The sequence below is a fragment of the Hordeum vulgare genome, chromosome 3H (genome assembly GCF_904849725.1).
Source record: "Hordeum vulgare subsp. vulgare chromosome 3H, MorexV3_pseudomolecules_assembly, whole genome shotgun sequence".
NCBI classification, from domain to species: Eukaryota; Viridiplantae; Streptophyta; class Magnoliopsida; order Poales; family Poaceae; genus Hordeum; species Hordeum vulgare.
In genome coordinates, this window is record NC_058520.1 from 250,725,789 (window position 1) to 250,797,877 (window position 72,089).

General features: G+C 45.4%; 1 protein-coding gene across 2 annotated transcripts; it reads right to left on the bottom strand.

Annotated features, from left to right (window-relative positions):
- Nucleotides 1-22,612: 22,612 nt before the first annotated feature.
- On the bottom strand, nucleotides 22,613-44,982 carry LOC123443618 (RAB11-binding protein RELCH homolog). 2 transcript variants are annotated; one of them, XM_045120088.1, is made up of 20 exons: nucleotides 44,563-44,982; nucleotides 43,442-43,594; nucleotides 39,142-39,329; nucleotides 38,449-38,556; nucleotides 27,715-27,885; nucleotides 27,096-27,638; nucleotides 26,945-27,019; nucleotides 26,738-26,866; nucleotides 26,522-26,596; nucleotides 26,234-26,443; nucleotides 25,910-26,062; nucleotides 25,626-25,831; nucleotides 25,402-25,519; nucleotides 25,176-25,314; nucleotides 24,898-25,099; nucleotides 24,704-24,809; nucleotides 24,483-24,623; nucleotides 24,277-24,400; nucleotides 24,041-24,157; nucleotides 22,613-23,274 (listed from the first exon to the last, which is right to left on the bottom strand). In XM_045120088.1, the coding sequence occupies exons 1-20, from the start codon at nucleotides 44,783-44,785 to the stop codon at nucleotides 22,895-22,897; spliced, it is 3,561 nt and encodes a 1,186-aa protein (XP_044976023.1). In that variant the 5' UTR covers nucleotides 44,786-44,982; the 3' UTR covers nucleotides 22,613-22,894. The 2 variants fall into 2 exon arrangements, with proteins under 2 accessions (XP_044976023.1, XP_044976024.1); XM_045120089.1 differs by having other exon boundaries at nucleotides 39,142-39,305; nucleotides 44,563-44,981.
- Nucleotides 44,983-72,089: the final 27,107 nt, after the last annotated feature.

Consider the following 72,089-nt stretch of genomic DNA (forward strand, 5'->3'; position numbering starts at 1 on the left):
TCTAGAGATGGAATCAAGGTCATATCATCTTGCCTGTGATGTCCTCAGCTTGGAACTGCTCTTGTTCGTCCTGCCCGTACTCTCCCGGATCCACATACTCGTTCTCCGATCCCGGTGCTACCCAACATAAAAATAACATCCAATGAACAATAGCACCTCAATATGCAACAAGCACATGATGCATGAGATGAATATGAACATGCATCTCTATTCTACTCACTAGCACAAGCATGAGGAGAAAATACAAGTTCCTGGACAGAACTGCACCCTAAGCTATCTTGACATGCATGAGGATGACATGAACAGATGCGTCACGTGAAAACGATGCAAACCATATAAAGAACGTTACAAACGGAGCTACAGATCAACGGGAAACAACGAAACAAGAAATGACGTCCTACGTGCCAAACACATCACCACACACTCCAATGGCATAAGTCTGGTATTTCCAGGTTGCCAAGACATCAAACAAACCAACATGGATGGGGTGGTGAAAGGAATATCACCACACCATCATCTATGCACTCACAAGCATCAAAACATCAAAACTATACAACCTGCCATAAACAGCATCATAGCCTTTTGAGAGCTACATGCAAAGCACCTACAGCCACCCATGCCAAAAAGGATATGTGGCAGAAGCTATTCAAAAGTACTACAAGCATGAGCAACAAGCTAATGCAAAGGAGTTTCACACAGAAAGTTACACAGCTGCTAACTTGGACAAAAACATCAGTTTTCAGGGACTTAGTGAAAATTCCAGATTCTCACTAGCTGTTTATGCTCTGAAGCATTTTGACAGCACCCAAAACAATATCTACAGGACTCCAAATGGAATGAAAATTTACACAAAGCTAGACAAACACAAAAGCTACAACTTCCCGGTTTAAAGCTAAGGCTGAATCACAACACATGGACCTGCACAAGCTCAACAAGAGGAGAAGAAAATATAAGCAGATTCTGAGACTTAGTGAAAATCACAGATTTTCACTAAACTGGAATTTCAGCCACATGCCTACTTTGACTAAGCACAACTTGCACATGTGAGTTCCTAAACATGAATCAAAACCAACATGCCATAGAGGGGGTCACCCTCTAATGCCACAACAAGGAATCAACCTCTTGGGATCACCACATCTCATGGAACCAAGCTCCAAACATAGAACAAATCTGAAATAAGTCATCTCCAGAAAATGTTCCAAAGGCAAAACTAACTTCACCAATGGATTCCTGGGATGATTCTACCCCAAAAAATATATATAACATATGCACTTGCATGGAACAAATGAGCACAAACTAGAAAATAAATCCTACATAGAATCACATATAGTGAATAGTGCATCATCACATGTGCTATTCACTAGAACAACACTTGGTCAAGCTCTTGCACATGTCCACAACAACCATGGTGCACATGAGGGGTATACCTCATGCTCATGTGCCTTGGCACACCACCACACACTCACATGTGTCAAGCACATCACATAAAAACCACCTACACATGCTATTGAGGACACACACACTAGATGGCACCATATCTTCTACATCCCTACACATATAAACATGCTCAATGAGCTTATCAATGCCAACATAACTTGGGCATGCGTGTGACACACACACACATGCACACACACACACACAAGATATGTGGGGAGGGGGAAAACCCATCCACACACATACACACACGTGCACAAGATCATCTCCAAAAGCACACCCACATAAAGCACTAGCCTAAGCAAAACACACATGCATGGCAACTAACTCTCATACACACACAATTTATAAGTGCTAGCACAACATATATATGCCACAAGCCTACACCTCACAACACTACATATCCCTACACATATAATATCTTCACATGCTAGCAAAATAAAAGACACCACATGTTGTTGAGAGCTGAAATAATACCACATGGAGTAGAACAGACCATGGAAACACACCTAGCAATCAAAAGAAAAGCAACAAGTAAAAGAAGAAAAAAGGATTGGGGGGGTTTCGAACCCTGTACCCCCTACTACACACCCACACAACAACACCACTACACTACTGCATACGAGCTCGACGGAGAAGGATAGCTAAGCAGGATAAACTGCTCTTCTTCTACTATAACTGCCACTGTGCCGAAATATAAAATGCAAAAGGGGCCGAGGGGGAATCGAACCCACGACCTGTACCACATCAACGCACTGCACCTACCACCACGCTACGGAGAGAGACTTGACAGAACTGGGATCTATTACAAGGTAACCTGCTAATATGCCCTGCTCTGCCTACACAGAGATGCCGGCAACAAAGAGGCCGCCGGAGCTGCATTTGCTACCACTGCTGCGCCGCGAGATCAACTACCAGATCTGTTCTACGCTGCTACTACGAGGGGGGGGGTAACCCGTGCTATGCTCTGCTTTGCCCGAGCACACACACAAACAGACGTCACACACCAGCATAAATTCCTCTCGGGACAGAGGAATGTCGACGACCTCTACGCCGATATACTTGAGGGGGAGGGAGGAAGGAGGCTAGCTCTCACCTAGGGAAGGAAGGAGAGGCATCGATCGTAGGAGGAGCGCCTGTAGACGAAGTGGTTGTACTGAAGAAGATGGCCTGATGCAGACCGAAGAAGAGGACGAAGACCACCGGGTGCACGCCGTAGACGAGGAGCAGCTCGTCGGTGAGGTCGCTTCGAGGCCTCACCGACGACGGGAATGGAGCGTCGGGTGCTCCCCCGAGCCCCTGGACATGGCGGCGGCGACGGACGACGACGGGAGCAGGGGTAGACGTCGGCGGCTACTGCTCTCTCTCTCTCTCTCTCTCTGCTAGAAGCTACAGATCTTACCTTGGGGGGAGAGAAGGGAGAAGGAGTGGCGGTGCGATGTGGGAAAGATGGAACCCTAGGGAAGGGAGGCACGCACCCCGAGGCTATATGGGGGGGCCTCGACGTCCGTGAGCCCTCACGGCGACGCTCTCTCTCTCGGTTGTCTGACGGAAAGCGAGCAGAGGGGGAAACGACGTCAGGAAGAAGGAGGAACGTGCGAGCTGGGCTACCGCGCGGGGAGAGGAGAAATGGGCCGCACAGGAGGGAGGGAGCCCACCAGTGGCGTCATATAAAATGAAAAACAAATCCCTGGGGTTTCCAATTACAAGAAATGACCAGAGAAAGAAAAGTAGCACAGACAATTCTATAGATGCTAAAAATATAACTAGCACACCCCTGGTCATAATAAAATATAACCTATTTAAGAAAAAATAGAAAAGGAATTTTAGGAGCCACTAAATATTTACAAAACAGAATATATTTGGCTGTTTTGTGAATATTTTGCACCTTTAAAACTTGGATCAAATCAGCAACTTCACTTGCTCAAAAATACCACAAAATATAATAAATCCATGACATTTTTAAAACAGGAAAGGATCAAATGAAACTGGACCTTGAGATGAATTAGAGAGGGGGGAAGATGGTTTTGAAACCTATGCAAACCACAAGGTTATTCCTACTACCCAACCACATCTATTCCACTCCAATAATCACACACATCATCACATGACAACTCATCTCAACACATACCACATATGATCACAAGGCAACAACCAAGACAAGGACATCAAATGATATGGCATGCATGCATGCAAAGGAAGAATAAACAAGGTGACATCACATGAAATCATATGCATTGAAATCTCTCATATCAATGACAAGGTGGACCCACATATAGAAGGTTCCAAAAAGGGAAAGATACACTCTTGGGGCATTACAAACTCTCCCACACTACAAAAAGATCTCGCCCCGAGATCTACGCCTGAAAGAACTCCAAAAATTCAGAACGGAGGTGATCCTCGCGTTCCCAAGTGGCCTCTTTATCGAAATGGTGTGACCACTTCACTTTGAGAAAAAAATTCAGTCTTGTTGCGGGCCTTGCGCTCAGTCGCCTCGAGAACCACAACTGGATGCTCACGATAAGATAGGTCAGGCTGAAGGTCGATGTCTTGAAGATGAACAGTGCGCTCGGGTGTCTTGAAACACCTCCGGAGCTGAGAGACATGGAACACATCGTGCACATTTGCAAAGTTTGACGGGAGCTCAAGCTGGTACACAAGGTCGCCTCTCTTGCCAACAACTCTGAACGGGCCCACGAAACGAGGCGCAAGCTTGCCTTTGATGCCAAAGCACTTCATACCCTTCATAGGCGACACCTTGAGATAGACGAAGTCATCAAGCTCATAAGACATGTTGCGATGCTTGCTATCATAATAGCTCTTCTGACGGGACTGAGCTGCTCTGAGGTTGTCATGAATGACCCGACACATCTTCTCAGCTTCTTCTATCAAGTCATTCCCAAGGATCTGACGCTCGCCGATCTCGGACCAGTTGAGCGGGGTACGACACTTCCTGCCATAGAGAATTTCAAACGGATCCTTGCCAGAACTAGCTTGATAAATGTTGTTATACGAGAACTCAGCAAAAGGCAGGCAATCCTCCCACTTCATGCCAAAAGAGATAACACAGGCTCTCAGCATATCCTCAATAACTTGATTGACTCGCTCCACTTGACCACTAGTCTGAGGATGAAAAGCTGTGCTGAAGCGGATCTTCTTGCCCATCGCAGACTGAAAAGAGTCCCAGAACTTGGAAGTGAAGATACTTCCCCGATCCGAAGAGATCATCATAGGCACGCCGTGCAAAGACACTATCCTGGAAGTGTACAACTCTGCAAGCTGAGCTGCCGAAATGGATTCCTTGACTGGAAGAAAATTAGCCACTTTAATCAACTTGTCGATGACGACGAAGATGGCATCATTACCCTTCTTGGCCTTCGGAAACCCGGTGACGAAATCCATCTCAATGTGATCGTACTTCCACACGGGAATGGGAAAAGGATGCAAAAGACTTGCTGGACGTTGATGCTCTGCTTTCACCCTTCGACATACATCACATTCATTTATGAACTGAGCAATCTCACGCTTCATACGAGTCCACGAGAAGGTCTGTTTCAAGTCCTGATACATCTTGGAGCTTCCAGGAGGAATAGAGAGCAGAGAGTTATGAGCTCCTTCCATGATTACCTTTCTGAGATCACCTTTTGGAATGGCAAGACGATCCTCAAAGAACAACGTGTCTCTGGCATCAACACTGAAGCACTTATACTTGAGAAGACTCTTTGCCACGCCAATCTTGACTTTCTTCACCATTGCATCAAGAAGTTGTGCTGCTCGGACCTGATCTTCCAAGGTAGGAGAGATCTGAGGGTTTGCAAGAAATCCCTGAGGTACTAACAGAAGGTTGAGCTTCCTAAAAGACTCGCAAAGGTCAGGCTGGAGAGGTTTCAGAATAAGACTGTTGCAGTACGCCTTCCTGCTCAAGGCATCTGCCACGACATTAGCTTTGCCTGGCGTGTACTCAACAATCGGATTAAAATCTTGGAGCATTTCCACCCAACGAGTTTGCCGAAGATTCAGGTTAGGCTGAGTGAAGATGTACTTGAGACTCTTGTGATCGGTGAACACTTCAACCTTTCGTTCCAACAAGAGGTGTCTCCAAGTCATCAGAGCGTGTACCAGAGCTGCTAGCTCAAGATCATGCACGAGATAGTTCTTCTCCGCTGGCTTCAACTGCCTGGAGGTATAAGCAACCACTTTCTTCTCTTGCATCAGAACTGCACCAAGACCCTGGAGAGAAGCGTCGCAGAACACCTGTAAGGCTTGGAATCATCTAGAGGAACCAAGACTGGAGTAGAGGTGAGCTTCTCTTTGAGTGTGTCGAAGGCCAACTGACACTCTCGAGACCAAGCATACTTCACACCTTTCTTAAGAAGACTTGAGAGCGGCTTAGCAATCTTGGAGAAGTTCTCAACGAACCTTCTGCAATAGCTTGCAAGCCCGAGAAAGCTTTGAAGCTGCTTCACATTCTGTGGAGGCTCCCATTCAACAATGGTTTGCACCTTCGACGGATCAACTTTGATGCCCTCGGCAGAGATAATGTGACCAATATAGACGACTTCTTTCAGCCAGAACTCACACTTGGAAAACTTAGCATACAATTTGTACTCCCTCAGCTTATCAAGCACCAATCTGAGATGTTCTTCATGTTCTTCCTCAGTTTTAAAAAAGACCAGAATGTCGTCGACATAGAGCAAGACAAAGTCATTCTTGAACGGAGAGAATATGTAGTTCATCAATCGACAAAATGTCGGAGGAGCATTTGCCAGACCAAAAGACATGACCGTATAATCATACGAGCCTAAACTAGTCCTGAAGGCAGTCTTCGGAATATCTTCTTAGCGAATGCGAATTTGATGATAGCCCATTCTGAGATCGAGCTTGGAGAAGATCTTAGCCCCTTTCAACTGTTCAAACAACTCGGTAATGTTCGGAAGTGGACATTTTTTCCTGATTGTCTTCTTGTTCAATGGATGGTAATCGACACACAGCCGGTCCGTGTCATCCTTCTTCTTGACAAATAGAACTCCACGGCCCCACGGAGACGAGCTTGGTCTGATCAGACCCAAACGCTCCTGCTCATCGAGTTGCCTCTTAAGTTCCTTCAACTCTTCTGGACCCAATTTGTACGGCCGTTTGCACACAGGCTCAGTACGTGGCTCAAGCTCAATGACAAATTCAACTTCTCGGTGCGGAGGCATGCCTGGCAGCTCTTCTAGAAACACGTATTCATATTCGCAGACCACTGGGACTTGTGAAATAGGATTAATCTCACCCTTTTCATTCAAAGAGAACAGACGGATTGTATCATCGCACGCCGCGAATATAATCACGTCCTCCGAAGAGTGGGTAAGCTTCACTTCTTTAGCTTCACAATCAATCGATGCCTTGTTCATGGCCAACCAGTCCATACCAAGGATCAAATCAATGTCGGAATTACCCAAGACAATAGGAGATGCCAGAAAAGAATAGCTACCCATCTTGACAGAAACACCCGGAACGAACAAACTAGAACTCAAATGCTTCTCAGGAGAAATGACTGCCAACGGCTTAGACAACTGCTCCTGACGCAGATTATGCTTGGATGCAAATGGATATGACACGAAGCAATGCGAAGCACCAGAATCAAATAACACTTTAGCAGGAATATCATTAACGAGGAGGTTACCCATGATCACATCTGACGAGTTCTGCCTCAGCTGCATTCACCATGTTGACTCGAGCTGGCCTGGGGTTGAACTTGACAAGAGCATTGCTAGGAGGTTTGCCTGGAGGAGGAGGCGGCAGACGGAGCTGAGAAGTGCACTTGTTGGCATAATGACCTTTCTGCCCACACTTGTGACAAGTAACCTCTGCTGACTGACGGTACTGTGTCTGAGGAGGCCCTTGCTTCTGATGTTGGAATCTCTGCTGAAAGACTGGGTTGGGAGGGTGGGAAGAACCACGGCCACCAGAATGCTTGAGCTGCTGCGAGTGCCGAGGAGGAGGAGGAGGAGACACCCAAAACTTATGTTGCTTCTGAACCACCTGAGTAGAGGAAGAGCTGGAACCTCTGAAGCGCTTCTTAGAATTCTCCACCCTAAGCAAGGCTGCCTCTGCCCTGAGAGCTAAGTTGTAGAACTTGTCGAACTCCTCAGGATCGTGCAAAGCAAGAGCTAACTGCAAATCTTCTTTCAAGCCACCTCTGAACTGATAAATCTTGCTCTTCTGATTAGGGATATCCTGCAAGGCGTATCGGGCTAGCTCGTGGAACTCGATGTTGTACTTGTACACTGAGTTACCACCCTGCTTCAAGCGCCTGAACTTCTCACACATCTCCTCCACGAAGCTGGAAGGAATGTAGTGGGATCTGAAGTCACGGCAGAACTCATCCCAAGTGATCACTCTAGCGCCTCTGGAATCCTTCAACTGTTGCCACCAGATAGATGCTTGCCCCTTCAGCTGGAATGTAGAAAATTTGACGAAATCCTCAGGACGAACATTTCTGCACTCAAAATGCTTGTTCATGTCGCAGATCCAATCCTCAGCATCAAACGCTGGTCACAGGAAGTGAAAGTCTTCGGCTGATTCGACAGGAACTGACTCAGATTAGCAAACTAATTGCCACCATGCTGGAAATTTCCTTGTTGTTGATTAGCCCTCTCTTGCAACAACTGAAGCAGCATCTGAGTGTTTGCATTTGTAGAAGCCATCACCGCTTGCCAAGCCTATGCAGGAGGAGGCGGCGGAGAAGGAGGATTCTCCGGAGGAGGAGGTGGTGGCGGCACATCCTCACGCCCTGGATTCTGACGAGTTGGTGGAGCCATCCTGAAGACGGACAACACATTAGCCCACAGAATAAATTGAAGATAAAGCTGAATCAAAATGACAGGAATATCTGAACATGAATATAGCAATTGCACTCAAACAAAATAGTAAGAATGCTTCCTCAAAGTGACGGTCGACAAAATTTTGATTAAGACCACTTATAACAAGTATAAGCTAGAACTGCTCGGAACAAACATATGATCGAGATTTCATCCGATATCTTCATGGATAAGATCGCACGGCCTTGAATTTACAGTAGCCATCCTGTGCAAGGTAGTGCACACGACTTACGAAGTTCCCCGAGTCGTAGCGAGCTACAAGGACTCTTTAAGACACAACGAGAACCGCTGTAAGACGACCGTGAACAAACATACCCACTGAACATCGAATCCCAACCTCACATCATGCATCTGTAGGAAGATTGTCCTATAAGTTACTACATGATATCCCACCTATGAATTCCCGAAATACCTGGTCATGCAATCTGGTACGCAGATACAAGGAGTAATATCACACAACTCCTATACTAACCCGTCACCTGTATCACATCCGTCAACACACAACCAGAATCTCGGACCTTCATCTATAACAGACCCTCGTGATCACAACGATACAAAGTATGGCAGTATTCCCGAACAATCTGCACCAGTACTAGGGACATCGGGGTTATCTCGCCACTACTAGTATTGAAGAAATTACGAACATCCTTCGTTCTTAGATACTCAGAAATCTGAATGATGGCGATGTGCGCAAGAATCCCCTGGAGCTCAACTCCATGGAAGAAATCAAGGCAGACAGGAGGCACCAAGACAGAACTCCGTCACATCGAAATCATATAGATTTCACAAATACCCGCGTGATCCTAAAAAAAAATTGAGCGAGAAGAGGAGTAGAATTAATATTTCCTAAGGCGGGAACCTCACCAGAGCATGGAAGAGGAGAAAAAAGAATCCTACTCTCCGATATAACTAAGACTCAAAACATTTTACTAGACTCGACTCGACCAAGTACGATCACACAAAGGCTCCTATGGTCGTAAGGCTCTCATTACCAACTTGTAACGACTAAGATGCGATCCTTTCCGATTTGGGGAACGAGGCCCCGAATTGGAAAGAAGCGCATCTAAGCGTTTCGCAAGCATGCTAACATAGCACATACATAATAATAGAAGAATGACAATAAGGGATTCAACTTCCATCTCATAAATATATCAGTGTTACATCATGCATCCAAACAAGGTAGTTCCGCTACGGACTACAAACATGGGAAATGACTATGCTACCCTGCATGCTAGCCCACGATCACGACCACGCCTCGGTCTTCTGGATAGTTCACGTACAGGCGGTCGTTCTCCTCATCATACTGCCACGCCACTTGCGTGTCGTCGGGATCACCTGTCTCGGGGGTACCTGAACCTGCTGGTGTTGTGAAGGAATCTGTGAGCCACGGGGACTCAGCAATCTATGACCTCGGTGCCAGAACTAGTCAAGTTATTATGTAAGGAAGGTGGAGTGTTTAGGTTGCAGCATCCTAAGCATATATGGTGGCTAACTTACGTAGAACATGTATTGAAGGTGGGCTATACTAGCAATCGTTGATTAGCTGATCACTAAGTGATCCTAATCACCTACTTATGTCAATCATAACCCCACCGTGTTCCTGATCAAAGAGAGGTCTTCGAAGGGGACAGTCACGGTTACGCACACACTTGGCAATTTTATTAGAGTATGTTTAAGTTATCTATAACCGGATGTTAACAAATATTCCAAGTTGCCACAAACCGCGGGCACGGCTTTCCGAAAGATTAAACCCTGCAGGGGTGCTCCAAGTAGTTCATCACAAACGGTCACGGGCCGCAAAGTAATCCTCTATCACGAATCTCGTGATCTCGTTAGATTCCTTAGAGGAAAACCTCAACTCTAGGGAGAACCAAAGCTTCACCGGGATTCCTGTACGCAAGATATACCGCTAAGGTAAGACAAGACTAGCAGCACCTCCCGTCGTGTCGACGACCCCGATAAGAGCCGCGTATCTCAGTCTCAGGACACGACGGATCGAAAAGCCTACAGGAGCCAAACCTCAAGTTTCCCTGTGGTGGCCCCCACAGTCTGTCCATTTTGGACCAACACTCGTGAGGAGCACTCGCCCGGTTGTTGATTAAATTCCTCGGGGAGGCCATTCCCTATGCAGATTATTATAAAGTGATTAGCAAATTAACACCAAGGTTGGGTCCTGCCGGACAAGTCTTAACAATAAGCGATTTATCAAGGGGGTTCCCATAACAACCCCGAACGTGTTAGGAGCGATCATTATGGAATCAAACACCGGTAGCCGGTAACTATGGCGGCAATAACGGAACAAAACACCCGGCAAAAGGCTAGGCCTTCCGTTATTTACCAAGTATATAGGTGCATTAATTAAATAATAGATTTAACATAATGATATCAAACTCATGTTATCACATGAGACAAGCACCTGCAACTAGCAACACTAACATTAGAAGCTTAGCAAAGACTACTTAGCCATTCAAGATTTGCTAGGAAGGGATAAGTGTTTGGGTTTCATGGCAATATCAGGAGGCAAATATTTCAGTGGTAGGCAACGAGCATATGACAAGGAAACTTAATCTAGCATAACAAGTCTAGAGATGGAATCAAGGTCATATCATCTTGCCTGTGATGTCCTCAGCTTGGAATTGCTCTTGTTCGTCCTGCCCGTACTCTCCCGGATCCACGTACTCGTTCTCCGATCCCGGTGCTACCCAACATAAAAATAACATCCAATGAACAACAGCACCTCAATATGCAACAAGCACATGATGCATGAGATGAATATGAACATGCATCTCTATTCTACTCACTAGCACAAGCATGAGGAGAAAATACAAGTTCCTGGACACAACTGCACCCTAAGCTATCTTGACATGCATGAGGATGACATGAACAGATGCGTCACGTGAAAACGATGCAAACCATATAAAGAGCGTTACAAACGGAGCTACGGATTAACGGGAAACAACGAAACAAGGAATGACGTCCTACGTGCCAAATACATCACCACACACTCCAATGGCATAAGTCTGGTATTTCTAGGTTGCCAAGACATAAAACAAACCAACATGGATGGGGTGGCGCAAGGAATATCACCACACCATCATCTATGCACTCACAAGCATCAAAACATCAAAACTATACAATCTGCCATAAATAGCATCATAGCCTTTTGAGAGCTACATGCAAAGCACCTGCAGCCACCCATGCCAAAAAGGATATGTGGCAGAAGCTATTCAAAAGTACTACAAGCATGAGCAACAAGCTAATGCAAAGGAGTTTCACACGGAAAGTTACACAGCTGCTAACTTGGAAAAAAACATCAGTTTTCACGGACTTAGTGAAAATTCCAGATTCTCACTAGCTGTTTATGCTCTGAAGCATTTTGACAGCACCCAAAACAATATCTACACGACTCCAAATGGAATGAAAATTTACACAAAGCTAGACAAACACAAAAGCTACAACTTCCTAGTTGAAAGCTAAGGCTGAATCACAACACATGGACCTGCACAAGCTCAACAACAGGAGAAGAAAATATAAGCAGATTCTCAGACTTAGTGAAAATCACAGATTTTCACTAAACTGGAATTTCAGCCACATGCCTACTTTGACTAAGCACAACTTGCACATATGAGTTCCTAAACATGAATCAAAACCAACATGCCATAGAGGGGGTCACCCTCTAATGCCACAACAAGGAATCAACCTCTTGGGCTCACCACATCTCATGGAACCAAGCTCCAAACATAGAACAAATCTGAAATAAGTCATCTCCAGAAAATGTTCCAAAGGCAAAACTGACTTCACCAATGGATTCCTGGGATGATTCTACCCCAAAAACATATATAAAACATATGCACTTGCATGGAACAAATGAGCACAAACTAGAAAAGAAATCCTACATAGAATCACATATAGTGAATAGTGCATCATCACATGTGCTATTCACTAGAACAACACTTGGTCAAGCTCTTGCACATGTCCACAACAACCATGGTGCACATGAGGGGTAGACCTCATGCTCATGTGCCTTGGCACACCACCACACACTCACATGTGTCAAGCACATCACATAAAAAAACACCTACACATGCTATTGAGGACACACACACTAGATGGCACCATATCTTCTACATCCCTACACATATAAACATGCTCAATGAGCTTATAAATGCCAACATAACTTGGGCATGTGTGTGACACACACACACATGCACACACACACACAAGATATGTGGGGAGGGGGAAAACCCATCCACACACATACACACACTTGCACAAGATCATCTCCAAAAGCACACCCACATAAAGCACTAGCCTAAGCAAAACACACATGCATGGCAACTAACTCTCATACACACACAATTTATAAGTGCTAGCACAACATATATATGCCACAAGCCTACACCTCACAACACAACATATCCCTACACATATAATATCTTCACATGCTAGCAAAATAAAATACACCACATACTGTTGAGAGCTGAAATAATACCACATGGAGTAGAACACACCATGGCAACACACCTAGCAATCAAAAGAAAAGCAACAAGTAAAAGAAGAAGAAAAAAGATTGGGGGGTTTCGAATCATGTACCCCCTGCTACACACCCACACAACATCACCACTACACTACTGCATACGAGCTCGACAGAGAAGGGTAGCTAAGCAGGATAAACTGCTCTGATTCTACTATAACTGCCACTGTGCTGAAATATAAAATGCAAAAGGGGCCGAGGGGGAATCGAACCCATGACCTGTACCACATCAACGCACTGCACCTACCACCACGCTACGGAGAGAGACTTGACAGAACTGGGATCTACTACAAGGTAACCTGCTAATATGCCCTGCTCTGCCTGCACACAGATGCCGGCAACAAAGAGGCCGCCGGAGCTGCACTTGCTACTGCTGCTGTGCCGCGGGATCAACTACCAGATCTGTTCTACGCTGTTACTAGGAGGGGGGGTAACCCCTACTATGCTCTGCTCTGCCCGAGCATACACACAAAGAGACGTCACACATCAGCATAAATTCCTCTCGGGACAAAGGAATGCCGACGACCTCTACGCCGATCTACTCGAGGGGGAAGGGATGAAGGAGGCTAGCTCTCACCTAGGGAAGGAAGGAGAGGCGCCGATCATAAATTAACACTTGTAGATGAAGTGGTTGTACTGAAGAACATGGCCTGGTGCAGACCGAAGAAGAGGACGAAGACCACCGGGTGCACGCCGTAGACGAGGAGCAGCTCATCGGTGAGGTCGCTTCCCGGCCTCACCGAGGACGGGAATGGAGCGTGGGGTGCTCCCCCGAGCCCCTGGACATGGCGGCGGCGCCAGACGACGACGGGAGTAGGGGTAGACGTCGGCGGCTACTGCTCTCTCTCTCTCTACTAGAAGCTACAGATCTTACCTTGGGGGAGAAAGAGAGAAGGGAGAAGGAGTGGCAGCGCGATGAGGGAAAGATGGAACCCTAGGGAAGGGAGGCACGCACGCCGAGGCTATATGGGGGCGCCTCGACGTCCGTGAGCCCTCACGGCGACGCTCTCTCTCGGTTGTCTGACGGAAAGCGAGCAGAGGGGGAAACGACGTTAGGAAGGAGGAACGTGCGAGCTAGGCTACCGCGCGGGGAGAGCAGAAATGGGTCGCACAAGAGGGAGGGAGCCCACCAGTGGCGCCATATAGAATGAAAAACAAATCCCTGGGGTTTCCAATTACAAGAAATGACCACAGAAAGAAAAGAAGCACAGACAATTCTATAGATGCTAAAAATAAAACTAGCACACCCCTGGTCATAAGAAAATATAACCTATTTAAGAAAAATAGAAAAGGAATTTTAGGAGCCACTAAATATTTACAGAACAGAATATATTGGGCTGTTTTGTGAATATTTTGCACCTTTAAAACTTGGATAAAATCAGCAACTTCACTTGCTCAAAAATACCACAAAATGTAATAAATCCACGACATTTTTAAAACAGGAAAGGATCAAATGAAACTGGACCTTGAGATGAATTAGAGAGGGGGGAAGATGGTTTTGAAACCTATGCAAACCACAAGGTTATTCCTACTACCCAACCACATCTATTCCACTCCAATAATCACACACATCATCACATGACAACTCATCTCAACACATCCCACATACGATCACAAGGCAACAATCAAGACAAGGACATGAAATGATATGACATGCATGCATGCAAAGGAAGAATAAACAAGGTGACATCACATGTAATCATATGCATTGAACTCTCTCATATCAATGACAAGGTGGACCCACATATAGAAGGTTCCAAAAGGGGAAAGATACACTCTTGGAGCATTACAATTGTGCAACTCCTGGACACCGTAGGAGTGCTTTGGGTGTATCAAACGTCACAACGTAACTGGGTGACTATAAAGGTGCACTACGTGTATCTCCGAAAGTAACTGTTGGGTTGGCACGAATCAAGATTGGGATTTGTCACTCCGTGTGATGGAGAGGTATCTTTGGGCCCACTCAGTAGAACATCATTATAATAAGCTCAATGTGACTAAGGAGTTAGTCACGGGATGACGTGCTACGGAACGAGTAAAGAGACTTACCGGTAACGAGATTCCACAAGGTATAAAGATACCGATGATCGAATCTCGGGCAAGTTCTATACCGACAAACAAAGGGAATTGTATACGGGATTGATTAAATCCTTGACATCGTGGTTCATCCAATGAGATCATCGTGGAACTTCTGGGAGCCACCATGGGTATCCAGACCCCGCTGGTGGTTATTGGACGGAGAGGTGTCTCGGTCATGTCTGCATGCCTCCCGAACCCGTAGGGTCTACACACTTAAGGTTCGATGACGCTAGGGTTATAGGAAATTGTTATACGAGGTTACCGAAGGTTGTTCGGAGTCCTGGATGAGATCTCGGACATCACGAGGAGCTCTGGAATGGTCCGGAGGTAAAGATTGATATATAGGATGGATGGGTTTGGACGCCGGAAATGTTTTTGGCACCACCCGCAACGTGTCGGGATCACTGGAAGGGTTCCGGAGGCCCACCGGGAGAGGCCACCAGCCCCGGAAGGCTACATGGGACAAGTGTGAGAGGGAACCAGCCCTGGGTGGGCTGGTGCGCCCTCACACCCAGCCCAAGGCGCCAAGAGAGGGAAAAGGGGAAACCATAAGTTAGGTGGGCCTTAGGCCCACCAGGGGGTGCGCCACCCCCTCCTCCCCTCCTGGCGGCCGCCCTCGCCTCCCATCTAGGGTTGTCGCACCCCTTAGGGGTGGGAACCCTAAAGGGGGCGCCACCCTCCCCTTTCCCCTATATATAGTGGGGGTTTTGGCCATTGGAGACATGCAATTTCATCTCTCTCTTGGCGCAGCCCTGCTTCTCTTCTCCCTCCTCTCCCATGGTGCTTGGCGAAGCCCTGTCGGGAGACCTCGTAGCTCCATCGCCACAATGCCGTCGTGCTGCCGGAGCTCTTCCCCAACCTCTCCCTCCTCCTTGCTGGATCAAGGTGCGGGAGACGTCACCGGGCTGCACGTGTGTTGAACGCGGAGGTGCCGTGGTTCGGCACTAGATCGGAATCACACCGCGATCTGAATCGCAGCGAGTACGACTCCATCAACCGTGTTCTAGCAACGCTTCCGCTTAGCGATCTTCAAAGGCATGAAGATGCTCTTACCCCTTTCTCGTTGTTGGTCTCTCCATAGGAAGATCTGAATATGGCGTAGGAAAATTTTGAATTTATGCTACGTTACCCAACAGAGGAGTCTCGAAGAGAATTTGTTTCAAGAATGAGATAATTAAACCCACCAATTCCTTCAATCATGAGTTATTTCAACCCATGATTTCTTCATTGAGCTATCTTGGTTTAGACTTCACCTAAAGATTTTTCTAAGGATGGTTGCTATTATGGTGATTATCGTTGACCCAAGTTCTCAATATATCCTCTTGGTGATAGAAGTTGTGCATGTCTTGTTGCTCCCAAGAAATCTTTCTTTCTATTAGTGGCTGGTTGTCAACTCATTATTGAGATGGTTTTTCACAAGTCCACTACAAGCTTGTTCTATTCGTTGTTGATTTTCCAACAACCCCATTAAATTGCTTTTGCAAGGATGCTTGCCAAATTCAATTGTGGTAGAAGTTTTTATTTTCTTCTCCATTCTTTCTTCCCCAATGATCTAGTTTCTATTCTCTTGTTTCGGAGTTGTTTTGATGTTGCTCTCTTCAATCTATCATCTTGTTCTATCAAGTTCATGTTATTTCCTTGATTATCAACTTAGTTGGGTTGTTGTGAATCTTCAAGATCTTTCCATCTTATCAAAATTTGTCCTCAATTTCCTACCGAAGTGTTGCCGAAATTTCTATTGCATTCTTGCTTATTCCTCATGTCACTCTTCATCTCGTTGCAACCTCTAAGAGTCATTGGTTTCACTGTTTGTCACAGAGGCAACTAAGTTTTACCTCTTGCTCTTTCTCATCTTCTTCCCCTTTCATTCTTAGATCTCGGGGCGAGATCTCTTGTTAGTGTAGGAGAGTTGTAACAGCCCGAGAACAACGCTCCAGAAGATTCCCCTTTTATTCTATTGTCGCCGTGTTAATTATTTGTTTGTCGCATTCATCATCGCATCATGTGCATCATCTGCCTTGCATCGGCACCTCGTTGCAGTCTGTTTTCAGAACTTGCATCCGTTATTAGTTGTCGGTTCTCTACTTTTTTGTCGTTGACCGTTTTGAGACCAACCACACACACACACGCCCGCGGAACCGTTAAAATATTGTTTTCAAAAGTGTGTGAAAAATATTATTGGATTGGGTTGAAACATGGTGTGCGGTCTTGTTTTATTGTAGGTAGACCGCCTGCCAAATTTCGTCGCAATCGGAGTCCGTTTGATACCCGAACGGTCAACCGTAGTGGCATCGTCATCGGTTTATCGTCGGACATTTTTGGTGTTTTATAAACACGTGTCACGGGCCACAATCTCCCTCTCTTCTTAGCCCACAACTCCCTCTACACGGCCACTAAGCCCTAACCTAGCCCCTACCCGGAACCGAGGCCGTCCGATCACGATTGTGCGGTTGAAATCGGATCCAAAATCCCACTAACCTAGCCCCAATCCTATTTAAACAGCCCCACCTCCTAATTTGAACAGCCAATCGCCCTTGCCTCAAAATCCATGCAAACCCTAGCCGCCGGCCAGCCTCTCGCTCCTCTCTCCCACCTCCAGCCGTCGGGCCCATGAGCCCAGATCTAGCCCTCCCGGCCCGGATCGCCTCTGCCCGAGCTCGCCCGAGGAAGGAGCAGCCCTGAGCCGAGCTCCTGCGCCACCAGTCGCCGGAGATCGCCCGCCGGAGCGCCTGCCCCCGTCGTCGGTCGCCTCCCACCGTCGGCTCCCTCAACGCCATGACCTATAGCCCCCGAGCCGAAGCTCCTCTGCCCCACACCCCGCGGATCCCTCAGCTCTCGTCGTCGTGGTGCGCCGTCACCGTAGCCCCCGCCACCGAGGCCGGAGCCCCCAATCGCCGCCCGCCACGTTCTCGTCGTCAGCTCGCTGCCAGTTCCGGCCGCCGCCATCCCGTCGCCTATGCCGTCAGACGCCTCAGCCAATCTGGACGAGATCCAGATCCCGCTCGCCAGTGGGTCGCCACCTCCCCGTGGGCCGCTGCCAGCCCGAGGCCTCCCTCGGCCCACCTCGTCCAGCCTTCCCTCGCCATGGGCCATGGCCCACCAAGATGAGACGACCCCCGAGCCTCTATTTCATGCCCTAGGGGCATTATAGTATGCACGCCCTGTTGAGTCCAATAGTACTAGATTCGGCGCATTGGCATTTTTTGCATTCTACGATTTTTCCATTTACGAGGAATTTTAGGAAATAGCATGATTTTAAAACGGCCGCAACTTTTAAAACGTGCGACGGAGCGGAACGAGATATATATGTAAAATGATTAGAATTTCACATAGATTAATATTTTCTAACTCTCACGAATATTTAAAACTGTTAAACGTGTTGTTTGCATTGATTTACGTGATAACGTGTTATAAACGGTTTAATTCGTAACTAGTTAACCGTAGCTTCGTTGGAGATGAGTTATATATGTAAACCAAGTAGAATGTCGTGTAGGATCACATGCTTCACCTCTTTCCATGTTTAATCAACATTTAATATTATTGTCGTGTACCTAAACGAGAGTGAACTAAATATTTGAATGTGGAGTTTCGTCAATATGCAACTCGTTGCATATTGAGCTTTACTTAGTGTGTAGTGTTTGATTGTTGTGAATTGCCATGCCATGCCTTGCATAATTGAAATGGTCATGCATCATATTAGGTTGTGCATCATATCATGCATGTGTCGTGGTGAATATTGCGTGTTGATTCTTGTTTCCGGTTTGCTTCATATCGATAGAGTTTCGCAAACATGTCGGAATGTGAGGATCCATTCGATTATGTTGGTTCGTCTGCTTCACGGAGTCGTTCTTCTTCCAAGCGGGATCTCGGGCAAGATGACCATTTCTCTAGATACCATTACTAACAATGCCATGCTAGTTGTCTCGTTTCTTTTGTTATGTCTCGCTGCCTACCACCTGTTAAATGTCAGCCTCTCAACATTGCCATGAAAACCTTCAACCTTTCAACAGCCTAGCAAACCACTGATTGGCTATGTTACCGCTTGCTTAACCATGTGTTAGCGTTGCTAGTTGCAGGTGCAGTTTCTTCCATGTGCTAACATGGGTTCCTTGTTATATCACCATGTAATTGCTAATTAATTTAATGCACCTATATACTTGATAAAGGTGAAAGGCTCGGCCTTTCTAGACTAGTGTTTTGTTCAAGTTTGTCGCCTTAGTTTCGGCTACCGGTGTTATATTCCATAATTGAGCGCTCCTAACACGATTGGGTTGTTACGGGGACCCCCTTTATAATTTGTCTTAGATTAAAACTGGTCTAGCAAGGCCCAACTTTGGTATTACATTTGCCTAATAACTATTAAAAATCATAGAGACCCGCCGGCACCCGCGGATAATTAATCAACCCCCGGGCCAGTGCTCCTCATGAGTGTTGGTCCAAACTAGACTCGTGTGCAGGGCCAACCAGGGGCAACTCGGGAGATCTCTATCAGGCCACTGTACGCTGCGCTCATCCGATTGTGTCCTGAGAACGAGATACGTAGCTCCTATCGAGATCGTCGGCACGTCGGGCGGCCTTGTTGGACTTGTTTTACCTTTTACAAAATATCTTGTGTATCGGGATTCCGGTGATACTTTGGGTTATCTCAGAGTTGAGGTTTTCCACTAAGGAATCCGAGGAGATCACGAGCTTCGTGATCGAGGCTTTCTATGCGGCTTGTGGTAATTTGTGATGAACTAGTTGGAGCACCCCCTACAGGGTTAAATCTTTCAGAAAGCCGTGCCCGCGGTTACATGGCAACTTTGAAACTTTGTTTAACATCCGGTTCTAGATAACTTGAAGTAAGATTAATTAAAATGTGCCAACTGAGTGCGTAACGTGACTGTCTATTTCGCCAGCTCCTTCTCCCATCGAAGACACGGTGGGGTTATGCCAGACGTAATTAGGTGTTTAGGATCATTCATTGGATCATCATTAATTCATGTTCGTTGTGCGTAGACCACCCCCCCCCCTCTTTTATTCTTGTACTTGTAAGTCAGCCACCTCAAATAAATGCTTAGTCGCTTGTTGCAGACTCACCACTTAACCATACCTCACCCATTAAGCTTTGCTAGTCTTGATACCTTTGGAAATGAGATCGTTGAGTCCTTGTGGATCAGAGATTACTACAACACCAATTGCAGGTACAAGTAAAGAGTTACTTTGACGTGGGCGCGATGATTGTTCTATTTGGAGTTTCTTCTTCTTCTTCATCATCGATCTAGGATGGGTTCCACGCCGGCACCCTAGGATAGCAAGGATGGACGTCGTTCTTTTATCATTTGTTTTCGTTGCTAGCCGGACCCTGCTCTTCTTCATGATGATTGATTATGTTGTTGTATTGATGTGGTCTTGATGTAGCTTGTCGCGAGTGTAAGCCAACTCCTTATACTCATCTTTTCAGTACATGTACTTGTAGGAATATCTATTCTTGTAAAATGACGAGATGCGCTTCTATCCCTGTCGAGGCCCTCGCGCCAAAATGAGGATAGGATCGCATCGTGGGCGTTACAACTAGATTCACCTCTAAGTAACACTATAGGGAAGCAACTCTTTCTTTTTAGCTTAGGACTGTTATGTTGGTTTGTGTAAAAGTGATAAAAATCACACGAAACATGAGGTCTTAAGTGGTACATGCAAGCAACTTCACTACATTATGTGCACCTATTAACGTTGCTAATATTATCCAAACATGCATATTGTGGATGATCAGTTTTCTATAAAAATGTGGAATTGGCTATAATTGATGCCTAGTTGCCTGGTATTGGTAATAAGTTGCCTACCATTCCTGCTTAATTGCCTAACTTTAAAATTAGTTGCCTAGATATATTCTGAAGTTTCTTATCATTGATTTTCTAAGTTACCTATCACACTATGAAGTTGCCTACAGGTGATGTTTAGTTATCTACTATTGGTAAGCAGTTGCCTACCATTAATGCTCAGTTGCCTAGCTTTACAAATTAGTTGCCTACATATATTACGAAGTTGCTTATCCTGTTTTTCTAATTTGTCTATAACACTCTTGTGTTGCCTATCGGTGATGCTTAGTTGCATGCCATTACTATTTCAGCTGCGTGCAATACATTGAAAAGTTGCACATTAGTGTTGCTAAGTTGCCTTTATATGAAACTAAGTTGTTGAACATATTAAAAAGTATATTGTATGCAACTAAGGATGATCTTAAGCTACTCCCTAGTCATGGCAGATAACTTATGATAATGTAAGCCTACCTCGTAAACTAAGTTGCTTACAATATTATCAACTACTCACTTGGAGGCAAAGCTAGTTATGGTAGAATACTTTCTAGTTATGGTAGGGAACTTAGAGATGAAGCTAGAAAACTTGGTAGTCATGGTAGCCAACTCTGAAGGTATGGTCATACTATGCACAATAACAAAAAGTTGCTTGTTTATAGCATGTTTAAAATATCAGCCGATATACCGAGATCGGGGTCACATCGATAAGATAAGTGAATATCTTTGCCATTTATCAGTCTAATCGATATATTGGGCTGACAACCGATATATCGTCTATATTTGCCGATATTCGTCAATAAATCTGCGGGACCCAACATATTTAACTCTTTTTTTTTTATTGAGTTTTTGTAGTCTGATACATGGTTGATGCCTTTTATTTGTGTAAAGGCTACTTCCGATACATATCAGGTCGCTTATGAGAAATATGGATGACATGGCTTACGAGTATGCCATGTTGATCGATCTGGATGATACAAAAACATGAGGTTTCTAAAAAAACTTGTCGATAAATAGTCAACCGATAAGCCAATTTATCTCTTATCGTAGGTCGACCGATAAGTTAACAAAAAGCGATATCCTGAACATTGGTTTATAGTAAAGTTGCTTCCATAAAACCCAAAGTTGATCGTAAAAAAAGTTATTTGTCATATGAGATCTGGTTTTAAAGAGCTCGTCGAGGAGAACCTAGTCATGAAAACAGATCTTATTTCAATGTTCAATTCAAAAGTTATTGCTTTTTGAAAAATTTAAAACACAAATTAAATGCAAGTACGAAGATCCCGAGAAATGGACAAAAGTTATTGCTTTTCGAAAAATTTAAAACACCAATTAAATGCAAGTACGTGGGATCTTTCTGAGAAATGGAACAAGGTGCGCAACGTGCTTTTCCTACGCATTAATTATTCTCTATGGGCCTCACGATTGGATTGATTTTAATTCCGTTATGCATTAGGTACCATGTGAAGGAGAAAAAGAAGGGGACAAAAGCATGCAGGTTTGCCTGTAAGAGAAGCCCCTCATTAAATTTTACCTCGTTTTCTGTTAGTGGCCTTGTATTGATGCAATTTGTATTTTTTATTGTGGCCTTGTATAAGGGAATGGAGGGAGTACTTCGTATGTAGTCATTTAATGAAATCTTTAAAAAAGACTTATATTTAGAAACAGAGAGAGTAGAAGATGTCTCATCGCGTTGCTGCAGAAAACTTGCTAAAAGAATGCATAAAAGATCCTAAAAAATATCTATAACTGATGAGAAGTAAATCTAAGATCTAAAATGAAGAAAATACAAAGGATATAAAAAAACATACTGTTAAAAGAATGTCATGTCAAACAAAAATGTGAATGTAAATAGGTGCAAGCAACCAACACATATTTAAAATAAATGATCTAATACAAAAAATAACTTGTGTGTAATATGCATGAATTGATGATGTAGTGCTTGCATTGACAGAGTAATACAAAAACAATGTAATTTATGACATACATGCATGACTTGCTCTTATAGCATAGTTATGTTCTACATTAACTACTCCCTCCGTCAGAAAATACTTGTCGAAAGAATGGATGTATCTAGATGCATTTTAGTTCTAAATACATTCATTTCTATCCATTTTTGCGATAAGTAATTCCGGACGGAGGCAAAATCAAGCTTGAAAATATTGCATTTAATGATAACGTTGATAATTTCAGCTGGTTTCATCACTGCCCTTTGCTTTGCCTCGTAACATGTCTCCAAACCCACCCCTCATTATGCGACCAAACCTTGTGTTCTCCTGCTGAGTTTGTAAGCCGACCTGGGGAAGAACAGAAGTAGCAGCAGGGTCATTCTGCTCTCCACCCTCTTTCTTCCCAAGCAGACTGCTCTCACCAAAGAAACTGCTGACAGAGGTCGCAATCCCAAGATGTGCCCCCATTGCCTTGCCGATGCTCTCAAGCGTACCTCCTGACCTTTCCCGGCCTATAACTTCTAGTGCCTCCTTGTGTGCAGGGTCTAGAGCATCCACATCTTTTAACAAGTTCTGTATAGAGGGCAAAAGTAGATCGCGTACACGTGTAGCAGGAAGATCTGCGACGGAAAAAGGGAAATAGAAAAGCATAAGCATACATATTTAAAGGCTAGAAAAACTGGCAGAAATTTGTCCTCTACCATTCAACAGTCAACAGTGGCATACACAACTATATCTGTGCTTTTGGTTTAGTCCAAGCTAGATCATGATTCTAACTGGCTTTAACTACATTATCATCATCTAGCAGTCATTGGTTTTCTCTGCTAGTTCGATAAACTGGCGGGATACAAGAACAAAAGAGTTTCTTAGACACGTGAAACCATGTTTGACCTCTTTAAGATGGAAAACACTAGAGTAGTTATATTTTTGTTACATCAAAGCAGAATCCCACAATAACTATTCTCAAGCAACAACACATCAGACACATCAGAATTCATTCTGCACATGTTTACGACTTCATTTTGCACCTCAAATCTTGAAATGTTTTAGTACCAATCTTGAATTACGACAACTAAACTTTTTGTTTCAAAATGTTCTATTGTCGGGTACAATTCTGATATGGAGGACAAATAGGATGTGCCATTAACCTATTACTAGCTAGATATTACAGTCGATACATGAATGCAAATGCAGTTTCTATTGCCTAGACATTGTTCAGGTTGTGAATAATGAGCAAATAATTTAGATTACAAAAATTATACTGAGATTATAAACAAAAGGCACAGGCAGCACTACAGATAAAGATAAGAGGCAGACTCAATACAAAGTTGATGGCTTCTGCTATTAAATAAGTGAAACATTTGACAATTACGGATAAAGGTCAACCTGTGGCATCCAAAGCACGCAGCGCTTCACAGAACACATTTGCTCTTTCACGGCGCTGCTCAATATCATTTCCAGTAGGTGAGAGACTTGTAAGTTTAAATATCTTGGTTAAAAGATGTATGCAAGGTCAAAGGAAACAGAATAACAGATTAACATCAAGATGTATGAACACGAGTGAGCGAATCAACCATGCAAATTTGGTCAAAATGCGATATTAAATGTAGTGAGCAGGATATATTCATGTAGTCTATCTGTTGAATGCGGCACAGCTACTGCAAGTGCACGAATGACCGAAATAGTAGCTTCATGTGATCCGTCTTCAAGAAACGCATCCATTTGAATATGTATCTTGTCAACAACCTGGCAGTGCAGTCATGGACTAAGGACATTGCAGAAACGATTATAATGTATAAAAGAAAACTAGAAAATGATGCTTCCATACCATGTCACTTTTGAAATGCTGAGCAACAGCTCCTAATGCATCTATACTAGCATATTTTACAGCCGAGGTTTGATCAGAACCAAGAGTAATGAGTGCTGGCAAAACATGAGTCGATGCAACTTTCACGCCAACATAGGGTACCTGTGTGTAAAAGCAATAAATAGTACTGCAAGGAACGAACATACCATATCCCTGATTCATTCATGTAACAGTAAACTTACAAGTGCTTTCAGTAAAGCTGCAGCACTGGTTTTTAAATTGGTATCAGAGCTCACAACCATCTCCCACAGAATATGAAAGATGACTCCATGGTGCTCCTCAAATATGCTGCACATGATAAGAAGTTAAATACATGAAAATAGTGCATATTTAACAACATCATGATATTTGCTCCATGTTTAGTCAAAGTACAAACCAAAGAAACCGGATCGCATCAATGATCTCGGCAGTGTGATGCATAGAAAATGAACCATCCTTCGTGTTTTGGACGAGTAATTTCCTTAAATATTCTTCTAACTGTTGACGGCTTGAAGTAGAACCCAAAATACCAGACAATAGCAATGGAAGAACACATATGATAGCGATTTTTTCAGCAATAGAAGTTTTCGGACGGAAACCTGCAGCACAATCAATATGTCTGAACAAAGAAACTATGGCAAAGCAGACCCGTCGTTTAAACACATGGATTCTTACCACGAACTTTGGACTGGATTGACAGAGGAAAATAGGTAAAATCACCACTATCAATATCACCAGCTGCTATAAGAAATACAGGTAACATAATGTGCTCGAGATAATCTTTTCCGTAGCGTCCAGATACAGCCAACAGGTACTGAATTTTCCAGGAAATAGTTTATCATAATTTATACCTAAAGATGGTAGGATAGGTATAGGAGATGATGTTGTTTGTATGTTTTACCTTTGTAATCACTGTTCTTAAGCTATCCTCTTTTGCAGGCAACAAGCAGGCAAGCTTGATCAAATCCGGCAGGCACTCAGTGTGCATCCACTCAAACGCTGACCATTCTGTGTCACCTCTGTAAAGTGCCCCAAGATGCAATTAATCAATAAAAGAGAAGTATTTCTTTTTGTTTATCGTAATTGCTTAGTTAGAAGACAACATCACGTACGGAAACAGCTTACGTCGCATACAGCTTTAGGCTGGATTCTGAAATATAGTTTTCTGAAGGGTCTATTGACGGACAAGTCTCTATAGCTTTCTGATGAATAAATGGTAACAACTCAGTCAGCATCCGAAGGAGGACGTCAATGGTCCATCGTTCCCGTTCTCCTAAAACACGGAGATGAGAATCTATTGTACCTTCCACCCCTGAAACGGGTGGACAACGCTGAAATATAGCAGTTGTATCAGAACACATATTATAATTCATAAAGTATAAGGTCCCCAAATTTAAAACCATGCATACCTGAGCAGATGCCAGGATATGTGACAGTAACACTCTCAATATCTGATCCAGTTTACCTCCCCATCCTACTACTGCAGGAACAAGTTCTCTGAGAGCAACATCCACCACTACCCCAGAAGGGTCACGGACCAACTGAAACAATAGCTCCTCAACCTACCAAACAAACAGAAATTTAGGCAACTTCCAGATGAATATTATCTTTCAGTGATTTGCTATCTTTCAAGCCCTCAAATATTAGCCCACAACAAAGCAGGCATTTAGCTAATACACTTAAAAAAATCCACTTCTTTACTGATTCTGAGAATTAGTGAGACTTAGCCTGACCTTATAATATTTATCCATGTTTGGAAACAAAGGAAGCAGCAAGGCCAGATTATGTGTTGCAGCCTCCCTTACAACAGTTGCAGAATCTTCGACAAGTTGTTGCACAATAGATAGGATAAGGGAATCACGTATCTCGGGACGAACATATACTGCCAGTTCTCCACAGGACTGAGCAACAAGCAACCTACGCTCCTCATATTGATGATTTATCTAAACAGAAAGCAATTTAATTGAAATAAGACCTCAAAATGAAGATGGCCAAAAGACTTGTCACAAAATTTGGAATACCTGTTCCCAGCACTGTGGTAGTAATTCAGTCTCTGTTCTCATCTCCCCAACACTCGTGGCTAATTCCACACAAGCCTGCATGGTAGCGAGCGAGTAAATACAAAACAGTAATTTACATGATAAGAATAATAATAAGCGTGCATTTGTAAAATAAGTTGCAAGCCACATCATGAGTAACCCAGATCAATCTGTATCAAGCAATCCTCAAAAACATACATCCATTATGATGCGCCTCTGTTGTCCATCAGGCCGTTTTATCAGATTGAACAATGTGTGAGTCAACGAATCCCGTACATCGCTATCTGGATGTCTTTCTATAGCACATATGATCAATGGAAGAAGCTCCTGTAACCATGTAGCAGCATGTAACACTAGTTATATTAAAATAAATATTGGCACAAACTACAAAGGTTACAGATGAACCTCGCGATGGTTTATGAGCACATATGGGACTATCTTTGGAAGAGCATCTGAAACTATCTTGATAGTCTCCAAGGCCTACAGGATTGAACAAGAACAGCTCAAGTCAAGCCACTAAACATCATATGAAAGCAGAACAAATCAAGCCACTAACCATCTTATATGACGATTTATGTATGCTTGGACTCTCTACTATCTCAGTGTTAACTTTATCTTCCGATACATAAACTGATATTCTGCCAGGATTCCCCTGGCTATTACCAGCTCCATGCTGAGTGCCATTAACAGATATACCTTCCAGAGAAGTATCTGTGCCAGATTCGTCTTCTCCTGAAGTACCATAACCACCGCCCCCAGCAGTTGAGCAAGAAACGGGTGCTTCTGAACCTGGAGAACCTTCAATAGTACTTCCTGTAATTTTATGATCTTTCCGTTTGTCCTCAGTAAGAGCGGCTGCTGATGCTAGCTTAATAGTTATGGATTCAGTTCCTTTAAAGTTTTCATGTTTATTGATCAATGCTGCTGCTTCTCCCATAGAATTAGCATTTAACCGGGTAGAAAAACCACCAGTATCTCCAACAGACATTTGTTTACTTGATTGAGTCCCTTCAATGTGCATCTTAAGGGCTGTAATTTCAGCTCTGCAGTCATTCAGCTCCTTCCTATGGACATCCAATGATTGCTTCATGTCTCGAACCTTTCGTAAAACAACTATGTTAGAAGTTCAGACAAGTTAACACATCAATCATACGGATGATTCTTAAGAGAATTACCATTTTCTCCTTCTCTTTTATGTCCATGTGAGCAGCTTCCACAGATTTCCTTAAAGCTGCAACCTGATTATTAGCTAATTCACTGCTCTTCATCAAGGAGACCTTTTCAGCATAAAGCCTTTCACTGTCCTTCATTAGTGCTTCATTTTCACGAAGAATGGATATTTTTTCCTTCAATACGCAATATCAATGATCAAGTTAATACTACTTCAAACTTCTGGGCTTACAAGGGTGGAAAAGGATAATCCGACATGTGAAGTAACCCAGGAGAAAAAATCTAAAACTCAACAGCGATATGTATGTTAAGAGTTATATTCTAGTCTGTATATTTTTCCCGTTGTATGAGGGGTTTCCTTCATATTTACCACCTGTACATGTATATATATATTGGCCATTGGCCCTCAGGGAATACAAATTGCATATTCCTAACATGGTATTACAGCTTAGGGTTTTTTAGCACGCGCAACGCGTGCTGTCAATCCAATCTCCTGCCCCCGCAGCCGCCGCTCTTTGTCTCTGGCGCTGCTCTCCGACACTGCTCTCGGCGTCTCTCCCAACCGCAGTTCCTGAAGCTGCGTCACAATCCCGCCCACCCGTCTCGCACGTGTCCGATCCAGCTCGCAGCGGATCTGTCCGCGTCGTCCGACTACTCCTGTCCAAATCGTCTGCCGCTCGCCGAGTATGCACTGAGCCGCCCGAGTACCCCGTCCGCACTGCCCGCTGGAGCTGCCTGCTGCTTACCCTGATCCCATCGAAGGAAAGGAACTAGGAGCATTCCATCGCGAGCCACCAGGAGTACTACCGTTCCTGCTGCAGGTTACTTCCTCCTGCAAGTGCGTGCGTGGTGCTTCCCTGTCTGTCCGCCAGGTACTGCTTCCCCATCGCTTCATCCGCCTGAAGCGGCCCGGCTATCCTTGCTGCTGCTATCTGCTGCTTCGTTGCTGCCTGTCCGCCGGATTACCGTCTTCGTCTACTGCACACGGTTTGTTGGTCCTTGTGCGGCTCTGTTCGCTGCTGCTGCTGCCTAACAAAAAGATGTTTTCATCGGGTCTGCATGTCCCTCGCTGCCCGGTGACTCCTGATGGTGTTTTATTCACTACTCCCGTCTCGCTTATGGGTCGTTCCTCGACGCTTGATGCTCGTTCGTCTGTAACGTCGACCCCTTCGGCGTCTTTCGCGAGCTGTGCTGGTAGCTCTTCTACTGCTCCTCCTGCGAGCTCGACATATGATGATTGTCGCTCTACATCGACTCCTCTTGCGACTTTCATCGGTGAATGTCGCTCTTCCCCAACACCTCTAGCGACTTTCACCAGCTGTACTGGTGCATATGACTTCATCGATTGCGCTTTGCACACGCGTCTTCCCTCGGCGCTTGGTGCTTGTATGCATACGGTCTCGTCTTCTCCACTGGCCTTTGCGGACGATACTGGTCATGCTACACCGCCGCTTTTAGCGGCTTCCACAGGTGGTGGTGGCCGCTTCTCTCCCGGTGCCACTATGAAGCCTACTTCAGTTGTGTCCTTCACTAAGGAGATTGTGTAACTTCGTACCCTGCTGTCGGGTGCATCTACATCGACATCTTCAGTTGTGCCACGACTAAGCGGGAGATTGTGCGCTTGTGATGCCTGCTAGCTCCACCTTTTGGTTCTCCATAGACATGTTCTGCTAGTTCTGCTACGGACTCTGCTGGCATCGTGAGACCACCTTCTATGCAAGCAGGTACATCTCCATGGATTCTTAATACTGGAGCATCTTTTCATATGACTCATGATTCATCCACTCGACCTCTTGATTCTCCTGTTCATGTTCTTACTACTGATGGTACCTCTCTCCCGGTTACTGGCCGAGGCACTCTTAGCACTTCATCTTTTCATGTTCCCGATGTTGCTCATGTTCCTCGGCTTACCATGCAGCTCATTTCTGGTGGTCAGATTGTTGGCTCTAGTTGCAGGGTCATTCTCAACTTTGACTCATGTTCCGTTCTAGACCGTCACACTGGTGCTCTTCTTGGTGCTGGCCCCCAGCGTCGTGACTCTCAGGGTCTCTGGGAGCTTGACTGGCTTCACCTTCCATCCGCTGCCACCGTCGCCAGTCTCTCCACCCCTCCACCTCTGTTGCCTTGTCTACCAGCTCTTTTCAGCGGTGACATCATTGCTTGGGTCACTTATGTGGCTCTCATCTCTCATCCTTAGTTTGACATGGTCTTCTTGGATCCGTCTTCGACGGTGTCTTTAGACTATCAGGGTTGCCAGCTTGGTAAACAGGTTCGGTTACCTTATCCTCATAGCGAGACCGTGTCTCGGCATCCTTTTGACCTTGTTCACTCTGATGTCTGGGGTCCAGCTTGTTTGCCTCGAAGGGAGACCATCGCTACTATATTATCTTTATAGATGATTTCTCTCGACACATGTGGTTATATTTCATGTCTTCTCGTACTGAGGTCTTATCTATCTATAAGTGTTTTGCTACCATGGCTCACATTCAGTTCTCTACGCCTGTTTGTGTGTTCCGTGCTGACTCTGCTGGAGAGTATATCTCCAAGATGTTGCTTGGATTTCTCGCTAAGCAGGGTACTCTTGCTCAGTTCTCTTGTCCTGGTGCTCATGCTCAGAATGGCGTGGCTGGGCGCAAGCATCGTCACCTTCCTGAGACGTCTCGTGTGATGATGATTGTCGCCTCTTTTCCGCCTCACTCTTGGGCTGAGGTTGTCTCCACTTCCACGTATCTCATCAGCCTTCAGCCGTCCACTACTTTGCAGGGTGGCGTTCCTTTCGAGCGTCTCTTTGATCGTTCTCCCGATTACTCGGCGCTTCGTTTGTTTGGTTGCATTTGCTATGTTCTTCTTGCCCCTCGTGAACGCACCAAACTATCCGCTCAGTCGGTTGAGTGTGTCTTCTTAGGTTATAGCGATGAGCATAAGGGCTATCGTTGTTGGGATCCAGTCGGTCGTCGGATGCGTATTTCTCGGGATGTGACTTTTGATGAGTCTCGTCCCTTCTACCCGCGTCCATCTTCCTCGACCTTTGCACTGGAGGATATATCTTTCCTCACTTTTCCTGACATGCCGATCCCTCAAGTTGAGCCCTTGCCCGTTTGTCCTACTGCCCCTGCTTCTCCACCTGTTGCAGATTCGACGCCATCATCTCACATGGTTTCCTCACCTCACTTGTCACAGGATTCTGCACCACCATCCCCGGTGTCTTCTTCGTCACCTTCGTCTATTTCGGAGATCCCTCCTCGTATTCTTCCTTCTTTTCCTCAGTATTATACTCGTCGTCCACATGTTGTGGATGCTTCTACTGATGTGCCCTCTTCCTCGTCTCAACCTAGTTATGGCATGCGTCCTCATCCGCTTCTGCCCGTTGATCGCCTTGGTTTTTCAAGCGTCGGTTCTGTTGTTCTTGAGCCGACGTCTTATCGTCAAGCCGTTGTTCATCCCGAATGGCAGTTTGCGATGGTCGAGGAGCTTGCAGCTCTTGAGCGCACCGGCACGTGGGATCTTGTTTCTCTTTCTCCCGGTGTTCATCCCATCACTTGTAAGTGGGTCTACAAGGTTAAGACTCGCTCCGATGGTTCTCTTGAGCGTTACAAAGCTCGTCTTGTGGCTCGTGGCTTTCAGCAGGAGCATGGTCGTGATTATGACGAGACTTCTGCTCATGTGGCCCATATGACCGCTATCCGCACACTTCTTGCCGTGGCCTCCGTTCGCCACCGGTCTGTGTCTCAGCTTGATGTTAAGAATGCCTTTCTCAATGGTGAGTTGCGTGAGGAGGTTTACATGCAGCCCCCACCTGGGTATTTTGTTCCTGATGGCATGGTATGCCCTCTTCGTCGCTCTCTCTCTATGGCCTTAACCAAGCCCCTCGCGCCTGGTTTGAGCGTTTTGCCTCTGTAATGACTGCCGCTGGTTTTTCAGCGAATGCTCATGAACCATCGTTATTTGTCCACCTTTCTGCTCGTGGTCGGACTCTTCTTCTTCTATATGTTGATGAATTGATTATCACAGGCGACGACCCCAAGTATTGCCTTTGTGAAGGCTCGTCTTAGTGAGCAGTTTCTTATGTCTGATCTTGGCCCACTTCGCTATTTTCTTGGGATTGAGATCTCTTCTACCTCTGATGGCTTTTCTATTTCCCAAGAAAAGTATATCCAGGATCTTGCTCGTGCTGCTCTTACTAATGAGCGCACTGTTGAGACTCCCATGGACCTCAATGTTCACCTCCGTGATACCGATGGTGACCCCTTGCCTGATCCGATGCGTTATCGTCATCTTGTTGGGAGTCTTGTCTACCTAGCTATCACTTGTCCGGATATCTCCTATCCGGTCCATATTCTGAGTCTGTTTGTCTCCGCTCCCACTTCGGTTCACTATAGTCACCTTCGTGTTCTTCGATATCTTCGGGGCATGATCTCTCACCGCCTGTTCTTTTCTTGCTCTGGTTCATTACAACTTCAGGCCTATTCTGATACTACGTGGGCTAGTGATCCCTCGGATCGCCGTTCACTTTCTGCTTACTATGTTTTTCTTGGTGGTTCTCTCATTGTCCGAAAGACAAAGAAACAGACTACAGTTTCCCGTTCGAGTGCAGAGGCTGACTTGCAAGCTATGGCTCTATTGACGGCAGAGGTGACTTGGCTACGGTGGTTACTTCAGGACTTTGGTGTTTCTGACACTTCACCAACTCTGCTATTGTCTGACAGTACAGATGCTATTAGCATCGCGCACGACCCTGTGAAGCATGAGCTCACTAAGCATATTGGTGTTGATGCTTTCTATGTGCGTGTTGGTGTGCAGGGTCAGGTTATTGCTCTTCAGTATGTGCCTTCCGAGTTACAGTTGGCGGATTTCTTTATGAAGGCCCAGACTAAAGCACATCATGGCTTCTATCTCTCCAAACTCAATGTTGTTTATCCACCATGAGTTTGAGAGGGGGGGGGGTGTTAGAGTTATATTCTAGTCTGCATATTTTCCCCGTTGTATGAGGGGTTTCCTGCATATTTACCACATGTACATGTATATATATATTGGCCATTGGCCCTCAGGGAATACAAGTTGCATATTCGTAACAATGAACATTGTTCAAGGCAAAGGTATTGTTGAATGGTATTGTTGATCGGCCCCGAGTCGACGTCCCGCCCATCATCATGGGACGGAAGGGTGGCCCAGCGAATCCCAGGCAAAGATGCAGGTGTCCCGCGCTCGATTGTGGTGTACGGGGCGTGATCTCCGCCGGCGTGGAGACCGCGGCGGTTGGCGGCGTCTATGATGTCTGTGTCAAGGGCGTTGGCACGCTCGGTGGCGTTCCGTCCAGAGCGTACTGCGCCACGCTCCGCGGCCTGGCCGGTGGTGTGTCCAGCCCGCTGTCAAGCTCCTGGACACCTTGTTCGGTGGTATAGACCACAGTGAATGTTGCCGGCGTTGGTGCGTCCACGGTCGCGCCCGGATCGCGCCACACCCAACGCCTGCTTTCTTCAAACACAACATCACGGGTGACTCGTACCTTCTTCGTAGCTGGGTTGTACGTGCGGTAGGCCTTGGAGCCCTCTTCATACCCGACAAACACCATGGGTGTCGAGCGGTCGCTCAGCTTGGTGATGCTCGGCCCGACATTCTTCACATGAACCGTGCACCCCGAACGTGCACAGATGGTGCACAGTGGGTTTACGGCCGTGCCATGCCTCGTAAGGGGTGACACCATCCAAGCTCCTCGTTGGCGCGCGGTTCAGAAGATAGACGGCAGTCCTTACTGCCTCCGCACAGAATAGAGCCGGCATGGCCATGCTCTTGAGCATGTATCTGGCCATCTCCACCACCGTTTGATTTCTCCTTTCTACCACCTCGTTCTGTTGAAGGGAGTATGGGGCGGTGGTGAAGTGTTTGATGTCGAGCTGCTCGCAGTACTCCTTGAATTCTATCGAGTTGAACTCACCTCCACCGTCAGAGCGGAATGCGTGCAACCTACAGCTGCCATCCGCCTCGGTCTGCGCCTGTACTTTCTTGAACCTCTGGAATGCCTCGTCCTTGGACCTCAAGAGCTCCAACCACATGTAACGATTGTAATCATCGACAATCAACAGGAAGTACTTGTTAACTCCAGGCGTGGTTGGCGTGATCGGCCCGCAGAGATCTATGTGCACGAGCTCCAGCCCGCGCTCTGCGCGGTGGCCTGCGGGAACAGCGTGCGGTGTTGCTTCCCTAGCACACAGCCATCGCAATATTCTTCGACACGATCAATAGCAGGCATGCCGCGCACCATCTGCTTGGTCGACATGGCCCAAAGCGCACGAAAGTGCAGGTGGCCCATGCGTGCGTGCCACCGTCAGGTTTCGCCATCCCCGATCGCCATTAAGCACGCCAGTGAGTCGACAGCGAGCGCCCCGGTGTATAGTCTGTTGTGAGACTGCTTGATGCGTGCCAGAACGCGCCGCGACGGGTCGTGGTTCGCCATGACCCCGTCCATGATGTTGATGATGCAGTCTGCCTCGTCCAGTTGCCCGACGGAGACGATGTTGGTGCGTAGATTGGGGATGAAGAACACGCCGATGAGCACGCACTGGTCTCCGCTCTAGCAACGGAACACCACCGAGCCATGCCCGCGGATTGCTACCGCGGAGCCGTCGCCGAATCTCAACGTGACACGCACGGACTCGTCCAGCGCTGAGAACACGCGCCTGTCGCCCGTCATGTGACCGTTGGCCCCGGTGTCAAAAAAACCACACCCAGTCCGGTGAGGGCACGGGCATGACTTTTTCTTCGTTGAGGTACACCTCCTGTGCCGCCACGTGCTCGGTCGCGTCGACATTGGTCACCACGGCCATGTACAATCCCTGGTTCGTCGCCGGCCTGGACTAGATTTGCCTGGTCTTGTTTCCCCTTTTGCTCCTGTTTGCGGAGCCACGTCCAGCACTCCTTCCAGTGCCCTGGGATGCCACAGTGATGGCACTTCCCCTTTTTCTTCTTGTCGCCCGAGCTGCGTTCCGGTGTGCCCTTTCCGCCGCCCTGTGGTTTGGGTTTGGCGGGCAATCTGCCCTTTCCACCGCTGCCCCCACCGGACGGCGAACCACCGCCGCTGCCGCCCTGCCTCTCACGGGCCACCCACTCCTCGTGGGTGAGCAGGAGGCGACCGGTGGCCTGCGTGGCGTCGTCGAGGTCGTAATGATCCTCGCAGGCGGAGAAGCGCCCGACGAGCTCCTCGATGGACATGGTTTTCAGATCTATCAGTGACTCGATCGCCATGGCCATCGGGCGGTACTTCCACAGCACAACACGTAGGAATTTTCGGACGGCTTTGCACTCCTTCACAGGGTCGCCGTACAGCTCCAGATCGGCGACGAGCCCAGTGAGCCGCAGTCCGAAATCTTCGATGGACTCCCTGTCTTTGAAACGGAGATCTTCGAACTCGCGGCGGCGCACTTGCGCCTTGGCCTCGCGAGCCCTCTCACTCCTCGCGCACGACCCGTTCCACCACGCGGTACTCGCCGCAGCCGCCTCCGGTGAGGCGCTCAAGCCGCGGCGAGCCGGACGAACTTTCCTTCTTCTTGCCGGACTTGTTCTTGTCGGTCTCGCTGTCGGACATGGCCACCGTGGATCGGACACCGCCGGTCGCCGGAGCTACGGATCAAACACCGAGGCTCTGATGCCAAATGTTGTTGCCGATCTGACAAGAGAAGAACGAGTTCGGGGAGGAAGGCACGGACGAGAGAGAGAGATAGTTTTGTGCCGCAACCACTTCGTTGCGTTTTCTGTTTTGCTCATCTTCTCTTAAACTGTTACAACGAGCTAACTACCTCCCGACGAGCACGCCATGATCTATGACGGCCGCGCCATCCCACAACCACGTCTCACAGCGCGTGCGCTCACCAGGAAGAAAAACAGGGAAAGAAAGACGTGGTCAGCGCGTAGAACAGTACTTGATCCACGACCTAGCTACATGCATGCCCGGGTCACATCATCCCGCATGCACACATTATTTAAAACAGAAAACGACAAATCTAAGCAACGTGGGCTTACTAAGGCTAACAACTGGTTTTACGAGTATGCAACTTGTATTCCCATGGGGCCATAGCCAGTATATATGCACGTAAAGGTGAGAGAAATATGCAGAAAGCCCATAATACAACAGAGAACAAAGTCTATACACGGCTATATATGCACGTAAAGGTGAGAGAAATATGCAGAAAGCCCATAATACAACAGAGAACAAAGTCTATACACGACTATATATGCACGTAAAGGTGAGAGAAATATGCAGAAAGCCCATAATACAACAGAGAACAAAGTCTATACACGGCTATAAGTATAACTCTAACAGAGGTTATCAATCAGGTCGGTGGTTGGTGGGGACAGTGGCGAAGGGATGCAGAGCATGTCAAACATGTGGAAGAAGCAGCGAAGAAAGGTTAGGAGGGAGGAAGATGACGAGCTAGAGAGGTAGAGCTACCATGCTAATGGCAATGCAATAGGCACTTCTTTCATCTGTAAATTACTAAATACCAAAAATTGTGAATATATACAACAACAAATAAATAAATTTTGGTCTCAAACAAGTTGGGGTAGGCTAGAGTTTAAACACATAAGATCTCGAAACCGAGTCATGGTTCTGGCACATGGACAACTAACTTCCACGCAACCCTACCCATGACTAGTTCTTTGGTGATACCCTTGAGATCTCTCTTGACGAACTCCTCCCATGTAAGTTTGGTCTACCCCGACCTCTCTTGACATTACCAACACGCTTTAGCCCCGCTATGCACTGGCGCTTTTGGACGCCTGCATTGTATATGCCCAAACCATCTCAAACAATGTTGGACAAACTTCTCTTCAATCGATGTTACCCCAACTCTATCATGTCTATCATCATTTCGAAGCGATCCTTTCTTTTGCGGCCACATATCCATCTCAACATGCACATCTCTGCTACAACTAACTCTTGAATATGTCGCCTTCTAGTTGGCTAGCATTCAACACCATACAACATCGCACGTCGGATCATCATCCAATAAAACCCAATGTTCGGGATATCAGTAACTTGTAACATATCGGCCGAGGGATGAGAAGGGATTAATCGGCGAATCGGCCATTTAACTGAATATATCGGTAAACAATTTACCAGTCAAGGGGAACTAGGGTCATATCTATATATACTTAGGCAGTTAGGCTACATAGCAACATATTGTTGCTGCTGAGGGAGGGTCGGGGCCAGGAGGGGACACCACTGACAAATGCTGCTTGGAAGGGGGGTTGCTCCTCCAGGAGCGGGAGCAAGCAATAGATCGAGTGGGAGTGAGGAGTGACCTAAACCTAACGTTGTGGCGGCTGTGAAAACTGGAAAGTAGGAGGGAGCGGGCGAGATTTGGGCCAAAATATGCTACCTAGTTAATCGTCCCAGCCAATAATTCAGCCTGACAAGCGATAAATCGACTTGTCAGACCAATTAACTAGGCCTCCCAGTTAATGGGCCAAATAGGCCTTTCTCATATCGGAGGGGGTCCGAACAGCAGTTTACTGCTCATATCGTCTGTTAGTCGGCCGATATTGGTAACATTGATAGAACCTGCCTTTTAGCTTTTGTGCCACTCTCTTGTCACAAAGGACGCCAAAAGCTTGGTGCCACTTCATCCATCCAGCTTTGATTCGATCGCTCACATCTTCATCTTCATCGATATCACCATCCTTCTACAGCATTGACCCCAGATATCAAAAGGATATCACCATCCTTCTACAACATTGACCCCAAATATCAAAAGGTGTCCTGCGGAGGTACCATCTGTCCATCTAGGCTAACCTCCTCCTCGTGCCTAGTAGTATTGAAAACGTACCTCATGTACTCAGTTTTAGTTCTACTAAGCCTACAGGCTTTTGATTCCAAAGTCTGTCTCCACGGCTCTAACTTTCTACTAACCCTCATCTAATTATCATCGACTAGCACCTCATCATCCGCAAAGAGCATACACCATGGGATATCTCCTTGTGACCTCATCCATCACCAAAACAAAAAGATAAAGATTCAAAGCTGACCCTTGGTGCAGCCATATTTTAATTGAGAAGTCAATAGTGTCGCCATCACTTGTGAATACATGATTTTACTTATTTATTTAACTTAAAGAGTATCACTTTATCTTCTTTTATTTATAGTTTTTCAGTACTTAATTAAGCTGCTTATGAAAGTTTACAATTTGTATTTAGAACATAACTAGCCAAAATTCCCACATAAATACACAGCTAGATGCAAAATGGTATAACATTAGAGTTGTATCGTACTCCCTCTTTTCCTAAATATAAGTCTTTTTAAAGATTTCACTAGGGGACTACATACGAAGCAAAATGAATGAATCTACACTCTAAAGTATGTCTATATACATCCGTATGTAGTCTTTTAGTGGAACCTCTAAAAAGACTTATATTTAGAAACGGAGGGAGTACTAGTTATACAACTACAAATCTAAAATTCCTAGAAAGTATAGTTGGATTTGGTATACAACTTTAACAAGTCTTTATTTTCTCTGGTTTTATATCATTATGTTTGAACTCATAAAGTCAGCAGTATATGTATCCTTTCCTCAGATTATTAATGTGAAAAATCAATCTCAGAACAAACTTTCTTGATGATGACTTCCTTCAGAAAAAATAGACGGGTGTTGCCACGTGCATCACACATGCACACTTGCACAGCTAATAGTACAAGATTAGCAACATTTTATAGGGCTCCTTAGCAACTTGATATAGATGCTTACCTCAGCCGCCTCAGTGGTAGATGAAAGATACTGGTAGTAATAACGACGAAGGGCATCAGGCACACAAGCTGAACTGTTAGTCCAAACATCAAGATCCTGATCAAGAACCTGCAAATGATGACTAGGCAAATCATGAACAGACTTTACATTCCAGAGCAAAGAAGATAGGGAAAGGATATGATCGTCTAAGTGAAAGTTAATAATTACTTTGCATGGATAACTTTTAAGATTATAAGAAATCCAATTAAATATGCCCGTCCAAAGTGCATTGACTACATGTGGATTTGCATGATCCTGATCACACATGCACAATGGCAGCATGCAAATACAACTCCAGTGGATTTGCAGCAGTTTCCCCTTATAGTTGATTTCTAACAATAAGTGGCAGCATGCATATATACTTTAAGATTTTCTGTTTTCCCTGTTTGGATAGCAATAAAGAACCTCTCATTCTCTCACCTAAAGATCAGTAATAGCAACAAATGATCTAGCAAGGTGATAAGCATTATGACAAAACAGTTTCTAGCATCATCAACCTTGCCATGACAAATAGATCATAAGTAGTTGTATAACAATTTGAAATACCATTCTCCATGAATTTTAAAAATAACTGAAAACACAAACTAAAAACTGACAAACATTAGGAGGAAGTTACAGCATGAAGATAAACGCTGAGACACAGATAATGCAGACCTCCTCAATGAAAGTCATCGCTGCTAGTCGATACCCAGCCAAAAGCAGGTATTCCTTTACAGCACAGTTCAGATCTTTCCGTTCATTATCTTTCAGAGGGCCTAATGCTGAAATTTTGACATCTCGTTGGTCCTGTTGGTTGAACCCTTCATGTGCAGAAGCGTCTGAAAGAGGCCCTATCAGCAGTACTATTGCATAATCCAAAGGAGTTAAATTGTTTGCTCTACAGCATCAAAGTGAAACGTGAAAGCACCAAAGCTTCTATGTCATACAAATTAATTTACCTTCTCGTGGAGTTCAAATAATAAACGAAAATGAAATGAGTGAATATAAGCTATCTAATTGGTGGAACACCATGCAAGGATTTCGACAGGAGAAACAGGAGACAGGCCTGTGTACATTTACCAGAACACAGTTAGTAGCAGAAGTCAAACTGTGCACATTGAAGCAGGTGTAAAAGTAGGAGTCAAACTGTACACACAGTCCTGGCCCAATACCCATGTCACGTCAGGGGGTGAGAATTGGCATTCTATGTTTTTGTTAGAGTACGTGATGGCCCCGGCGATCGCGGCGGAGGCCGCCTGGTGCGGCGGCTGCCACGGCAGCCGTGCCGGCCCGTAGGCGGCGACTGATGGCGCGGCCGGCGGCGGTCCGTAGGGACCGGCCAGGAAGAGGCAGATCCCTTGGACGGCGGTGGTGAGATAGCGGATTGCTCCGGCGATCTCCTCCGGGGTGAGGGCGACAGGAAGCGGCGGCGACGGGGTGAACATGATCGAGCCTGAGAAATCTGATACCAGATGTTATGGTTGCTAGGGTTTGAGCGGGAGAGAGAGCTGCGAGGGCGCGAGAGAGCCGGCTGTGGGGGTCCTTTCCCACGGCCGGGCAAGAGGGAAAAGGGTTTTCCTTCTTAATTCTTGCCTCATTAGATTGATACATCTCCTCTCCATATATAGAGAGGTTTACTTGACACCCAAGTAAGGCTTACTTGACCCCTAAGCAAACCCTAAGACGGCAGCCGACGCTGTTGCTGTCGTCGCCGCCACTCGACGCCAGGCTGCTGCAACCGCCGCTGCCCGTCTCCGGGCCGATCTATACGGCGGCCTGGGCGCCGCCGCACATCCAGTCGCCGCCGGCGCCACCCCAACAATACGGCAGGCCCTCCCGCTTCGCCGGTCCCGACGGTGCGCCATTCCATGGGGGGTCCTCCATGGTCACAGCACCGGCGCCGACCCCCGCACGGCCGCCGCCGCCGCCCTCGGCTGCGACCACGGCGCCGGTCATCACGTTCCAGCATGGGATGCCCTATGACGGATCTGCGACGACCTCGTTCCCAGCAGCGCCACCGCCGTCCCAGGACAATCCCATCCAACAGATCAAGTTCCAGCCGTCGCCGGCACCGCTTCCGTCTTGGATCGCTACCCACCACGTGTCGGCGGCGGTGAGGCTGCAGGGTGCTGCGCGCGGCCTCCTAGCGCGTCGGCATGTGCGGGAGATGCGTGATTTGCAGCTGCAGCTCCTCCACGTTGCGCTTCGCGGTGCAACGGACCTCGATCTCGTCCGCTGCGTGGGGGATCTTGGGCATGCGGTTTCCCCCACGGGCGGCGGGCATGCTGTTTTTCCCACAGGCGACGACCTCCAAGTCTGCGACATCGACAGTCAGCCGGCAGGGAGAAGACATGGTGTCACCGACAGGAGCGCACCGCGTAGCACCATTGCATTCCCCCGCCGGCCGCCGCGAGGGCTTCCTTGGTCCTGATGGTGTCCTTGGGATCCAGGGGGCTGCAAACGCACAAGTTCGACGCGCGAAGGATTCTCGCCTTATTGTTTGGAGTCAAAAATAAAGAGTCGGGGTCTCATTCGGGTTAGCTTATTTCAGGTCAATACAATAGGCCGAGATGTAAAAGGCTTGTTTTTTTAGGCGTTAGGGTTGTGTGGGGTCGAATCGTCGTTAGAGCATCTCTAGTAGAACCCTCAAACCCTTAAAAATAACCGCTTTTTTACAGTTTTCATCGAAAAACGACGTAGACTAGAACCCTTAAACCCTTAAACCCGTAAAAAAAATTAGAGGTCGAACCCTCAAACCTCTTCCCAGCCTGTAGAAGTGAGGGTTGGGGGGAAAACTGCCCCCAACCCGCACTCATTTTCCCTCTTCGCGCGGGAGGCAGTTGGTTCCCCCGCGCGAGAGGAAATAGCTCGGCCGCATCTCGCCCCGCCGCCGGCCCGCGCTCCGGCTGCCGCCCCGCCGCCACTCAACGCTCCGGCCGTCGCCCCTCCGCCCCCCGGCCGTCGACCCGCCGCCCCTCCGCGCCCCGCGCCCCCGTCGTGGCCTCGTCGACCCGTCGACCCGCCGCATCTCGCCCCGCCGCCGCCCCGCGCTCCGGCAGCCGCCCCTCCGCGACTCCGCGCCCCGGCACCGCCCCGCCGCGCCCCGGCCGCCGCCCCTCCGCACCCGCCGCCGTCCGCATCTCGCCTGGCCGCTGCCCCTCCGCCCCGGCCACCGCCCCTCCGCTCCGGCCGACGCCCCGCCGTCCCCACGCTCCGGCCGCCGTCCTGCCGCCCCTCCGCGCCCCGGCCGCCGCCCCGCCGCCCCACCGCGCCTCGGCCGCCGCCCCTCCGCAAAGATATTGAGAGAGCTTTCGGTGTTTTGCAAGCAAGGTTTGCCATAGTTCGGGGTCCAGCAAGGTTTTGGGACAAAAAAACCTTGATGAACATCATGAAATGTTGTGTGATTCCACACAACATGATCCTAGAGGATGAGAGAGGGTTAAACCTCCCTTGTTTCTATGACAATGTTGGTACCCGTGTGCAACCAGAAAGAAACCCTTCTCGCATACAAGCTTTTCTTCAAGCACATCGTGAGATTGAGGATGGAACCACTCATGGTCGGCTCCGGGATGATCTAGTAGAGCACCACTGGCATTTGGATGGGCGGCGCATTGGCCCATGATGTATCTTTGTTTTACTTTTCTATGTCCTATTTGATTCGAACAATTGTTGTTATTTGCTCAAACATTGTTGTAATTTGTGATATGTCATATGATGAAATGTGATGAAATGTGTGATATATGAATGACAGTTTTAAGGTTTGGGGTTGGGGCAAAGACTAGAACCCTCAAACCCAACCCTTATAACGGAATTCCGTTATAAGGGTTGGGTTTGAGGGTTCTAGTCTTTGCCCCTGTTTTTCAACCCTTAAAAGTGTCAAAAATGTGCAATTCTCAACCCTTAAAACTGGTTTTTGTTTTAAGGGTTTGAGAGTTCTACTAGAGATGCTCTTAGGTTGCAGCTCGAGGACGAGCTGCATGTCCAGGTGGAGTGTAGTGTTAGAGTACGTGATGGGCCTGGGCCCGTTAGTCTTTGGTTTGCTTAGGGGCCTTACTTGGGAGTCAAGTAAACCTCTCTATATATGGAGAGGAGATGTATCAATCTAATGAGGCAAGAATTAAGAAGGAAAACCCTTTTCCCTCTTGCCCGACCGTGGGAAAGGACCCCCACGGCCGGCTCTCTCGCGCCCTCGCAGCTCTCTCTCTCCCGCTCAAACCCTAGCAACCATAACAGTTTTAGTCATCAATCTCATGATAGATAATCCATGGGCTGGTGTAAAAGTAGCTAAAATGGGTTTGACGCATGCTATCACTACGACTTTCCCTTTGTTATTCTATATGTATGTTACGACAGTTCCTAACGAATACAATGACTCGCTTTGGAATAGGCAAAATGCAATAGATGATGCCAATACAATCTAACAAGAGTCACTGGCACCAGAAGATCACCTACCTGCTCTTCAAGAAGAAAGTGTTCCATTTTCATTTAATCAAATTAACAGGTCTCAAGCAAAGTTGTGTGGACACTGAACAAAGACAACACATAATCATTTTTTCCCAATTTAGCAAAATCTGTATTACCAAAGTTCCTACAAACGCCTCCAGGACAGCCCACGCAGAATGCTTATTAAGTATGCAAATCTGCCTTTCATTTATTTTCTTGAAAACTCACAAACATGTGTATCATATATTAAGATCTGCCTTTTATTTTCATTGATGTAATTGTTGTCATTTCGTTTAAACTACAGTTTTCATCCAACAAGGAGTTAAAGATATTTGTGTTTTCTTGGAATCTTGAATAACCTTCCATCACTAGGATATTTCTTTCATCTCTTTATAGTATTATCACATTCTTATATAATAATTCATTGATATCTCCAGTTGACAACACACGCGACGTGGCATCATGGAGACAGAAAAATGCTACAACATCAAAAGCCATAGCAAGCAAATATATCACTTCCAAAGAGACGAACCGATTGTGTTATCAGGAGATGATTCTTGATGCTTTTGCAACTCAAGCTTCATGCATGTAAGATCTTCCTTGGCTAGTCGGAGATCATACTCAGTGAGTGCCAACTTTTCTTCTGCTGCAATTTTCTCTTCTAGCAAACTCTGTGGATCAGCACCTGTAAACAAAACAGACATGATTCATCACACAGACCTGCTAATAAAGCTGGTATCTTGCAATTATATGTGCCTGGATAAGTATCACAAAAAATGAGCCAACGGATTAAACTGGATTCCCTCTGAATCCAATGTAAATCCTTTTGGACAGTGACACAATCTCAAAGGTGATATTTTGACCATCAATTTCTACAAATTCATTGTTTCACATAAAGTTAAGTAAACTGTCTACATATGATAAAAGTATATTTTTATGATGGATTCCAACTCGATGCTGCCGATGTTGGTAATTGTTTCTATATTGATAGTCAAACGTGAAAATGATTTTCCTGACACAGATTCTAAAGCGACAAACATTTGGAACCAGAGGAAATATTATACTACACTAAGAGTTTAGACAAGTAACTAAGTACTTCACTTTACTCATCCATCGCATTCCTCGGACCTTATTTGTTTAGTTTGACACATACAGAAGTAATGTCTGGGTTTAACGAGATCTAACCCAATACATGTGTTGTTGTTCAACAAGTGAGGTGAGAGAATCAACACAACCAACTAAGCGGGCACTTCAATTTCACCATCGCAAAAAATTACCAATGACCACAAACTGAATGTTTTATTCTACAGTTTCTTTTTCCCTTGAAAAGTTTATTGCTGCTACTATAATATACCACTGCAGATAATATTCCTTGGAAAGAATGACAATTGATTGCGGAGGTACATTGCATAACAGAGCTAGATATATTTAACACCGCTCAAGAACAAGGAAGTAAAGTCATCTCAAACCCGATCGTAGAGAAGGGAGGCTGTGCGCTGGGTGGATCGCTATCAGAGAAGGCAAGGTCGCAATTACTAGAAAACACCCGCGAGATCCAGCCAGCAAGCAGCGGAGACACGCTGCGTGGTCTTCCGTAGGGTGGACAAAAGAACCGGGAGCTCGGACAGAACAGGAACGGGCAAATGGTGGTACCGGGCGGTGAGGAGGAGGCGCGAGCGACTAGGTCGGGGGGGAAGAAGGTGGGGTCGGAGAAGAATGAGCGGAGGCGGAGCGCCTGCGCGTGGCGGCCGTCCTCTTGCAGCTCCTGTAGCAGCTCGAGCGCCGTGAGGTGGTACTTCTCCTCCAGCAGGAAGTTGACCACGCAGTTGCACAGCGACGCCCACCGCTCCTCCGCGGCGGCGCCCACCGCCTCCATCCTCGGCGCACCCCCTCGGGTCCGCTCGTTTGTCGGCGCTGCTCTCTCTGACTCAATCACGGCCAGGACGAGGAGAGTCAGAAGACGAGCGGCGGCCCCGCGTCCGCATGTCGCAGTACGGCGGGGCGGATCTCGATCGAGCGGGCGACTCGAGGCGGGTGGGATTGGAAGGAAGGGGAATGAGACGTAATTGGTTTGGATGGACGAAGGGGATCGACTGGCGAGAAAACGGATGATTGGGATGCAAGCTGGCTAAAATTACGTTCTTTGAAGTCTCTATTTATTTATTTTTTCCATGGATTTCTTGACGTGTTTGATTATCTGCATTACCATCCATCAGGCCTGTGTGGGAAGATATAAGCATGTTTGGTTCGCACGAACCTTAAAGCAGTGCTCAGCCACACCCGTTAGGAACGGTCGTATCGACAGTTTCCAACGAACCAGTCTCGAGCGATGCATGGGAGAGGAATGTCGCTCTGCGTAGCTGCAGGCACGGAGATGGTGGGAGCGATGGCGCGTCTCCGAAAAAGTGGCGGGACGAATTCGCGTCACCGTCCGTCAATTCACGGTCGCCATATATAACCAGGGTGACCGACGCGCCAAAACTCCCGCCACCATCCCCTATCCCTCTCGAGCTTTCACTCTAGGCTGGATCCACCTCAACGACGAGGTAAGTGCTATAACTACTCCGGTTACCAGTTGGCCATGGCAGTGGATCCACTCCTCCTCTTCTCCTTCGTGTCGCACCTCCTCTGCGACTCCTCCGATGTCGTTTGTAAATTCAATGATCCCCTCTGCTTTAGTAGTTTTAGCTAGATCTGGCGATGTGGTGGGGTTAGATCTTTCGATCTGTTCAACTATGATGTTGCAGTAGCTAGTTGGGATGGATTTGAAGCATGTTAGGGATTGTTTTCATGATTTCTTGCTTAGATATACATGGATGGATTGGTGGTATGCTTAGATGTTCATGGATGGATTGGTAGTATGTTTAGATGTATAATATGGTAGTGTGCAAGTATTGAATAAGATCATCCATATGTATCCATGATTAGTGTTGTATTGAACTAGATCATCCATGTGTGCATGTTTTATTGTTAGTTCATATTGTCAATGTGTTGTCCATGTTTATAGCTAGTACGTATTATCGATGTGTATTATGTTGTGCTATTGATGACGCTTCAGTTTGTAGGACATGAGCATGCAAGAGTTTAGTCTAGCCATCGTGTCGTCCGAGAGCTAGTTTCCGACGTCCTACGTCAAGGACTCTCAGGCTAGCTTTGATCAGGTGCCTCTTGATTCAGAGGTTTTCGAGGTGTCGCATACGGTTCCTCTATGTGTGTTGGCTCGGCCCAATAATGTAGCTCATGTTGTTGGTCGAAAGGCAGCCGCAAAGGAGAAGAAGGATGACAGGGGATGCAACATGAAATGGCAGTCGTTCCTCTCCAATTTCATTCTTGATAAGATGTGTGTGACCATATCTAATGGAGTGAGGACTCACAAGGACTTCAAGGCGGTGCACTTGAACTCTATGGCAAATCAAGTTTTTGAGCTTTGTGGACAAGAGATCACCTCAACCTACGTCTACAACCACCTGAGGAAGTGGAGAATGAGGTGGATCATCTCCTCCAAGCTGAGAGACCTGAGCAGTGCTTCATGGCATGAGGAGACCTGCACGATCTTGTTGGAGGCAGAGCACTACCAATCATCTCCTATGAACCATTGCCATACTAACTAACCACCACTCTACCATGTTTCTTTCTTAGGATCACCCCAAGACTATAGAGTTCCTCAATACATCTATCTAGAACTACCATCAGATGTAGCAGATCTTCTCCTTTGGGCTCGCAACCGGCAAGCATGCCATGGGCTCTGGTCAACCGTTGGGCTCGGTTATGTGCGGGATGCGTGACTATCTAGACACCCAGGAGTTAGACACCATTATCATTGATGTGTTGGAATTATGCCCTAGAGGCAATAATAAATATAGTTATTATTATAATTCCTATATCAAGATAATCGTTTATTATCCATGCTATAATTGTATTGAATGAAGACTCATTTACATGTGTGGATACATAGACAAAACACCGTCCCTAGCAAGCCTCTAGTTGGCTAGCCAATTGATCAAAGATAGTCAGTGTCTTCTGATTATGAACAAGGTGTTGTTGCTTGATAACTGGATCACGTCATTAGGAGAATCACGTGATGGACTAGACCCAAACTAATAGACGTAGCATGTTGATCGTGTCATTTTGTTGCTACTGTTTTCTGCGTGTCAAGTATTTATTCCTATGACCATGAGATCATACAACTCACTGACACCGGAGGAATGGTTTGTGTGTATCAAACGTCGCAACGTGACTGGGTGACTATAAAGATGCTCTACAGGTATCTCCGAAGGTGTTAGTTGAGTTAGTATGGATCAAGACTGGGATTTGTCACTCCGTGTGAACGGAGAGGTATCTCGGGGCCCACTCGGTAATACAACATCACACACAAGCCTTGCAAGCAATGTAACTTAGTGTAAGTTGCGGGATCTTGTATTACGGAACGAGTAAAGAGACTTGCCGGTAAACGAGATAGAAATAGGTATACGGATACTAATGATCGAATCTCGGGCAAGTAACTTACCGAAGGACAAAGGGAATGACATACGGGATTATATGAATCCTTGGCACTGAGGTTCAAACGATAAGATCTTCGTAGAATATGTAGGATCCAATATGGGCATCCAGGTCCCGCTATTGGATATTGACCGAGGAGTCTCTCGGGTCATGTCTACATAGTTCTCGAACCCGCAGGGTCTGCACACTTAAGGTTCGACGTTGTTTTATGCGTATTTGAGTTATATGGTTGGTTACCGAATGTTGTTCGGAGTCCCGTATGAGATCACGACGTCACGAGGGTTTCTGGAATAGTCCGGAAACGAAGATTGATATATAGGAAGACCTCATTTGATTACCGGAAGGTTTTCGGAGTTACCGGGAATGTACCGGGAATGACGAATGGGTTCCGGGAGTTCACCGGGGGGGCAACCCACCCCGGGGAAGCCCATAGGCCTTGAGGGTGGCACACCAGCCCTTAGTGGGCTGGTGGGACAGCCCAAAAGGGCTCTATGCGCCAAGAAGAGAAAATCAAGAGAAAAGAAAAAAAAAGGCAAGGTCCCCCCTCTCCCACCTATATATACGGAGGTTTTAGGGCTGATTTGAGACGACTTTTCCACGGAAGCCTGACCACATACCTCCATGGTTTTTCCTCTAGATCGCGTTTCTGCGGAGCTTGGGCGGAGCCCTGTTGAGACAAGGTCATCACCAACCTCTGGAGCGCCGTCACGCTGCCGGAGAACTCTTCTACCTCTCCGTCTCTCTTGCTGGATCGAGAAGGCCGAGATCATCGTCGAGCTGTACGTGTGCTGAACGCGGAGGTGCCGTCCGTTCGGTACTAGATCGTGGGACTGATCGCGGGATTGTTCGCGGGGCGGATCGAGGGACGTGAGGACGTTCCACTACATCAACCGCGTTCACTAACGCTTCTGCTGTACGATCTACAAGGGTACGTAAATCACTCATCCCCTCTCGTAGATGGACATCACCATGATAGGTCTTCGTGCGCATAGGAAAATTTTTGTTTCCCATGCGACGTTCCCCAACAGTGGCATCATGAGCTAGGTTCATGAGTAGATGTCTTCTCGAGTAGAACACAAAAGTTTTTGTGGGCGGTGATGTGCGTTTTGCTGCCCTCCTTAGTCTTTTCTTGATTCTGCGGTATTGTTGGATTGAAGCGGCTTGGACCGACATTACTCGTACGCTTACGAGAGACTGGTTTCATCGTTACGAGTAACTCCGTTGCTCAAAGATGACTGGCAAGTGTCGGTTTCTCCAACTTTAGTTGAATCGGATTTGACCGAGGAGGTCCTTGGATGAGGTTAAATAGCGACTCATATATCTCCGTTGTGGTTTTTGCGTAAGTAAGATGCGATCCTACTAGATACCCACGGTCACCACGTAAAACATGCAACAACAAAATTAGAGGACGTCTAACTTGTTTTTGCAGGGTATGCTTGTGATGTGATATGGCCAATGATGTGATGTGATATATTGGATGTATGAGATGATCATGTTGTAATAGAAATATCGACTTGCACGTCGATGGTACGGCAACCGGCACGAGCCATAGGGTTGTCTTTATACTAACGTGTGTGCTTGCAGATGCGTTTACTATTTTGCTAGGATGTAGCTATAGTAGTAATAGCATGAGTAGCACGACAACCCCGATGGCAACACGTTGATGGAGATCATGGTGTGGCGCCGGTGACAAGAAGATCGTGCCGATGCTTTGGTGATGGAGATCAAGAAGCACGTGATGATGGCCATATCATGTCACTTATGAATTGCATGTCATGTTAATCCTTTTATGCACCTTATTTTGCTTAGAACGACGGTAGCATTATGAGGTGATCTCTCACTAAAATTTCAAAACGAAATTGTGTTCTCCCCGACTGTGCACGGTTGCTACAGTTCGTCGTTTCGAGACACCACGTGATGATCGGGTGTGATAGACTCAACGTTCACATACAACGGGTGCAAAACAGTTGCGCACGCGGAACACTCGGGTTAAGCTTGACGAGCCTAGCATGTGCAGACATGGCCTCGGAACACATGAGACCGAAAGGTCGATCATGAATCATATAGATGATATGATTAGCATAGGGATGCTTACCACTGAAACTATACTCAACTCACGTGATGATCGGACTTGAGCTAGTGTAAGTGGATCATGAACCACTCAAATGACTAGAGAGATGTACTTTTTGAGTGGGAGTTTAGCGAATAATTTGATTAAGTTAAACTCTAATTATCTTGAACATAGTCTAAGTCCACTTTGAATATATTTGTGTTGTAGATCATGGCTCACGCGACAGTCATCCTGAATTTTAATACGTTCCTAGAGAAAGCTAAGTTGAAAGATGATGGAAGCAACTTTGTAGACTGGGCCCGTAATCTTAAGCTAATCTTACAAGCTGGGAAGAAGGATTATGTCCTTAATGCTGCGTTAGGAGATGAACCACCCGCTACGGGTGATCAGGATGTTAAGAACGCTTGGTTAGCACGTAAGGAGGACTACTCAATAGTTCAATGTGTAGTCTTGTATGGCTTAGAACCGGGACTTCAACGTCGCTTTGAGCGTCATGGAGCATTTGAGATGTTCCAGGAGTTGGAGTTTATCTTTCAGAAGAACTCCCGGATCGAGAGGTATGAGACCTACGATAAATTCTATGCTTGCAAGATGGAGGAAAACTCATCTGTCAGTGAACATGTGCTCAAAATGTCTGGGTACTCAAATCGTCTAGCTGAGCTGGGGATTGAACTCCCGCAAGAAGCTATCACTGACAGAATCCTTCAATCACTGCCGCCAAGCTATAAAGGCTTTGTGTTGAACTACAAACATGCAAGGGATGAACAAGTCTCCCGGCGAGTTGTTTGCGATGCTGAAAGTCGCAGAGTCTGAACTCCGTAAAGAGCATCAAGTGTTGATGGTGAATAAGACCACTAGTTTCAAGAGAAACGGCAAAGGCAAGAAGGGCAATTCGAAGAAGAGCGGCAAGCCTGTTGCCAATCCGACGAAGAAACCCAAAGCTGGACCTAAGCCGGAAACGGAGTGTTACTATTGCAAGGGTATGGGTCACTGGAAGCGCAATTGCCCCAAGTATCTGGCAGATAAGAAGGCGGGCAAAGAAAAATCAGGTATATTTGATATACATGTTATTGATGTGTACTTAACCGGCTCTCGTAGTAGTGCCTGGGTATTCGATACCGGTTCTGTTGCTCATATTTGCAACTCGAAACAGGAACTGCGGAATAGGCGAAGGCTGGCGAAAGATGAAGTGACGATGCGCGTAGGAAATGGTTCCAAGGTTGATGCAATCGCCGTCGGCACAGTGTCACTTCAGCTACCGTCAGGATTAGTGATGAACTTAAATCATTGTTATTTAGTGCCTGCGTTGAGCATGAACATTATATCTGGATCTTGTTTATTGCGAGACGGTTACTCTTTTAAGTCAGAGAATAATGGTTGTTCTATTTCTATGAGTAACATCTTTTATGGTCATGCACCGAATGTGGGAGGATTGTTCATATTGAATCTTGATAGCGATACGCATATACATAACATTGAGACCAAAAGAGTTAGAGTTAACAATGATAGCGCCATATTTTTGTGGCACTGCCGCTTAGGTCATATTGGTGTAAAGCGCATGAAGAAACTCCATGCTGATGGACTTTTGGAGTCACTTGACTTTGATTCACTTGACACGTGCGAACCATGCCTCATGGGCAAGATGACTAAGACTCCGTTCTCAGGAACAATGGAGCGTGCAAGTGACTTGTTGGAAATCATACATACCGATGTGTGTGGTCCGATGAGCGTGGAGGCACGCGGCGGATATCGTTATTTTCTCACCTTCACTGAAGATTTAAGTAGATATGGTTATGTCTACTTGATGAAGCACAAGTCTGAAACATTTGAAAAGTTCAAGCAATTTCAGAGTGAAGTGGAAAATCATCGTAACAAGAAGATCAAGTTCCTGCGGTCTGATCGTGGGGGTGAGTATCTGAGTTTCGAGTTTGGTGCTCACTTAAGACAATGTGGAATTGTTTCACAGTTAACACCGCCTGGAACACCACAGCATAATGGTGTGTCCGAACGTCGTAATCGTACTCTATTAGAGATGGTGCGATCTATGATGTCTCTTACTGATTTGCCGTTATCATTTTGGGGCTATGCATTAGAAACAGCTGCATTCACTTTAAATAGGTTACCATAAAAATCCGTTGAGACGACACCATACGAACTGTGGTATGGCAAAAGGCCAAAGTTGTCGTTTCTTAAAGTTTGGGGATGTGATGCTTATGTCAAAAAGCTTCAGCCTGAAAAGCTGGAACCCAAAGCGGAAAAGTGCGTCTTCATAGGTTACCCAAAAGAGACAGTTGGGTACACCTTCTATCTCAAATCCGAGGGCAAAGTTTTTGTTGCTAAAAACAGAGCTTTTCTCGAGAAGGAGTTTCTCTCGAGAGAATTGAGTGGGAGGAAGATAGAACTTGACGAGGTTGTCGAACCTCTCATCCCTCTGGATGGTGGCGCAGGGCAAGGGGAAACCTCTATCATTGCAACGCCGGTTGAGGAGGAAGTTAATGATGATGATCATGAAACTCCAGTTCAAGTTTCTGTCGAACCACGCAGGTCGACGAGACCACGTGCTGCTCCAGAGTGGTACGGTAATCCCGTCTTATCAATCATGTTGTTAGACAACAATGAACCTGCGAATTATGAAGAAGCAATGGTGGGCCCAGATTCCAACAAACGGTTGGAAGCCATGAAGTCCGAGATAGGATCCATGTATGAGAACAAAGTGTGGACTTTGGAGGTACTGCCTGAGGGCCGCAAGGCCATTCAGAACAAATGGATCTTTAAGAGGAAGATGGACGCTAACGGTAATGTGACCGTTTATAAAGCTCGACTTGTGGCAAAGGGTTTTTCACAAGTTCAAGGAGTTGACTACGATGAGACTTTCTCACCCGTACCGATGCTTAAGTCCGTCAGAATCATGTTAGCAATAGCTGCATTTTTCGATTATGAAATCTGGCAGATGGATGTCAAAACGGCGTTCCTTAACGGTTTCCTTAAGGAAGAGTTGTATATGATACAACCCGAAGGTTTTGTCGATCCTAAGAATGCTAACAAGGTGTGCAAGCTCCAGCGATCCATTTATGGACTGTTGCAAGAATCTCGGAGTTGGAACAAACGCTTTGATGAGGTGATCAAAGCATTTGGGTTTATACAAGTGGTTGGAGAATCTTGTATTTACAAGAAAGTGAATGGGAGCTCTGTGGTGTTTCTAATATTATATGTGGATGACATATTACTGATTGGAAACAACGTAGAGTTTTTAGAGAGCATAAAGGATTACTTGAATTAAAGTTTCTCTATGAAGGACCTAGGAGAAGCTGCTTACATTCTAGGCATTAAGATCTATAGGGATAGATCAAAACGCCTGATAGGACTTTCACAAAGCACATACCTTGATAAAGTTTTGAAGAGGTTCAAAATGGAACAGTCCAAAAAAGGGTTCTTGTCAGTTCTACAAGGTACGAGATTGAGTAAGACTCAGTGCCCAGCAACTGATGAAGATAGAGAGCATATGCGCTCTGTCCCCTATGCTTCAGCCATAGGTTCTATCATGTATGCGATGCTGTGCACTAGACCAGATGTTAGCCTGGCCATAAGTATGGCAGGTAGGTTCCAGAGTAATCCAGGAGTGGATCACCGGACAACGGTCAAGAATATCCTGAAGTACCTGAAAAGGACTAAGGAGATGTTTCTCGTGTATGGAGGTGACGAAGAGCTCGTCGTAAAAGGTTACGTCGATGCAAGCTTTGACACAGATCCGGACGACTCTAAGTCGAAAACCGGATACGTATTTATTCTTAATGGGGGTGCAGTAAGCTAGTGCAGTTCCAAGCAGAGCGTCGTAGCAGATTCTACATGTGAAGCGGAGTACATGGCTGCCTCGGAGGCGGCTAAGGAGGGTGTCTGGATGAAGCAGTTCATGACGGATCTTGCAGTGGTGCCAAGCGCACTGAATCCAATAACCTTGTTCTGTGACAACACTGGTGCCATTGCCTTAGCAAAGGAACCGCGGTTTCACAAGAAGACCAGACACATCAAACGACGCTTCAACCTCATCCGCGACTACGTCGAGGGAGAGGACGTGAATATATGCAAAGTGCACACGGATCTGAATGTAGCAGACCCCCTGACTAAACCTCTTCCACGGCCAAAACATGATCAACACCAGAACTGTATGGGTGTTAGATTTATTACAATGTGATTCACATGGTGATGTGAGGGCTAGATTATTGACTCTAGTGCAAGTGGGAGACTGTTGGAATTATGCCCTAGAGGCAATAATAAATATAGTTATTATTATAATTCCTGTATCAAGATAATCGTTTATTATCCATGCTATAATTGTATTGAATGAAGACTCATTTACATGTGTGGATACATAGACAAAACACCGTCCCTAGCAAGCCTCTAGTTGGCTAGCCAGTTGATCAAAGATAGTCAGTGTCTTCTGATTATGAACAAGGTGTTGTTGCTTGATAACTGGATCACGTCATTAGGAGAATCACGTGATGGACTAGACCCAAACTAATAGACGTAGCATGTTGATCGTGTCATTTTGTTGCTACTGTTTTCTGCGTGTCAAGTATTTATTCCTATGACCATGAGATCATATAACTCACTGACACCGGAGGAATGCTTTGTGTGTATCAAACGTCGCAACGTAACTGGGTGACTATAAAGATGCTCTACAGGTATCTCCGAAGGTGTTAGTTGAGTTAGTATGGATCAAGACTGGGATTTGTCACTCCGTGTGAACGGAGAGGTATCTCGGGGCCCACTCGGTAATACAACATCACACACAAGCCTTGCAAGCAATGTAACTTAGTGTAAGTTGCGGGATCTTGTATTACGGAACGAGTAAAGAGACTTGCCGGTAAACGAGATTGAAATAGGTATACGGATACTAACGATCGAATCTCGGGCAAGTAACACACCGAAGGACAAAGGGAATGACATACGGGATTATATGAATCCTTGGCACTGAGGTTCAAACGATAAGATCTTCGTAGAATATGTAGGATCCAATATGGGCATCCAGGTCCCGCTATTGGATATTGACCGAGGAGTCTCTCCGGTCATGTCTACATAGTTCTCGAACCCGCAGGGTCTGCACACTTAAGGTTCGACGTTGTTTTATGCGTATTTGAGTTATATGATTGGTTACCGAATGTTGTTCGGAGTCCCGGATGAGATCACGGACGTCACGAGGGTTTCCGGAATAGTCCGGAAACGAAGATTGATATATAGGATGACCTCATTTGATTACCGGAAGGTTTTCGGAGTTACCGGGAATGTACCGGGAATGACGAATGGGTTCCGGGAGTTCACCGGGGGGGGGGGGCAACCCACCCCGGGGAAGCCCATAGGCCTTGAGGGTGGCACACCAGCCCTTAGTGGGCTGGTGGGACAGCCCAAAAGGGCTCTATGCGCCAAGAAGAGAAAATCAAGAGAAAAAAAAAGGCAAGGTCCCCCCTCTCCCACCTATATATACGGAGGTTTTAGGGCTGATTTGAGACGACTTTTCCACGGAAGCCCGACCACATACCTCCACGGTTTTTCCTCTAGATCGTGTTTCTGCGGAGCTCGGGCGGAGCCCTGCTGAGACAAGGTCATCACCAACCTCTGAAGCGTCGTCACGCTGCCGGAGAACTCTTCTACCTCTCTGTCTCTCTTGCTGGATCAAGAAGGCCGAGATCATCGTCGAGCTGTACGTGTGCTGAACGCGGAGGTGCCGTCCGTTCGGTACTAGATCGTGGGACTGATCGCGGGATTGTTCGTGGGGCGGATCGAGGGACGTGAGGACGTTCCACTACATCAACCGCGTTCACTAACGCTTCTGCTGTACGATCTACAAGGGTACGTAGATCACTCATCCCCTCTCGTAGATGGACATCACCATGATAGGTCTTCGTGCGCGTAGGAAATTTTTTGTTTCCCATGCGACGTTCCCCAACATGATGCTCCTGAGAAGTATGGTGAGCACATTCTTGTGGTTGATAGGAAGAGGAAGCGGGTAGGCTTCATGGAGGAGGAGCTAACCATCTTCAGCAGCATGAATCGGGCAGTGAAGGAGGTAGCCATCGACATTAGGGAGAGCAAGACGGCCGATGTCCACCCTGAGTTCTACGACGTCGTCATGGAGCAAGGTGGCTTCAGCCCAGAGGCTCTTATGGTGGCTCTCTGCCACCTGCTTGACAAAAAAGTTGCGGGTGTTGTGTTTGTTGCCGTGGGAGAGGCCTACATAGTGCTCTGGCTAAGGATCTGGTTGGGCAAGCACTACTACTAGTGTTGCTTCTGGTGGTGATGACGTGCATGATCCTCAATGATGACGATGTATATTTTGTGTAGTCAGGGCTTGAAAACAATGTTATGGTCCGTATATTTTGGTGAGATTGTATATACTACCACCCCCTGGGGTGACCCTCGCGATGATCACGAATTTGCGATGGTAGGATTACTCCCTCTTTTGAGTTTGGTGGTAGGATGACACCAACGTAGTGGTAGGTTGAACTTGCTACGCGGTATGATCATGCATGCTTACTGATACGCCTCCAACGCATCTATAATTTTCAATTGTTCCATGCTATTATATTATCATTCAGGATGCTTTTTAGGCATTTACTTGTTGATTTATATCATTTTTTAGCACTGGCCTATTAACCCAGTGCCAAGTGCCAGCTATTTTTTTCTGCATGTTTTTGGCTTTTCAGGGATACTATACCAAACGAAGTGCAAGTTGTTGCGGAACGTCGCATGGGAAACAAAAAAATCCTACGCGCACACAAGACCTATCCATGGTGATGACCATCTATGAGAGGGGAGAGTACATCTACATACCCTTGTAGATCGCTAAGCGGAAGCGTTATGAAATGCGGTTGATGTAGTCAAACGTCTTCGCGATCCTACCACGATACATCCCACGAACTCCGGATCAAGTGCTGAACGGACGGCACCTCCGCGTTCAACACACGTATAGCTCGATGACGTATCCACCTCCTCGATCCAACGAGCGAGGGCGGAGTAGTAGATGAGTTCTTTGTCAACACAGCGGTGTGGTGGCAGCGGTGGTGGTGCTATCTCGGCAGGGGTACGCCTAGCGCTATCGAAACCGCAAACGGAGGAGAAAACGGTCTAGGGAGAGAGGGGCGCCAAGGGCTTCGTGTGTACTCTTGGGGCGCCCCCTCCTTTCTATATATAGGTGGAGGGGCGTGGGGAATAGCCCCTCCAAGCCCTAGGGCGCAGCAAGGGAGAGGAGGTGGAATCATAGTCCCCTTCCTTCCCTTTCATACAAAGGTGGACTTTCCACCTTTCCCAACTACATGGGCCTTGAGGGACTTGTGCGCTTGACCCAATAAGGCCTAGACGTCTACCCGCAGCCCATTCAAACCCTTGGGACGTGCTGGAACCCTTGGTGGACTTCCGGACTCCTCCGGAAGTTTATGGAACCTTCTAGAAGCTTCCCGGTACAATACCGGAAAAACCCGAAACTTTTCCGGTAGCCAAAATATGGCATCCCATATATAAATATTTACTTTCGGACTATTCTGGAGCTCCTCGTGACGTCCGGGATCTCATTCGGGACTCCGAACAACTTTCGGTTACTACCACACATAACCCATTAATACCAAATCATCACCAAACCTTAAGTGTGAACACCCCGCAGGTTCGAGAACTATGCAGACATGACTGAGACACTCTCCGGCCAATAACCAACAGCGGGACCTGGATGTCCATATTGACTCCTACATATTCTACGAAGATCTTTATCGGTCGAACCACGATGTCAAGGATTCAATCAATCCTGTATACTATTCCCTTTGTCTATCGGTATGTTACTTGCCCGAGATTCGATCGTCGGTATCTCCATACCTAGTTCAATCTTGTTACCGGCAAGTTGCTTTACTCGTTCCGCAATACAAGATCCCATAACTAACTTCTTAGTCACATTGCTTGCAAGGCTTGTTATGATGGTGTATTACCGAGTGGGCCCTGAGATACCTCTCCGTCATACGGAGTGACAAATCCCAGTCTTGATTCACGCCAACCCAACACACACCTTCGGACATACCTGTAGAGCACCTTTATAGTCACCCAGTTATGTTGTGACGTTTGATACACACAAGGCATTCCTCCGGTTTCCGGGTGTTGCATGATCTCATGGTCATAGGAACAGATATTTTGACATGCAGAAAACAATAGCAACAAAATGACACACTCATATGCTACGTTCATAGTTTGGGTCTTGTCCATCACATCAATGTCCTAATGATGTGATCCCATTATCAAATGATAACTCTTGTCTATGGTCAGGAAACCTTGGCCATATTTGATCAACGAGCTAGTCCGTTAGAGGCTCACTAGGGATAGTGTGTTGTCTATGTATCCACACATGTATTTGAGTTTCCAATCAATACAATTCTAGCATGAATAATAAACGATTATCATGAACAAGGAAATATAATAATAACCAATTTATTATTGCCTCTAGGGCATATTTCCAATAGTTTCCCACTTGCACTAGAGTCAATAATATAGTTCACATCATTATGTGATTGTAATGAATCTAACACCCATACAGTTCTGGGGTTTGATCATGTCTAGCTCGTGAGAGAGGTTTTTAGTCAACGGGTCTCAAACATTCAGATCTGGGTGTATTTTACAAATCTCTATGTCTTACTGTAGATGCTTCTACCATGCTTCGCTTGGAACAATTCCAAATGACTGCTCCACTATATGAATCCGGTTTACTACTTAGAGTCATCAGGATTAGTGCAAAGCTTGCATAGACGTAACCATTTACGACGAACTCTTTTATCACCTCCATAATCGAGAAAAAAAATCCTTAGTCCGCTAGTTACTAAGGATAGTTTTTGACCGTTGTCTAGTAATCCATTCCTGGATCACCTTTGTACCCCTTGAGAGATTCATGGCAAGGCACACATCAAGTGCGGTACACACCATAGCATACTATAGAGCATATGTCCAAAGCATAGGGGACGACCTTCGTCCTTTCTCTTTCTTTTGCGGTGACCGGGCTTTGAGTCCTACTAAAATTTCACACCTTTACAACACAACCAAGAACTCCTTCTTTGAATGATCTATTTTGAACTCCTTCAAAATCTTGTCACGGTATGTATTCATTTGAAAGTTCTATTAAGCGTTTTGATCTATCTCTATAGATCTTTATGCTCAATGTTCAAGTAGCTCAATCCAGATTTTCCTTTGAAAAAAACTTTTCAAACAACCCTATATGCTTTCCAGAAATTGTACATCATTTCCGATCAACCATATGTCAACCACATATACTAATCAGAAATTCTATAGTGCCCCCACTCACTTTCTTGGAACTACGAGTTTCTCATAAAGTTTGTATAGACCCAAAAGCTTTGATCATCTCATCAAAGCGTATATTCCAACTCCGAGATGCTTTCTACAGTCCATAGAAGGATCGCTGGAGCTTGCATACTTGTCAGCATCCTTAGGTCGACAAAACCTTCTGGTTGTATCACATACAACCTTTCCTCAAGGAAACCGTCGAGGAAACAATGTTTTGACATCCTGTCTGCAAGATTTCACAATAAATAATGCAGCAGCTACTAACATAATTCCAACAGACTTTTAGCATCACTACGTGTGAGAAACTCTCATCGTAGTCAACTCCTTGAACTTGTCAAAAACATCTTTGCGACAAGTCGAGCTTTCTTAATGGTGACATTTACCATCATCGTTCATATTCCTTTTAAAGATCCATCCGTACTTAATATTCTTACGACCATCAAGTAGTTCTTCCAAAGTCCACACTTTGTTTTCATACATGGATCCTCTCTCGGATTTCATGGCATCCAGCCATTTGTCAGAAACCGGGCCCACCATCGCTTCTCCATAGCTCATAAGTTCAATGTTGTCCAGCAACATGACCTCCAAGATAGGATAACCGCACCACTCTACAGTAGTGTGTGTCCTTGTCGACCTACGAGGTTTGGAAGTAACTTGATCTCAAGCTTCATTATCACCATCATTGGCTTCCACTTCAAGTGGTGTAGGCGCCACAGGAACAATTTCCTGGGCCCTTCTACTCTTGGTTGAAGTGTTGGTTCTATAACCTCACCAAGTTCCACCATCCTCCCACACAATTCTTTCGAGATAAACTCTTTCTCGAGAAAGGCCCAATTTCTAGAAACAAACACTTTGCTTTCGGATCTGAGATAGGAGGTATACCCAACTGTTTTGGGTGTCCTATGAAGATGCATTCATTCGCATTGGGTTCGAGCTTATCAGGCTGAAGCCTTTTGACATAAGCATCGTAGCCCCAAACTTTAAGAAACGATAGCTTAGGTTTGTCCAAACCATAGTTCATACAATGTCATCTCAATGGAATTATGTGGTGCCCAATTTAAAGTGAATGTGGTTGTCTCTAATGCCTAATCCCCAAAACGATAGTGGTAATTCGATAAGAGACATCATAATATGCACCATATCCAATAGGACACGACTATGACATTCAGACACACCATCACACTATGGTGTTCCAGGTGGCATGAGTTGTCAAACATTTTTCACATTGTATTAAATGTATACCAAACTCGCAACTTAGATATATATTTACCTCTACGATCATATCGTAGGCATATTATCCTCTTGTCACGACGATCTTTAACTTCACTCTGAAATTGCTTGAACTTTTCAATATTTCAGACTTAGTGATTCATCAAGCAAATACACATGTATCTACTCAAATCATCAGTGAAGTAAGAACATAACGACATCCACTGCGTGTCTCAACACTCATTGGACTGCATACATCAAAATGTATTATTTCCAACAAATCACTTACTCGTTCCATCTTATTGGAAAACGAGGCCTTCAGTCATCTTGCCCATTGATACATCTCCAATATATCCACTTTTCCAAACTCTTTTGCCCTTGTTTTGGAATCTAATTTACACGATTTGAATGGAACTAACACGGACTGACGTTGTTTTCAGCAGAATTGCCTTGGTGTTACTTTTGTGCGGAAATAAAATTTCTCGGATTGACCTAAAAATTTACGAAGAATATTTTTGGATTTAATAAAAAATACCAGCGAAAGAATCTACCGGAGAGGGGCCACCCCAGGTCACAAGCCTGCACGGCTCGCGCCCCTAAGCTACTCCCCTGGCTTGTGGGGCCCGTGGAGCTCCACAGACCTCGTTTCCACTCCTATATATTCCCATCCGCGGAGAGAAAAATCAGAGAGAAGAGTTCGTCACGTTTTACGATACGGAGCCGCCGCCACCTCCTGTTCTTCCTCGGGGGGGGGGGGGCAGATCTGGAGTCTGATTTGGGCTCCGGAGAGGGGAAATTGACGTCGTCGTCATCACCGACCATCCTTCATCACCAATTTCATGATGCTCTCCATCGTTCGTGAGTAATTCCATCGTAGGCTTGCTGGACGGTGATGGTTTGGATGAGATCTATCATGTAATTGAGTTAGTTTTGTTAGGGTTTGATCCCTAGTATCCATTATGTTTAGATATTGTTGTTGCTATGACTTTGCTATGCTTAATGCTTGTCACTAGTTATGTTTAGATATTGTTGTTGCTATGACTTTGCTATGCTTAATGCTTGTCACTAGGGCCTGAGTGCCATGATTTCATATCTAAACCTATTATGTTTTCATGAATATATAAGTGTTCTTGATCCTATCTTGCAAGTTATAAACACCTATTACGAGTTATGATCCGCATCCCCCAGGGTGACAATAACTGGGATTCCTTCCGGTGATTACCATAGTTTGAGGCGTTCATGTATTCACTAAGAGCTAATGCTTTGGTCCGGTTCTCTATTAAAATGAGACCTTAATATCCCTTAGTTTCCATTAGGACCCCGCTGCCATGGGAGGGTAGGACAAAAGATGTCATGCAAGTTCTTTTCCATAAGCACGTATGAATATATATGGAATACATGCCTACATTACATTGATGAATTGGAGTTAGTTCTGTATCACCCTATGTTATGACTGTTGCATGATGAATGCCATCCGACATAATTATCCATCACTAATCCATTACCTATGAGATTTCCACATATTGGTCTTTGCTAAGTTACTTTTCTGTTAATATTGTTACAATCACTACAAAATTGCTATTGTCACGTTTGCTACCGTTACCATTACTTCCATACTACTTTGCTACTAAATACTTTGTTGTAGATATTAAGTCTTTCAGGTGTGGTTGAATTGACAACTCAGCTGCTAATACTCGAGAATATTCTTTGGCTCCCCTTGTGTCAAAACAATAAATTTGGATTGAATACTCTATCCTCGAAAACTGTTGCGATCCCCTATACTTGTGGGTTATCAAGACCTTTTTCTGGCGCCGTTGCCAGGGAGCATAGCTTTTTTCTCCGAGTCACTTGGAATTTATATCTGTTGATCACTATGAAGCATCTTAAAGATGCTAAAACCAAGATCTACCCCTCAACTACGAGGGCAGGTAAGGAACTGTCGTCTAGCTTTGCACTTGATTCACCGTCTGTTATGAGTAAATTTGTGACACCACCACCTGCTACTGAATCTGATATGTCACAAGTAACTGATGATGCTACTTCTACTATGCATGATGCTTATGATGATATTTTGTTTGATACTACTGTGCTACTTGGTGAATTTCTTGATGAATAAATTGCTAGAGTGAATGTTGAAACTGATAATATTACTGAATCTGATGAAACTGAACAATTTGATTCACCTACTAGACCTAGCTCTCCTAGATATGAATTGCCTAATATACCCGAGGGTTATGTTATGGAAGGAGAAGAAGCTAGGGACTTTCCAGCTTGTAAGGATAGAGATGATCTTAAGAAATTGCTATGCAAGTGGAAGGAAAAATCTTTGAATGCTAGAATGCAATATGATCCCAAGTTTGCTACTTCACCTATCTGTATTACTGATAAGGATTATGAATTCTCTGTTGATCCTGAGTTAATTACTTTGGTAGAATCTGATCCTTTTCATGGTTATGAATCTGAAACTATTGTGGCACACCTTACCAAATTAAATGATATAGCCACCCTATTTACTCACGAGGAAAAAAATCATTACTATAATATTCTTAAGTTGTTTCCGTTCTCATTAAAGGGTGATGCTAAGACATGGTTTAATTCTCTTGCTCCTGGTTGTGTGCGTAGTCCCCGGGATATGATTTACCACTTCTCTGAAAAACATTTTCCTGCCCATAAGAAACAAGCTGCCTTGCAGGAAATATTGAACTTTGTGCAAATTGAAGAAGAGAGTTGATACGTCTCCAACGCATCTATAATTTTTGATGGCTTCATGCTATTATCTTGTCAAACTTTGGATGTTTTGCATGCCTTTTATATATTTTTTGGGACTAACTTATTAAATCAGTGCCAAGTGTCAGTTCCGGTTTTTTCCATGTTTTTGACCCCTTTCAGGGGAGATTTTGAAACGGAGTCCAAACGGAAGAAAATCCCTGAAAAGATTTTTTTCCGTAACGGAAGAAGATCGGGAAGCTTGAGAGCCAAGGCAGGGGAGCCTCAGGGGCCCCACAAGCCCCCACCCTGCGGCCAGGGGGAGGCCGCGGCCCACAGGCTTGTGGGCCCCCTAGGCACCCTCTGCCCTAGGGGTTGCGCCTATATATTCCCTAAAAATCCCCCAAAAATTAGGAGATCATCGAAAGTACTTTTCCGCCGCCGCAAGCTTCTGTCTCCGCAAGATCCCATCTGGGGCACATTCTGGTGCCCTGTCGGAGGGGGGATTCGGACACGGAGGGTTTCTTCATCAACACCATGACCTCTCCGATGATGCGTGAGTAGTTCACCATAGACCTACGGGTCCATAACTAGTAACTAGATGGCTGCTTCTCTCTCTTGGATCTTCAATACAAAGTTCTCCATGATCTTCATGGAGATCTATCCGATGTAATCTTCTTTTGCGGTGTGTTTGTTGAGATCGATGAATTATGGATTTATGATCAGATTATCTATGAATCTCATTTGAGTTTCTTCTGATCTCTCTTATGCATGATTTCATATCCTTGTAATTCTCTTTGAGTTGTGGGTTTTGTTTGGCCAACTAGATCTATGATTCTTGCAATGGGATAAATGCTTGGTTTTGGGTTCATACCGTGCGGTGACCTCACCGAGTGACAGAAGGGGTAGCGAGCCACGCATCGTGTTGTTGCCATCAAGGGTAAAAAGATGGGATTTTCATCATTGGTTTGAGATTATCCCTCTATATCATGTCATCTTGCTTAAGGCGTTACTCTGTTCGTCATGAACTCAATACACTAGATGCATGCTGGATAACGGTCGATGTGTGGAGTAATAGTAGTAGATGCAAAAAGTATCGGTCTACTTGTCTCGGACGTGATGCCTATATGTATGATCATTGCCTTAGATATCATCATGACTTTGCGCGGTTCTATCAATTGCTCGACAGTAATTTGTTCACCCACCGTGATATTTGCTATTTTGAGAGAAGCCTCTAGTGAACACTATGGCCCCCGGGTCTACTCCACACCATATTTTTAGCCTTACACTTTTTACTTCGTTTCACTTTCCGCCTTCAGATCTCACTTTGCAAACAATCTTGAAGGGATTGACAACCCCTTTGAAGCGTTGGGTGCAAGCTTGTTTGTGTTTGCGCAGGTACTCTGGACTTCACGAGACCCTCCTTCTGGATCGATACCTTGGTTCTCAAACTGAGGGAAATACTTACCGCTCCTGTGCTGCATCACCCTTTCCTCTTAAAGGGAAAAACCGACGCAAACAAGAGAAGTAGCAAGAAGAATTCCTAGCGCCAAGGAAGGACTTTTGTTACCGTAGCAGAAGAATTTCTGGCGCCGTTGCCGGGGAGGAAGATCAAGTCAAGAACTCATCCAAGTAGGTGTCGCAAACTCATCTCTTGCATTTACTTTGTTTGCCAGTTGCCTCTCGTTTTCCTCTCCCCCACTTCACCAATTTGCCTTTTTCGTTTGCCTTTCGCCTTTTCGTTCGCCCTTTTTCTCGCCTGCTCTTCGTTTGCTCGTGTGCTTGCTTGATTGCCGAAGTCACCATGAATGAAAACACCAAACTTTGTGACTTCTCGAATACTAATAATAATGATTTTATTAGTACTCTGATTGCTCCCGCCACTAGTGCGGAGTCATAAGAAATCAATGTCGCTTTGCTGAATCTTGTTATGAAAGAGCAATTCTCTGGCCTTCCTAGTGAAGATGCCGCATCCCATCTCAATACCTTCATTGAACTTTGCAACATGCAAAAGAAGAGAGATGTGGATAATGACGTGATTAAATTGAAGCTTTTTTCCTTTCTCGTTGCGAGATCGCGCAAAAACTTGGTTTTCTTCTTTGCCCAAAAATAGTATCGATTCTTGGGATAAGTGCAAAGATGCTTATATATCCAAGTATTTTTCGCCGGCTAAGATCATATCTCTCCGTAATGATATCTTGAATTTCAAGCAACTTGATCATGAACATGTTGCACAATCTTGGGAGAGAATGAAATTAATGATTAGAAATTGTCCAGCTCATGGCTTGAGTCTTTGGATGATTATACAAATCTTTTACGCTGGCTTGAATTTCACTTCTAGAAATATCTTGGACTCCGCCTTAGGTGGAACGTTCATGGAAATCACGTTAGGGGAGGCCACAAAGCTCTTAGACAACATCATGACGAACTACTCTCAGTGGCACACTAAAAGGTCACTTACTAGTAAGAAGGTACACGTTATAGAAGAAATTAACTCGTTGAGTGCTCAGATGGATGAGTTAATGAATTTGGTTGCTAGTAGAAGTGCTCCTTTGGATCCTAATGATATGCCTTTGTCTTCTTTGATTGAGAGTAGCAACGCTAGCTTGGACGTTAATTTTGTTGGTAGGAATAACTTTGGCAACAATAATGCTTTTAGAGGAAACTATGTTCCTAGGCCTTTTCCTAGTAACTCCTCTAATAATTTTGGCAACTCCTACAACAATACCCATGAAAATTACAATAGATTACCCTCTGATCTAGAGAGTAATATCAAAGAGTTCATCAACTCTCAAAAGATTTTCAATGCGTACATAGAGGAAAAGCTACTCAAAATTGACGATTTGGCTAAGAGCGTTGATAGAATGTCTAGTGATGTTGATGCTTTGAAAGTTAGATGTTCTCCTCCCAAAATCAACATGGATGAAACTTTGAAAGATATGCGTGTTTCCATGATTGAGAGCCAAGAAAGAACCGCCCAAATTCGTGCTAGACATGAATGGCTTAAAAATGCGTGTTCTCGTGATGAGAATCACGAAGATCTTAAAGTGCTTGGTGTTACTCCCATTGAATCTTTGTTTTCTTGTGTCAAACCTAATGATTATGGGGCTGGACATGAATCCACTTTGGTTGAAAAGTGCCCCAATGATTCGGAGTCCATCTATCTTGATGCTAAAAGCATTGAAAGTGGAGTAGAAGATGTTAAAACTTTGAGTAGTAATGAAATTACTACCGTGGATTTCAAGGAATTCAATTATGATAGTTGCTCCTTGATTGAATGCATTTCTTTGATGCAATCCATGTTAAACTCTCCACACGCTTATAGCCAAAACAAGGCCTTTACCGATCATATCGTCGAAGCTATGATAAAATCTCTTGAAGAGAAACTTGAATGAGAAGTCTCTATCCCTAGAAAGCTCCATGATGAGTGGGAACCTACCATAAAAATCAAAATAAAAAACTATGAATGCAATGCTTTGTGTGATTTGGGTGCTAATGTTTCTGCGATTCCAAAGTCTTTATGTGATGTTCTGGGTTTTAATGATATTGAAGAGTGTTCTCTTAATTTGCATCTTGTTGATTCTACTATCAAGAAACCCATGGGAAGGATCAATGATGTTCTTATTATTGCAAATAGGAACTATGTACCCGTGGATTTCATTGTGCTTGACATTGGTTGCAATCCTACATGCCCTATTGTTCTTGGTAGACCTTTCCTAAGGACTATCGGTGCTACCATCGATATGAAGGAAGGGAATATTAGATTTCAATTTCCTTTAAGGAAGGGCATGGAACACTTTCCTAGAAAGAAAATAAGATTGCCTTATGAATCCATGATGAGGGCTACTTATGGTTTGAGCACCAAAGACGACGATACGTGATTCTATCGCTTTTATGCCTAGCTAAGGGCGTTATACAATAGCGCTTGTTGGGAGGCAACCCAATGAATTTATCTTTTTTCTTTCTGTTTTGTTGTGTCCACACCATCACAATTCTGTTGTGATTGTGTTTTTTGTGTTTCCTTTTGTGTTTGAGCCAAGCAAAACCTTTATGACTAGTCTTGGTAATGGTTGTCTGATCCTGCTGGAAAAAGACAGAAACTTTTTGCTCACGAGATGATTTTTCATTTTTATTCAGAAAGAGATTTTGAGTTGATTCTTTTTGTTGCTGGTTGATATGATTTTTTCCCAGGCCGTCGTAATGTTTCAGATTTTTTGAGGTACCAGAAGTATACAAAGTATACAGATTGCTACAGACTGGACTGTTTTTGACGGATTCTGTTTTTGTTGAGTTGGTTGCTTGTTTTGATGAAACTATGGTTAGTATCGGGGGGTACTAGCCATGGAAAAGTGAGAATACAGTAGCCCAACGCCAATATAGATAGAATTCAAGTTTTCTACAGTACCAAAAGAAGTGGTAGTTTGTTTTCTTGTGCTAATGTTATCACGAGTTTCTGTTTAAGTTTTGTGTTGTGAATTTATCAATTTTTGGGTGATGTTCTCATGGACAAAGAGACAAGGAGTGGAAAGATCTCAAGCTTGGGGATGCCCAAGGCATCCCAAGGCAAATTCAAGGACACCAAAAAGCCTAAGCTTGGGGATGCCCCGGGAAGGCATCCCCTCTTTCGTCTTCAATCCATCAGAAACATTACTTGGAGCTATATTTTTATTCACCACATGATATGTGTTTTGCTTGGAGTGTCTTGTATCTTAGGAGTCTTTTCTTTTTGTTGTGTCACAATCATCCTTGCTGCACACCTTTTTGAGAGAGAGAGACATGCACTCATCGTGATTTTGCTAGAATGCTCGTAGTGCTTCACTTATATCTTTTGAGCTAGACACTTTTGCTCATAGTGCTTCACTTATATCTTTTGAGCTAGACACTCTTGCTCAAAGTGCTTCACTTATATCTTTTGAGCTAGATACTTTTTCTCTTTGTGCTTCACTTATATCTTTTAGAGCACGGTGGTGCATGATTTGGTAGTTGGCTTATGCTATGAAAGTAGTCCCAAAGGTGATAGATACCCAAAGAGGATGCAAAAACCTCCATATTCATGTGCATTGACTAGAAAGAGAAGTTTTGATTCCTCTCAAATAGTTCTGAGACATGGATTTGGTAATATTAAGAGCTATGTTAGTAGGGTGTTGTGAATCTAGAAATACTTGTGTTGAAGTTAGTGATTCCCGTAGCATGCACATATGGTGAATCGCTATGTTAGGAAGTCGGAGCATAATTGATCTATTGATTGTCATCCTTTGTGTTGATGTCGGGATCGCGCGATGGTTAACACCTACCAACCCTTCCCCTAGGAGTATGCGTTTAACACTTTGTTTCGATTACTAATAAAAACTTTCGCAACAAGTATGTGAGTTCTTCATGACTAATGTGAGTCCATGGTATAGATGCACTTTCACCTTCCACCATTGCTAGCTTCTCTAGTGCCGCACAATTCTCGCCGGTGCACAAACTCACCAAATTCCTTCCTCAAAACAGCCACCATACCTACCTACTATGGCATTTTCGTAGCCATTCCGAGATATATTGCCATGCAATTCCCACCATTCTGTCTCATGACTTGTGTCGTCACTCTCATATTGCCATTGCATGATCGTAAGATAGCTAGCAAGATGTTTCAACGTCATACGCCATGCTAGATCGTTGCACATCCCGGTACACTACCGGAGGCATTTCCCATGGAGTCATCATTGTGAGTTTTGAGCTGTGAGTAAATAAAAGTGTGATGATCATCATTATTAGAGCATTGTCCCATGTGAGGAAAAAAAAGAGGCCAAAGAGCCAAAAAAAGGAGAGAAAAAAGAGAGGCCTAAGATCCCAAATGAAAAAAAAGAAAAGAGAGAAAAAGAGAGAAGGGACAATGCTACTATCTTTTTCCACACTTGTGCTTCATAATAGCACCATGTTCTTCATGATTGAGAGCTTCTTGCTTTGTCACTACCATATGCTAGTGGGAATCTTCATTATATAACTTGGCTTGTATATTCCAATGATGGGCTTCCTCAAAATTGCCCTAGGTCTTCGTGAGCAAGCAAGTTGGATGCACACCCACTAGTTTTCCTTTTGAGCTTTCACATACTTATAGCTCTAGTGCATCTCTTGTATGGCAATCCCTACTCACTCACATTGATATCTATTAATGGGCATCTCCATAGCCTATTGATACGCCGAGTCAATGTGACTATCTCCTCCCTTTTTGTCTCACAACCACCACCACACTCTATTCCACCTATAGTGCTATATCCATGGCTCACGCTCATGTATTGCGTGATAGTTATAAAAAGTTTGAGAAAGTAAGAGTGCGAAAACAATTACTTGGCCAATACCGGGGTTGTGCATGATTTGCATTAGTTGTGTGAGGATGATGGAGCATAGCCATACTATATGATTTTGTAGGGATAACTTTCCTTGGCCTTGTTATTTTGAAAGTTCATGATTACCTTGCTAGTTTGCTTGGAGTATTATTGTTTTCATGTCAATAGCAAACTATTATTTCGAATCTTACGGATCTGAACATTCATGTCACGTGAAAGAAGTTGCAAAGGACAACTATGCTAGGTAGCATTCCACATCAAAAATTCATTCTTTATCACTTCCATACTCGAGGACGAGCAGGAGTTAAGCTTGGGGATGCTTGATACGTCTCCAACGTATCTATAATTTTTTATGGTGTCATGCTATTATCTTTTCAAACTTTGGATGTTTTGCATGCCTTTTATATATTTTTTGGGACTAACTTATTAACTCAGTTCCAAGTGCCAGTTCTAGTTTTTTCCATGTTTTTTACCCCTTTCAGAGGCGATTTTGAAACGGAGTCCAAACGGAAGAAAATCCCTGAAAAGATTTTTTCCGTAACGGAAGAAGATCGGGAAGCTTGAGAGCCAAGGCAGGGGAGCCTCAGGGGCCCCACAAGCCCCCACCCCGCGGACAGGGGGAGGTCGTGGCCCACAGGCTTGTGGCCCCCCTGGGTGCCCTCTGCCCTAGGGGTTGCGCGTATATATTCCCTAAAAATCCCAAAAAAATCAGGAGATCATCAAAAGTACTTTTCCGCCGCCACAAGCTTCTGTCTCCGCAAGATCCCATCTGGGGCACGTTCTGGTGCCCTTCCGGAGGGACACGGAGGGCTTCTTCATCAACACCATGACCTCTCCGATGATGCGTGAGTAGTTCACCACAGACCTACGGGTCCATAGCTAGTAACTAGATGGCTTCTTCTCTCTCTTGGATCTTCAATACAAAGTTCTCCATGATCTTCATGGAGATCTATCCGATGTAATCTTCTTTTGCGGTGTGTTTGTCGAGATCCGATGAATTGTGGATTTATGATCAGATTATCTATGAATCTTATTTGAGTTTCTTCGGATCTCTCTTATGCATGTTTTCATATCCTTGTAATTCTCTTCGAGTTGTGGGTTTTGTTTGGCCAACTATATCTATGATTCTTGCAATGGGAGAAGTGCTTGGTTTTGGGTTCATACCGTGCGGTGACCTCACCGAGTGACAGAAGGGGTAGCGAGGCACGCATCATGTTGTTGCCATCAAGGGTAAAAAGATGGGATTTTCATCATTGGTTTGAGATTATCCCTCTATATCATGTCATCTTGCTTAAGGCGTTACTCTGTTCGTCATGAACTCAATACACTAGATGCATGCTGGATAGCGGTCGATGTGTGGAGTAATAGTAGTAGATGCAAAAAGTATCAGTCTACTTGTGTCGGACGTGATGCCTATATGTATGAGCATTGCCTTAGATATCGTCATGACTTTGCGCGGTTCTATCAATTGCTCGACAGTAATTTGTTCACCCACTGTGATATTTGCTTGAGAGAAGCCTCTAGAGTCTCCTACAAGCTTGGGGGAGGCTTCTTCACTTATTTAATGCTTTGCCTGATCACCCTCTCAAGAAAAATGAAATACTTGATATCTTTTGTAATGGATGTGACAACCCAAGACCGACGCTCCAGAAGATTCGCCTTTTATTCCCTTTTCGTCGTGTGACTTATTTGTCTGTCGCACTCTGATACGTCTCCGTCATATCTACTTTTCCGAACTCTTTTGCCCATGTTTTGGACTCTAATTTGCATGATTTGAATGAAACTAACCCGCACTAACGCTGTTTTCAGCAGAATTGCCATGGTGTTGTTTCTCTGCAGAAATAAAAGTTCTCGGAATAACCTGAAAATTTACGGAGAATTTTTCTGGAATTAATTAAAAATACCTGCGCAAAGATCCACCAGAGGAGGTGAGCCAGTGGGCCACAAGCCCATGGGCCGCGGCCACCCCCCTGGCCGCGCCATGAGGGCTTGTGGGGGACCACGAGGCTCCACCGCCTCCAAACTCAGCTCTGTCTATTCCGTTTCGTCTGGAAAAAAATCATAGAGAAGGATTCATCGTGTTTTACGATACGGAGGCGCCGCCACCTCATGTTCTTCATCTGGAGGGCAGATCTGGAGTCAGTTCTGGGGTCCGGAGAGGGGAAATCGTCGTCATCGTCATCATCAACCTTCCTCCATCGATAATTCCATGATGCTCTTCACCGTTCGCGAGTAATCTCATCGTAGGCTTGCTGGACGGTGATGAGTTGGATGAGATCTATCATGTAATCAAGTTAGTTTTGACGGGGATTGATCCCTAGTATCCACTATGTTCTGAGATTGATGTTGCTACTACTTTGCCATGCTTAATGCTTGTCACTAGGGCCCGAGTGCCATGATTTCAGATCTGAACCTATTATGTTGTCGCCAATATATGTGTGTTTTAGATCCTATCTTACAAGTTGTAGTCACCTACTATGTGTTATGACCCGGCAACCCCGGAGTGACAATAGCCGGAACCACTCCCGGAGATGACCATAGTATGAGGAGTTCATGTATTCACCAAGTGTTAATGCGTTGGTCCGGTTCTTTATTAAAAGGAGAACCTTAATATCCCGTAGTTTCCATTAGGACCCCGCTGCCACGGGAGGGATGGACAATAGATGTCATGCAAGTTCTTTTCCCTAAGCACGTATGACTACATACGGAATACATGCCTACATTAGATTGACGAACGGGAGCTAGTTACTTATCTCTCCGTGTTATTGTTGTTACATGATGAATCACATCCGGCATACTCATCCATCACCGATCCAATGCCTACGAGTCTTTTACTACTCGTCCTTGCTACGTTACTTTGCTGCTACTATTGTCACTACTGCTGTTACTTGCTGCTGCTGTCACTACTGCTGTTACTTGCTACTTTGTTGTTACCTGTTGCAAGACTTTTCTGGAGCCGTAGTCGGGGAGGCATTATTCTCAAGAATAGTCCCCCGTCAACGTGCTATTTACTGCCATTGGTACAACAAGTTAGGAAT

What these genes read in the sequence shown, in the direction of transcription:
- LOC123443618 (XM_045120088.1), bottom strand. Translation starts at nt 44,785, where the DNA reads ATGGAGGCGGTGGGCGCCGCCGCGGAGGAGCGGTGGGCGTCGCTGTGC. An exon ending in CGCCTCCTCCTCACCGCCCG is followed by an intron (nt 43,595 to 44,562) that starts GTACCACCATTT and finishes TTTTGTTTACAG; the next exon opens with GTGCTGATCCACAGAGTTTG. An exon ending in CAGCTTTACTGAAAGCACTT is followed by an intron (nt 24,624 to 24,703) that starts GTAAGTTTACTG and finishes TTTTACACACAG; the next exon opens with GTACCCTATGTTGGCGTGAA.